This window comes from Dysidea avara, chromosome 1 (genome assembly GCF_963678975.1).
Source record: "Dysidea avara chromosome 1, odDysAvar1.4, whole genome shotgun sequence".
Taxonomy (NCBI): Eukaryota; Metazoa; Porifera; class Demospongiae; order Dictyoceratida; family Dysideidae; genus Dysidea; species Dysidea avara.
In genome coordinates, this window is record NC_089272.1 from 8,303,816 (window position 1) to 8,375,904 (window position 72,089).

General features: G+C 37.3%; 3 protein-coding genes, 1 long non-coding RNA gene and 1 pseudogene across 7 annotated transcripts in view; 2 read left to right on the top strand and 3 right to left on the bottom strand.

Moving 5' to 3' along the window:
* The first annotated feature begins 18,178 nt into the window (after nucleotides 1-18,178).
* On the top strand, nucleotides 18,179-18,573 carry LOC136255960 (uncharacterized). Its single transcript, XR_010701243.1, has 3 exons — nucleotides 18,179-18,248; nucleotides 18,302-18,387; nucleotides 18,434-18,573. It is a non-coding gene; the product is annotated as an uncharacterized lncRNA (long non-coding RNA).
* Nucleotides 18,574-19,841: 1,268 nt separating this feature from the next.
* Nucleotides 19,842-24,494, bottom strand: LOC136254908 (thyroid peroxidase-like; annotated as a pseudogene).
* LOC136254044 (olfactory receptor 52E4-like) lies at nucleotides 19,952-20,974 on the bottom strand. The gene has a single exon (XM_066046729.1). It carries the CDS (start codon nucleotides 20,972-20,974, stop codon nucleotides 19,952-19,954), a length of 1,023 nt encoding a protein of 340 aa, XP_065902801.1.
* A 5,183-nt stretch (nucleotides 24,495-29,677) lies between the features above and the next one.
* On the top strand, nucleotides 29,678-59,295 carry LOC136255336 (glucose-6-phosphate exchanger SLC37A2-like). Of its 2 annotated transcripts, none has more exons than XM_066048084.1 (23): nucleotides 29,678-29,887; nucleotides 31,907-31,988; nucleotides 33,628-33,709; nucleotides 34,830-34,908; nucleotides 35,684-35,739; nucleotides 36,348-36,427; nucleotides 37,779-37,799; nucleotides 37,858-37,913; nucleotides 38,383-38,475; nucleotides 39,533-39,606; nucleotides 42,467-42,504; nucleotides 44,404-44,517; nucleotides 44,564-44,608; nucleotides 45,988-46,078; nucleotides 46,191-46,265; nucleotides 46,968-47,053; nucleotides 48,129-48,177; nucleotides 50,247-50,320; nucleotides 52,701-52,779; nucleotides 55,602-55,648; nucleotides 56,312-56,365; nucleotides 58,465-58,574; nucleotides 59,040-59,295. In XM_066048084.1, exons 1-23 carry the CDS (start codon nucleotides 29,724-29,726, stop codon nucleotides 59,089-59,091), a joined length of 1,701 nt encoding a protein of 566 aa, XP_065904156.1. In that variant the 5' UTR covers nucleotides 29,678-29,723; the 3' UTR covers nucleotides 59,092-59,295. The 2 variants fall into 2 exon arrangements, with proteins under 2 accessions (XP_065904156.1, XP_065904148.1); XM_066048076.1 differs by lacking the exon at nucleotides 59,040-59,295 and adding an exon at nucleotides 58,622-59,029.
* Nucleotides 59,296-60,593: 1,298 nt separating this feature from the next.
* Nucleotides 60,594-72,089, bottom strand: part of LOC136255274 (oocyte zinc finger protein XlCOF6-like) — a 12,610-nt gene continuing 1,114 nt past the window's right edge. Inside the window, exons 2-8 of one of the 3 annotated variants that reach the window (XM_066048011.1) lie at nucleotides 71,347-71,469; nucleotides 65,228-65,304; nucleotides 64,518-64,759; nucleotides 63,985-64,046; nucleotides 62,421-62,692; nucleotides 62,087-62,360; nucleotides 60,594-61,863 (exon numbers count right to left, since the gene is read on the bottom strand). In XM_066048011.1, the coding sequence (XP_065904083.1) occupies nucleotides 60,851-61,863; nucleotides 62,087-62,360; nucleotides 62,421-62,692; nucleotides 63,985-64,046; nucleotides 64,518-64,759; nucleotides 65,228-65,304; nucleotides 71,347-71,469 (2,063 nt within the window). In that variant the 3' untranslated portion in view covers nucleotides 60,594-60,850. Of the gene's footprint in view, nucleotides 61,864-62,086; nucleotides 62,361-62,420; nucleotides 62,693-63,984; nucleotides 64,047-64,517; nucleotides 64,760-65,227; nucleotides 65,308-71,346; nucleotides 71,470-72,089 lie in introns of all 3 variants that reach the window. The other 2 variants (XM_066048003.1, XM_066048019.1) reach the window with 2 other exon arrangements.

The window sequence follows — 72,089 nt, forward strand, 5'->3', positions numbered from 1 at the left end:
GCCGAAACATTTGGAAATGCAAGTAGTTAAGCCATTAACTTTGCTAAAAATATTGGACACCTCACTCAGCACTGCAATGCCTACAACATGTGTCCACGGGTGTACACATTATGAAATAATAATGTTGCCACGACCTGCGGTGTGGATGGAAGCCCTACTATTGATGAAGAACCTTCACCGGTACAGAAGGATAAAAGGCAATATGCTTACCAATATGCCAAAGGTTTCTTCTTAAGTGAATTTGTAACACTTTCGTGAAAGAAGTAGCGCTGTAGCCCTACCCAGTTTTCTGCTATGTTTGACTGAACGCATCAGGAGAAAATTCTGTCAAATAATTTTTTTAAAATTCTGTAGCAACTTAACAAAAATGAGTCGGGTCGATCTGAAGGCACTTGTGGGCTTGATTTTACTCAGCCAATACTATCATGTTGTTGTGAGGAAAAGTCGAGGCAGTGATATTTTATTGCAGGCCACATCCACACCTTCATTGTCCCTACTATACAGTACTATCGTACTGTATGATATAGGTTCTGTACTATACAGGCTGGTGTACATGTGTACACTAATTTATTATCATACCACTTGTCTTAACAAATGATCTCTTCAACTACCGTAGACTCCGGTTATTAGGTGCATATGGTTATTAAACGCATATTGCCTGTGAAGCGCATATGATAGACTTGTGTTAGATACCTGTTTGTTAAGCGCATATGGTAGAAATCGCCTCTGCCACCTCGTACTATGTAGAATTGTTGTCAGCATTTTACATACTACGGTATGCCAAAAGGCACTTCTAGGGAAAAGCAGTGTCAAACAGTGAAAAAATCAAGCCTGTAGCCTTAGCTGTTGTCAAGTTATGCTTCTGTCTGAAGGCATCACGCAGGCAGGCAGTTAGTCAGTCAGTAGAAATTTCCATTGATTTTTTTTAAATTGTAGCTACCTATTGGAAGCATTTAGATCATACTGAAGGGCATTTTGGGGGTTAGTTATACCTCACCAATACCGCCAAGGCACCAGGATGGTATTTTAAAGCTATGTTTTTGGGTAATATTTTTGGCCAGAAGAACCCAAACCTCAATGATCCCTAATATACAGTACTACCATACTGTAGGATTAGTTGGAGTAACCTTAGCCACATCTATGTGCAATAGCTACATACACCTACACTTTTATATGGATTCATTGGTTAATTAGATAAACTATGATTCAAGAATAGCTACAAGTACTTTCCTTTTCACAAGAAAAGGAAATAGTACTTTCAAGAAAGAAAAAGAAACAATGTAGGAATCTGAAAGCATAGGTATTGCAACAAGGAAGCAAAGCATGGTATAGTGAAATCATTTTAAAGATATCAAATGGTTTGGCCAAGATACAGTATCACTGTAGCTATCAGTTTTCCATAGGCTGTCATACCATAAAAGTCAACTTAAAGTTTAGCTTCCCATGCATGTATCAAGGAGTTAATTTATGTTAATTTAACAGTGCATCACAATACTATATTCTAGGGGTAGTCACTATCAATAGTCACGTAGAACCATTTGTAACTAGAATCAAATCCAATCAAGTGATCTAAATACTAAAGGTTATTTTTATTTCTATTTATTAATGCTTTACAGCACAAGTGCTGAAGGTCTGTAGGACACCTGGTCCTACAGCTTGTTTAAGGTTGTTACAGAAAGTGTGTTTGAAAAGGTGGAGAAAGAAGAAAAAACCCATGACTGGACCTGGGCAGCCTTGAACTTGCAGCCATCCAATTAATTCTCGAACGCTTATAAGAGTTTGCCGGGCGGTTAGGATGTTTTCTCCTTGTCAATTTCATGTGTATGGGTTAATTGACACTGAGTCAAGATGTCTTAAATGCGCAATCAAGCACCTTAGAAAGCCAGCTTGTAAGAAAATTGAGAATTTGCAAAGCTTTAATGTTAGATTGTTAAGCAATCAAACAATCAAGGTGTTGATCAAAATCTTGATCCCTGTCACAAAATTTCAACCTCCATGATCCTTAATAAAATTTTACAGTACGTAGGATTAGTTGAAGTAAACATAGCCACATCTATGTGCTATAGCTACATATGCCTACACTTTAATGTGGTTCATTGGTTAACTAGCAATAGATAAACTGAATAGCTACAAATGCTTTCCTTTTCACAAGAAAAGGAAATAATATTTTAGGAAACAAAAGGAATGAAGGAATATGAAAGCGCAGGTATTGCAAAAGGGAAACAAAAACATAGTATAGTGAAATCATTATATATAAAGACATCAAAAGGTTTGGCCAAGACACAACATCACTGTAGCTATCAGTATACCATAGGCTGTCATACCATAAAAGCCAACTTAAAGTTTAGCTGCCCATACATGTTAATTTATGTTAATTTAACAGTGCATCACAATGCTATATTCTAGGGGTAGTCACTATCAATAGTCACGTAGAACCATTTGTAACTAGAATCAAATCCAATCAAGTGATCTAAATACTAAAGGTTATTTTTATTTTTATTTATTAATGCTTTACAGCACAAGTGCTGAAGGTCTGTAGGACACCTGGTCCTACAGCTTGTTTAAGGTTGTTACAGAAAGTGTGTTTGAAAAGGTGGAGAAAGGAGAAAAAACCCATGACTGGACCTGGGCAGCCTTGAACTTGCAGCCATCCAATTAATTCTCGAACGCTTACAAGAGTTTGCCAGGCAGTCAGGATGTTTTCTCCTTGTCAATTTCATGTGTATGGGTTAATTGACACTGAGTCAAGATGTCTTAAATGCGCAATCAAGCACCTTAGAAAGCCAGCTTGTAAGAAAATTGAGAATTTGCAAAGCTTTTATGTTAGATTGTTAAGCAATCAAACAATCAAGGTGTTGATCAAAATCTTGATCCCTGTCACAAAATTTCAACCTCCATGATCCTTAATAAAATTTTACAGTACGTAGGATTAGTTGAAGTAAACATAGCCACATCTATGTGCAATAGCTACATATGCCTACACTTTAATGTGGTTCATTGGTTAACTAGCAATAGATAAACTGAATAGCTACAAATGCTTTCCTTTTCACAAGAAAAGGAAATAATATTTTAGGAAACAAAAGGAATGAAGGAATATGAAAGCGCAGGTATTGCAAAAGGGAAACAAAAACATAGTATAGTGAAATCATTATATATAAAGACATCAAATGGTTTGGCCAAGACACAACATCACTGTAGCTATCAGTATACCATAGGCTGTCATACCATAAAAGTCAACTTAAAGTTTAGCTGCCCATACATGTTAATTTATGTTAATTTAACAGTCCATCACAATGCTAAACTCAAGGAGTGGTCACTACCAATAGTCATGTAGAACCATTTGCAAATCCAATCAAGTGATCTAAAGTATTGGTAGATTGTAAACGGAGACTTTTATTAGTTAATTCTCCACAGCACTAAATTTGTAGAAGCTCTAATCTAATGTTGCTAAACTGCTATAACTTTTAAATCATACAACATATATAAAATTCTTTTGAATTGAAAATTACTCTTGAGTAATGAGTATATCTCATCTGTTTGGGATCCCCATGCTATCACAAATTTGAAGCCATCCAGAAGATTCTATCTAAATAATTTTTCTAAATATTCTATAGTGTTTCTATCACACTTGATGTGCCTAACTACACTGCAACAAAGAAGACTCCAAGCTAAATTTATACTGATGTACAAGATTATAAATTATGGTACTGAAAATTAGGGCTAAAACGAATAATTGTACTGAACATTTGAATTCATATTCGATTCGAATTTGTTCGAAGCAATTATTTTAATTCAAAACATTGAAATTACAGTAAAGGTGGTGGACACTAGTAGTGAGGAATCTTTGTCAGTCTCTACAACCTCACCAACATCAGACAATGGACTAGAGATGTACCGATAATCGGACTGGTGATATCAAGGGTGATCAGATTGGTTGTTGATATGCCTTCCATAATCAGTAATAATGGGCACAAACACTATGAATCGAGTTGTTTGCATGGCCAGGTATGAAAAGCCTTTTTGCTCACTACAAACAAATAGAAAGCCTCTCTTAGTATTCTATAAAACCGGCGCTAAGTTACAAGAAGCCATACGATTGCGCACGTGAGTACTGCTATTAGTGTTGTTAAAATATTCATACCCAGAACACTAGCTGTTAGCTACACTTTAAGAATAAAAACTGCACTACAGGAAAGCTAAAGTGATCAACTGTGTATAACAACCATCTTGGTAACTAATCAAAACATGCCAGACAAGGGAGCATGTATTAAAATATTTGTGGTGCCTAATTGTCTGGGTTGTGTAATAGAGGCCACGCCACCATAGGTAGTTGTGCAATATAGCAAAGTTACATCACTTCTCTTCTCAATGCTACAAATCATTAAAATATACATCTATTTGATTTACATTTTACAGAATATTCAATAATTTAATCAGTATACAGTATCAGCTCATTTAGGTACAAATTAATTGAGTATTGATACAACTGAAAAATCCTTATCGGTACACCTTTAGTAGCTACCGGCATCATCAGACACTTTTACTTTATTTGAAAAGCTACCTATTGAGGTTTTAAGATACCAAATTTTAATGATGTTTTACAATTGAATACAGATAATAAGAAATAACACATATACAATGTATTTCAGTATTACACTATAATTATATAGAATATTCTATTATTCGTTCTTGACTAAAAATATTCATTCTCTTTCATTTAGAATATTCGTTTTAGCCCTACTGAAAATATTTCTTTATCCCTTGTGACCCTCAATTAAGGAATGGACATTATCAGTAAAATGATGAGCATTGATGTTTATAGCTATAATTTTTCATTTCCCCTTTTTAATTGAACTTTGGATCTCCTTCCTTAGATCAGTTTTGTATAACATCTGTGTGTTATAATCATGTGTGATTTTTTTTTGAACAAAAAATAAATTGGAACAAGAAACACATTATCTAGCTGTTTATGCAACAGTAACCCACAAGCAGTGTGACCACACAGCCATTATAGCTATAGCTGCAGTTTTTTAGGGGATTAATTATGTGGATAGCACAATCCAAAATCTTCAAGGGGGAAGGAATTTTTGCTTCGCAAGATCACTTTGTTGGGGATGGCTGCCATTCCTAAAATATTTCCTGCCATTGTAGAGTGAAACCACATGAAAAGCTTCACAACTCAACAATCTAGTACTGTTTCTTTTTAATAATGCACTAAACATCACTAACCTTTTGAAAGACGGAAACAATGATCTCAAATCTGGTTTGGAATTTGACTAAGTACACATGCGTGTATACGTACAAGGCCACTGATTGCAGATGTACAAATGTACCAACACAACATGCTAACTTCTTACTGTTTCTCTATGTTAGTGTATGCCAGTATCATTGTAGATAGAGGTGCGGTAATTATGCCGGAATAATTTTCAGCATAATTCCAGAAATCATTATTCTAGCATTATGCTAACATTTTGAAAGATTTTATTAAAGATTTCATGAATAAACGATCGTTATACTCTAATAGAACAGTCATCAGATCGAGATACTCTAATAGAACATTCACCAAATCGAGATACTCTAATAGAACAGTCACCAGATCGAGATACTCTAATAGAACATTCACCTAAAAATTTACTATAATAAAGCAATTAATCCTATTTTTTGTATACTACTCTATAGAACAATCAAATAGCTATCTTGTTTATGTGCAATAATTAACCATAGAATTTTAAATAAACAGTCAATTCTACATTTCTATTTCAATTTATTGAGAATAATGCAATAGTTTTGGAGCATAATGCAAGCTTTTTCCAGGAAATTCTGAATAGAATACTGTTAAGAATCATGAGCATAATTACCTCAACCCTAATTGTAGAACTATCTACAATGCTTATTATCAACCATCACAAAGCATGTATTGATGTAATCTTACCCTAAACAGTGTGCAAGGGACTGGTTTCTCTGTTCCCATTTACTTTAAGGGCATGACTGCAACAGGATATGTGCATGGCTACTAAAATGTTAGACAAAATTTTCAGAGAACTTACTACTTAGAAAGTGATGGCACGATCATTTACAATCAGTCTGCCATATGGCAGTTGTGATGGTCAGTGGGTTGTGTATTTCTCCTAACTGGGAGTGAGGTCTTACCCCTAATTTAATTTAATTTTGAATAATGCATGTACCTAAAAAATGAGTGTGATATGCATCATGTACAAAATGTCACAAAATTTAGCCTAAAATGATTAAGTCCATTACATAAACTATTCAAGTCCACTGCAATAACTAAGTTAACAGGTAATGAGTTCCAAAATTGAATTGAATGTGGGAGTAAAGAATGATAATATGTGACTGGGCCTGTGAAAATAGGGCATGTGGGCACAAACATAGATAATATATACCTTATGCACAAACTACACCCCGTCACATAACATGTCATATCTCAGTACTGGGATAGAATATTTTCATTCTGTAACTTGTATTGTAAAGCCAACTAAATGTTTAATAAGTGCTGAAACTTTCATGGCTACAGAGGCATGGAATACAAAGTTATGATACATCACAGTTTGAAAATGTAGGCAATTTGTATGTGCCCACATGCCCTATTTTTGCAGGCCAGGTCACATATGAGCTAATTCTAGCAGGTACACTGATGAATCTTTCAAGGTAGCCCCTAGTAGATGACATTACCAGTTGGAGATAATGTGAGAAGTCAGTAGAGATCAGATTGTTGATAAAACATGGTGACAATGGAATTAGTTATTCTTTCTTCAAGTGGTTACCAGTTTAACTGGGACAACATCGAAGTCACACTGGAGTATGTTGAGAAATTGTTATAAACAAAACGAGCAGTTTTATGTTAAACTATTTCTAATCTTTCAATATCTGAAATGGGACCAAACAGTAGAAGCATACATACTCCAAAGTAGGTCTAACATACGTAGATAAGATACAGTGTATATACTAAGGGTCTAACCAAACTCTACAGTGACTTCCTCAAATATCCTAGCTGCTATAACCATATCTGCCCTACAAGAACAAAATTAGAGCTGCATCATCAGCAAACAAGCACTCAATTATGACAAAATTTAATGATGATGGTCTTCTAGTACGCTCTCAATAAGTTTCCCACCTACCTTGTACAGTACCTCAATTCTTGCTACATCACAACGACTTAGCCAGCACTGAATGACTGTCTACAAAGGAACCAAGTTGGTGCACAATGGCCAGGCCTGACTGTAAAGATGATGATTAATTTTGGATTGGATTCCTGAAAAATCCGAAGGTGAGCTACATTTACAGTGTAGATTAAAGTTAAACTATACAAAAGTGTAATGAAGAACAAAATTATCTAATAGAACAGTCACTCAATGTTTCAGTGTCACTCTACCCTTTGGCCTTATTTTTTTCAAGAGCCTTCTAACATTAAATTGTGTTCTTTTGTACTATCATTTTAAAAGAAGGCTTGTATAAAAGTTATGCATAGTACAAGTCTTTTCCTATCGACACCTCACTACCTGAGCACAAGTTATTTATGACATACAAAATTAATATTTATTCAGTTATGTGTAAGTTCTATTCAGATGTTGAGTGTGTTCCACAGAAAAAGTATCTCAAAAGAATGGCTACAGTGAGACCACCATCTAATTACAGAGACATCGTCGATGATGATAATGATAGCAGTAGCTGCAGTGACAGTGGCAGTAAAGATGATCAAATTTGTACGAATGATTGTCATAGTCAGAAGAAGGCACGTTTTACTGGAAATAAATCACAATAAAAATCAAGCAGTGAACTAACAGATGGGAACATTTTGTTTACTGATGATTTCCTAAGTAAATCAACTAGTAAATCAACTAGTAAACCAACTAGTCAATCAACTAGTAAATCAACTAGTTAATCATCAGCAAACAAAATGTTCCCATCTGTTAGTTTACTGCTTTTTCGTAGTGGTACTAAAAGTCTGGTAAAACAGCCTTCTTCAAGCAGTGCAACTGTATTGTCTTTTTTCACTCCATGTGAAAGAGGCTAAGGCTTTTACAATTAAGTGTGTGTAACCTAGTGAGAAAGTGCACACCGAGTCAAAATGCTACATACCATGTGTCAAACTATGCAAATTTTGTTATGCCTAGGGATTATCTATACACTCGCTCTCTCTGGCTGAAAAGAAGGTCATGGCTATTGATACCAATTAATTTTTAAAAACTTAGACAAAAGCATCATAGCAAAAAAAAGCTGGCCTCTAGTCCATAGCCACCAAGGTAACACTGGCAGCATCGTCCCTTTTCTCTTTTCTCCCTACAAATAAATCAAGAAGAAAGCTTATTTTAAAAAAAAAAACAATAAGGAACCTATACACCCAATGAAAAAGGACATCAAGATTGAGCCAGACCGCAACTATAACACTGAGATTTGTATGCAATCAAAATTATATCTTTCACTATTTAAATGAAGTGAGTTTAATGTGAGCTAGGGTTGGCCTGCCTTTGATGGGATGGGCTCCAAACCTTGAACTCATCAAAGAATTACTTTCATACAGTATAGTGTGTTGAGGCCAGTGTTGATAACTTGTGGTAACACTTATTCTGACAACAACAATTGGTGCCAATAGCCACTGCATAAAATGAATACTTAGCCCATTCAATCACAATTATTATGTGCATATATTCTCTAGATTGTGATGGCCATAGTTTAGTTACTATGCCATGATGATAGTCCAGTACATGGTCCTCTAATACCTTTGGATGAATCCCGTGGGTGGGACCAAGACTCAAAATCCTTTACCAGTGTACCAGTACCACTACAATTTACAGTGAAGATGTCCTCCATTATGAACACTGGCAAGGGAGTGTTTGCCAAAGAGTTTATACCCAAAAAGACTAAGTAGGTTTGGTCCCTACAAGAGAGAAGTGGCACAGAAAAAAAATGTAATTAATGAAACTTATTTCTAATAAGTTTCTGCTGTTAATAGATTAGGAGGGGTGCATGGTTCTGAGTCATCTACATTGATAGCAAGAATGAGGAACATCCTAGTTGGTTGAGATTTATCATATCCAACAATTAAGCGACTTCTAATAAAAAAATTTTATTGGCAAGATACATGCGTCTACACTGGAAGCAGGTTTTCAAGGCTCTAGCTGTTATGGAGCGTCAGATAACTTTTAAACCTTTCCCAGGTTCTAGCAGGAATGGCCAGCATGACATCTACTTTCACGTAAAATGTAACAGCTTAATACGGCCTTCTTCATGGTACAAAGTAGGGGGTTTAACATTACACATAGAACCATTGGCAATGAAAATATTGGCTCACCCCAACAATCCAGGCGCGAACTTTTTAACGAATCCAGGTTATATCAGGCCAGATCTATCCTTTCTTGAATACTTCAGCTAGCTATACCGTTCGTGACGAACGTTTTACACGGTACAAATAATTTTATAAAAATCACCATCTCAATCCAATAGTCGCATACCCCGGCTGAGCACTGATTATTAGTGACGCGCGCGCTATATTGCGTGGGCGAGTCGCAATGGAGAACTATTCCGTTCTTGAATGTTTAATTCATCAACTTTTCAATGGTCAATAGTCCTTGTACATCATGCTAATAACTTTTTTGATCACATGATACATCTTTGTATTTTGTACATGTAATCAAATAAATATTTTAAAAAATGGTCATTATAAAAATTTCAAGTTAGTTGTTTGCAGTTCTCCAACATATAAACCTGTGGAAAAAACAGTCACATTTAAATTGGTGAATTTAAAAAATCTTTATCACGCACACACTACACACACACACACACACACACTACACACAAACACACAACACACACACTTCACTACATATTCACATAAAAATAAAACACTACAAGGTATGGTAATGGTTGTTTACATTGGTTAATTTTGTGGTGCGCCACATATAGCAACAAGGGAAATGTGTATCTGTGATCAAGAATTTAATTTAGATTGTAATATCATAATTAGATGGTCACACTATCTTTGTCAACTAGAGATGAACTGGCTTTTGGTAAAAAGCGAGGGGTAGCCAATGCCTTGGGAATCTTGTATGCTATGTGAGAAATCCAATCAGAAACACACAAATATATAAGAAACCAAATCCTAAATCCAAAATCATGTAAACTGTGAAATAATGGAGAAAGTGAGTTTAACAAAGTAGACATTGATCGATCATGAATAACTAGAACAAGATGTAGATCAACAACTGTACAGGTAGTTACTAGTTAGCAATATCACTAAATGCTTTTAAAAATACATAAAGATTGGGAGTCTCGTACACGCCATTTGGGTGCTTTGCGTGGGCATTGGCAACCCCTCTGGTACACCATTTCTGTGTTTTGCGCGGGTGTTGGCACCCCTCGGGAAAAATAAAATAATGAAAGACTATACAGAAGCTGATCTGTACAGAAGATGAGCCCTGCACAGCTACGTGGGCTTCTTTTTACAAAGCATACACTCACCTTATTCGCACATTGCCCAATCGTCATCATGGACGCTTCCACCTCCCACCGTGCACTAAAGTAATAGAAACAAAATATAAGCATTAATATTATTATAGCATAACACAGCAGCACAATATTACAGTATGATAAACAAACCAAAGTATTTATACAGAAAACTATGTCATAGACATTTAATCGTCTTTGAGCAAGGCCATTTTAACAAAGGCGCAAATTGGGCGTGGGCGGGAAATTCATTACATTCTTTTCGCCGTTTATAACTATCACTGGCAAGCTAATGCATATACAATATCAAAGAACGTATATATTTAAACAGTTGTATGATACTTATAGACTGTTTTTTCACTGTCAACCACTTCTTGTGCGTGGGCGGCCCACTGCCCCTCCCCTCCGCACCCTCCCACCCACCCACCCCCTATATGATATACGTGCTATACAGGTGAGCATATAAAAGTTGCTAAAATTAACAGGTTTTTGTAGAATCAGTTTTATTTTTTCTAATTGAACAAACAGTACATTTTCATACTGTAGCTGAATGACATTAAAATACATTGAATTGTCTGATATGTCAATTGTGCTAGGGCACAAACTACACCTGTCACATAACAAGTCATATCTCAGTACTGAAATAGAATATTTTTATTCTGTAACTTTTAGTATAAAGACAATTAAATGTTTCAGATAGGCTAAAAATTACATGACCATAGCATGGTAGCATTAAAAAGTTATGGGCAGTGAAAGTTTGAAAAAGTAGACAAATTTTATATGCCCACATGCCCTGTTTCTGTAGGCCTGGCACATGTATAGAACACAAACTGGTACTACAAACTGGTACTACAAGCGTCCATGGATGCTTCTGTTAAATTGTTATGTAGGGACCCGCCGATTATGCTCATAATTTTACCTATTATGCTATGCTGCACTGCTCAAAAATTTACCTATTATGCTTAAATTTATGCTCAATACTTACCCATTATGCTCAAATTATGCCCAATTATTTATGCCTCAGTTCACATGCTCTGCTAATAATTTCCAATTTATGGATAATTAACGAGTGGCTGAAGCACCAACCTACTTGTCAAACTGCATATCACAGAAAAGATCGATATACTCTAATAGAACAGTCAGCTATATGATTTTTCTATTAGAGTTACTGACAGTTCTATTAGAGTATATTGATCTTTCTGTGATAGCTATTTTGATAAGCAAATGTTCTACCTATTATGCTAGCATTATGCTCAATGCTTTCAGACACCTATTATGCTCATAATTATGCCAGCATAATCGGCGGGTCCCTATTGTTATGCCCTGACAAATATCTCTAGGTGGTGCTTTTTAATTAGCAGCCTAACTAATTATTCAATGCAACTATAAAGTAAACACTCAGCAAATGGTGTATCTTGTCCCCAATTATGTGTTCTTTTAAATTTATGTATGTTAGAGTGAATGTTATACTTAATTTAAATAAATTTGCTATAGCCACCTTTAGAAAACTCGAGAAGGGTAGAGACTGCATTTTGTTCTGCAAGTTAAAGTACACTTTACTATAGTTAATGTATGTATATCCATATTCAGTTACCTGAACTCAACTACATGTAACAGCTCATTTTTGTCATGTAATTTACTGTTAAACTCCTTTGCAAAACACTCACATGTACGTGCTTACTAGTTGATGTATTTCAATAGTGCACTGTCCCTTATAGCGCAAAACTACACTTGCATCAGTTTTCTAATTTTGATCTTCACTTGAAGTACAGTCAAGCTTGTCATGATGCCAATCCACAAGTGTTCAAGTGTGGAAAATGTGGAGAAGTGTTTACTACACTGCATGGTCAACCTTCAACGACATAATTATCAGGAGACATGAAGAAAATGGACTTTACACATTTATCTCTCAAGAGATCTCTCCTTCTGTATCAAAAGCTCCAACAGACATTATGGCCTACCAGTGTCAATATTACAATAAAGTTTTCTTAGACACTTACAAGCTAAAATGCCACATGCTAATTCATACAGGAGAAAGCCTTATCCTTGTACATATTGTAGTAAATTACAATCTCTGCATGGCAACCTTCAAATTCATATCAGAATTCAAACCCCCTACCAATGTCAATACTGTAGCTGCAGATTTTCCGACAGTGGTAAGCTTAAACTTCACCTGCTAATTCATAAGGAGAGAAACCTTATCAGTGTAAATACAAATTTAGATATGATAACTCTCTTCATTATCATCAACAACTTCATACAGGTGAGAAGCCTTACCAGTCAGTGTCAATATTTCCAAGACACCTCCACTATGAATTCTGCACTAAACAATCATTTAAGATGCATACTGGTGACACTTACAAGTGCCAGTATTGCGGATAGTGCAATCTGCTAATTTATAATATCACTTGAAAGCTCATGCAAAAACCTTGTAAATACTGCCAGAAAGCATTTTACAAGTCTACAGAATTAAAACATTACTTAAAGGTTCATATAGGAATGAAATTCCACATGTATCAATACCGCAATTATCAAGTCAACTATAAAAAAGCATTGATGAATTTTAAATACAAGCAAATCAATGTACCATGCAGTATTGACAGACAATAGTATATGTGCATCTAAACACAAAGTAACACACCCACATCACTGCGCTAGATATGTGGTTACGTAGCTGTAAAGATTTAATCACAAACACAGTTCAATATTACAGGAATGCACATAGCTAGCAACATTCGTAAGTTGGTTATTACACATACACAGAATATTTGAGTACATTACTTCATTAATAATTAAGTATACATGTAGCTAGTTGGATTACACTGGTGATTTGTTTGTAGCTATTAATTGTTACTAGTACAATAGCATTGGGTACATGGCTACCAGATCTTGAAAGCTGATTAAAACTATTCTTTTCAATGTGACTAGAGAAAATATAACAGCCATGAAAATCTGGTCTGACTAAAGAATTTTCAGCAGCCCTTTTCTGTTACCACCCGAATGCATACATACACACATATTAATTATACGTTTATATAATTAAACATATATTAATTCACTAACCCATACATAAAATTGCCAGTCATATAATCCAAAGAGATATCCAGTGATGTCATTATCCTTGATACTATGGAGACCTCAGAAACATTTCGGTAGAATTCAGTGAGAAACTGTGTATTGCCACAGGGCAGAGGCTGCCAGTTTTCTTTTAATTACAAATGATGACTGAGTAAAACTGTTCTTTTCTAGTACACTATACAAGTCAGTCATATACCTTCACACTCAGATTCCACCGAATGAGAACACTTTCTTTAAAATATGTACTTTAATTATTTATTCTCTCATTTAATTAATTTCCCAACTAAAAAAGGTCTGACAGTGATTCAGACATGGAAGTACTAAATGATGGCCTGGATGACACCACCAGCAAGCAAACGACTCTGGGAGGAGTCTAATGCAGATTGGGGATTTCCACTGGGGGGATGAGGCCATCAGACTTACTGATGTTGTTAACAAAAGTATGATATTGAAATGTCCCAATGTAAAATGATTGGGCACTTGTCAATAATGGTTGCATAATTTTCTGCATGGTAATGAAGTAATGCTAGTGTAAATTTAAGTTTGTCTACATAGATCTCATGAAAACTGACATACTCTTATAGAACAATCTGTAACTTTTATAAAGCAGTCAGGCAAATGCCTGACGTGGCTGCAGTATAGCACTAAGGTTGCTTAGTCAGTATTTTCCATAGGGAATACAAGTGCTGTCCATCGTATTTATTGTAAACGGTTACTATACATTATCCTCTAACAGTATTATGAAAAGCTGAGCCATAAATATTATGTGTACACTGTATAAGCATAGCATAATAAAAGTAAAATAATGAAATGTCTAAAAGAGAGAGACAGAGATGAAAAATTCTTGCTTGATGCCCAAAGGCAATAATTGCAACAAAAATTTTATCATCATGACTGTATGTGTACAGGTAGTAGAACATTCCAGGCATTTAGCACAAGATTGCAAAATGCAACCACATAATTATGTGCAGTGAAATATGTTGATTTATCTTTTAAGGCAGTAAATGCACAACAGCATGATTGCTGTACGTGTTGTTGATGTTGCCATATTATTTTAAGTACTTATATTGCTGATAATGAGAACTGTACAATATGTTTTTACAGTAAGAACTACATCTATCCTGCATGTATTACATAGCACATTAAATAATGAACAATTACAGACTGTATACCGAAACCTTTATTTCTAATCCACACCAGTACACTCATAGTCATAGTAAATAACTACAATACACATGGCTACAAATGTGATAATGTGCTAGCTAAAGTAAGTTTCTTCAACCTTACCATCATTACTGGCTAAGAAATCATTTATTGGCAGCCTATAGCATAGGATATATTATTATCATAACTGTTGATGTGCTAACTGATGCTCATGCCCGGCGGCCCACCTTGTTTCATTGTAAATATTACTCTTGTATGATAGATTAAGTCGCTTAGCAACACAATTGTGCCACCATGTTTTCATCTCCCCATACACTAGCCTGCTTAAAAGCTACAGAAACAAAAGAATACAGATAGCTGGTAGTTAGCTAATGGCATGCAAGACAGTGTAGAGCTACTTGACAAAGAAACTGTTGAGACAAAAAAATAGTACACCAAGGAAAAACATCAACTGGTGTGTTTTTATAACAGGTCCGTAACCAGGGGGGTTCGAGTGGTTCGTACGAACCCCCTCCAGGATTACCAATTCTTTTAAGTTTCAGCAAGCTGGCGTATACATGGGCGCCTGAAAAGTGGAGAGGGGCTATATGTAGGGCACTGAAGGCTACTGTGAGGTGCTAACTAAAGTGGAGCTAAGCCCCACCTCTACACAACTAAGATCTGGGTGGAGATGAAAATTCGTTAAATAGATCGGTATACTCTAATAGAACAGTCACTAAAATACTCTAATACAACAGTCGCACAAATGCTGTAACAAAACAGTCACTCAAACATTCTAATCATTCATGGTTAAAGCTTTCAAACAATTAAGACCAAGCTGAACCTCTTCTATAATGTGCTTATCTGAACACTGTGCTATACCTATTTTTCAGATATGCAATCATGGCTAAAATCATCAGATTAGCTACTATCATTAGTAAAGTGTAGACAACCCAAATTATTAATTTGTGGCTCCTTAATGAATTGTACTGATGTAGCTGAAGAGGTCTGTGTTTTACATAGCTGCTAGACAACAAATAGTAGCAATAGTTCATAATATATATACTAAGGAGAGTATCCTACTCTCATATACCCCTGTAGAAAGGCGTATCATGAAGTTATGACGTAACACTTCTGAGTTCGCCCGTTTTTCTTTGTATAATTAATGATGTCATTAGTTTAACATGGTATCGATTGAACGCGTGCCTACCAACCAAATTAGCTCTAAGCGTTTCTCGCCCAACTACAATCGTTCCTTCATGGGTTAAGACCGCTTCGTAGGCGTTTCTTACTAGGCCATTCGCGAATATGGCTATCCTGAGCGTCGCAAGTGTGAAACGGTGCTAACGATTCTTGCGCTTTTACGGCTTCACGTACGTCACAAACCACAACATCTTGTCGTTACAACTTCACGATACGCCTTTCTACAGGGGTATATGAGAGTAGGATACTCTCCTTAGTATATATATATTATGAACTCTTGATAGAAGTCACTGCTTAGTAGCTATAGCTACCTGATAAATGCTTGTGTGCATGTAATGCTCTTGATGTTCAGTTAAATGTTTAGTTAGTGGGATAGTGCTGGCCGGCTAACTATATAGCAAGGAGTTCACAATAAAAACTATCTGCATGACTATATTTGCAATGTCCTAGCTTGTGCAGGGGTGTATATGGGCAGGCATGCATGCATGGGGTTCTGGAAACTCCCCTAGCTCTGAAATTCATGCTAAAATAGCTGTAAAAATATTGATAAAAGACTAACCATACAATAAGAAATCATGAATCAATGTAAGTTTGAAGTATTTTCAGTGGTGGGGATATGCCCAAAGACCCCTGCACTTATGATATGGGAATCACTACCAAATATGTGAACCACCTTGGAAAAATGCCTTGCGTATTTGGCTATATATACTTGAATGTGCACTGTAAATCTACTAAATCTACTTAATTAGTCTCTGACCTAAAAAAACACAACATTGTACGGCCAAGACGTCACATGTGACCTAGATAGCTTATGTCACTTAAGTGTGACAAGGAAAAATAGCTATCGATTGAGTAGAGTAATACTGAGCATAACACTAGTTGTACTGATAAGTAGATAGTAAATGGATAACTTCACGTGTTGATTATTTCAATGTATAGAAGAAATGTATCTAGTTAAAGCTACTAAAATTAACCCAAGCATGTGCAGTTGCTGCACATACTGAAGTTGAGATTAACTTCAGTATATATATGTCAGATTTGAAGGGATTATAGTCAGAATTATATACTTACAGCTGATCTTTGGAGTCATTACTTTGTCTATCAATTTTAGACCATTTAGGAGAAGTCAAATATAAAGCCCCCAGACCCCCGCTGATGTAAATGTCTACCGTGTCAAAGTTGAACCCCCTTTGACAAATCCTGGTTACGGACCTGTATAAAATGTTACTGGATTTGTGAAAAGGGTCTTCCACACACATCCAATTCTATGAATTTAAAAGACCATAACTAAGTACTTTAGTAACGCATTAATGTGAAACTTTACCCAGCTACTAAACTATGCTGGTGCTCACTACTGATCAAATTGCAGGTCAATAGCATATTCCAATCTGAAGTTATGAGTCGTCAAAGTTGGTAAATTGGATGTGTGTGGAAGACCCCTTTTCGCAAATCTGATCACAAATGTGTTTTGAGTAAATTGAACCCCTAATTAAAATTGGCACAAATACCAGGCATTATATCCCTACCAAAAGTTTAATTGATTATTTTAATTTTACACTGGTTGCTGGAATGCATTATGTAGAATTTAGACCTTTTTCAATGCACTGTGTTTTGCTTCTGTTCGCTTTCCTATAAGGATATTAATTTTCAGGAAATCAAAACTTAAACAATTATAATTATACCAAAGACTACATAATTATGAAAGAATAAAATGCAATTAGTGTGTAAATATTGTACTATCCGTGGGAAGATCAAAGTGCCACTGCATACTGTATTTCCATACAGAACCAATTAGCTACATAACTGTAGTCTATGAGTCATATATACAGAATAATACAGTACAGTTATGTGGAAAATTTATGTACTGTAAGGATTGTTATGAAAACAACCCCACTCAAACAGCATCATTGATCACATGCGTGGCATTCTAAATCACTAAACTTGCCAGACTAATCCTACCTGACTAGAAATGGATAACATGAACACTTACTGATAGTCGAATTGCCAAAAGTTGAGCAACAACCCCACACAGACAGCACAGTGGATCACATGCATGACTGATACTGAAACGCTAAAACTAGTTAAACTATAATCCTACCAGTTTGTTCTACAACTACAAATAGATTATATGGCAACTTACTGATAGCCTGATCACCAAAGATCGAAGTGATTCAGGTACTCAAGAAAACCACTCTGAGCAAGACAATTATATAACACTTAAAGCATCGCCTATGTTAGCTTGTTTTTAATGTGCTACTGCAGGTATTTTACTGGGCTACGACGTTACCAATAGTGATCTCTTGTTTAACCAATATGATAACTACAAAGCCAAGGCCACCACTAAACAGAAATTATTAAACTATGTCAGTGTGTAACTATCCTATACAATATTAATACTTTGCTGGTTCCTTTTCAGATCACCATTAGATACAAAGCTTCACAGGGACCAACATATGGCCGCAGTATTCTTCTTACACCACTGTTCGAAGATGACTCAACAAGGTATGTTCACAATTCCCTGAATTTGTGGGAGTATATCAGTGTACAGGTTTATGAGTTATCATTGTCTACTCTATCCGAATGTGTCATGGTGCCAGAGATGATACATTGTGTATCTACTTGTGCTAAATGTGTTTCTGCATGTATACATGTAACGTACAGTAATTCAAAACTATACCTTTTTGTATCATATTTCAGGTGAAGCCATATTCAATTCTGTTGGATGTTGTGTGTGCATGCATGGTACAATGCAATAGTTCCCAGTAACATTCTATGGATAAAATGGAAGCTACTGGGTGTAGGTGTTTGTTACCATCACCACAGTGGTAATAACCAGGTCAAAATGTATGATGTTTGTGTTGTTACAATAGGTTCTGTAAAACTATAAATGCAAAACTACAGCAAATATTGGCTAAATTTGTTCTTGTCATAACAAATAATCTCTTCAACTATTACAGTATTTGGTCCATGTAGTGTGTATCTATATTTTCTCTGTATCACTTACACAATTCAAAATTAATCCACAGACTTAAGGTTCCAGATCAATGCTTTTATTCTATTGCTGCTGTCAGTAGGTCCATAGCTTACACTGCTTTCAAGTTACAATCTATATCTATAAAGATGAAAAGCTATCCGTCTGTCTGTCTGGCTGCATTCCTTTGGCATTCAACAATTTTCTTGCCAGCTGATGATGCACATATTGAAACATGGTTTGTGCCAAACAAAGCGCTCATTCTTTAAGAATCATCTTACTTTTAAATGAAGGTCCTAACTACTACTGTTTGTCATTTGCAGTGTGTTAAATGCAAGGGTCCGGGTGTAGAACAAAACTTGCTCGAATTGTCCTATGAAAACCACAAATAAATACATATTCCATTCAACTTAAGCATGCAAACACTTTTTAGAGACACTGTAACCACAATTGCAAGTTAATGTAGTCGATGTGGTAGAGCGTGAAGGTTGAAACTGGTATATAGAGTGCAAGATCAAATCCCAGCTGTATTACGGATTTTTTTTGGTTTTTTACCTTTTGCCAAAACTTTTGGTTGCAACTTTATTATCCTTCAACAACTTGATAACCGTATGTGTTTTTTTCATGCTAGTTTTTCTCACTACCTTTCATGTCGTACCTTTATTCTCTCACTCGGTAGCTGTTTCAACATTGTTTTTTCTGCTTTTCTCCTTACCACATTATTAACCCTAATAGGGCAAGTAATACTTAGTCTAGAACCATGCACACTGTTTACACCTGTGTGGTAAACATATAAGCATACAAATATTACTACAGTTGTCTTAGCTTAGCTACAGCAATTCTGAAGGTTCAGGAGTACCTGCATGCTTCCCATCATTTTGGAACTCAACAGGATGTACCAACTTTCAACTATATACCAACTTTCACTACTCAGGTTTCTTTATACATGCTTTTTTATATATTTAAGAACCTAACAGCGATACACTTCAGATAATAAAATTAATGTACATTGTAATTATGAAGCAATAGTTAAAACGCACAGCACAAGTTCATAATAGGATATAATATGTTGTGTCAGTCACATCATCCAGCCCTTCATGGTTGTGGGGCAACTGAGTTGACTTTGTTCAGTCTCTTCAAACACCTCATCATCTGCTCACGAACTTGTTTGAAATACAACCCGTATACGAGTGGTTGGAAAAATCTTATTACAAACCCAATGTTTGGAACCATAACATACTCTGTAAACTCTAGATACACCTGTGAACCAACCAGAAATCTTCCCAAAATGAGAAATGGTGTAAACAGCAGAGGGATGGATACACTACCCAAGATGACCACAAATAGCGTTATGATTGGTTTCCTGTTTCGCTTGATGGTGCATAGTTTCTTCCTCAAAACAGAAAGATTTGTAGACTGGCTGTTGACTCCTGCTAATCTGGTTTCCCTTTCGATTAGCCTGTGAACCTGAAAAGCTTTTATAGCTAACCGAACATTGAGGAGTATGGTAAGGATAGATGCCACTACCATTGGAATTATAAAAATGACCACTGCTTCAACAAAGGCATTTCCCTCAAACAAGCAGGCACCGTATTGTGGTACATCAGTGACACCATCCACATCAAAGATGATCGTGTAAGCAGTAGGTATGATGGCTATCAGCCATGCTCCACTGATAACAGCAGCTACAACACGAGATGTCATCATTCTTTTGTGCTTGAAAGGAAATCTTATCGCTACCACCTTATCAGCTGCTATTATCACGAATGACATATTGTTGACATAAAAAGGGAGCAGTCGAAACTTCAATACAAAGCATCCAATAAAAGACTCCACACCAAGTGCAAAGCTGACGATCATTGTACTGGAAATCAAGCAGTCTGATAGTGAAGTTATCATACCAGACACCAGCAGGTTGGCAACAAATATATTATGAGGCTTGTGTAATGTTCTAGTGGTTTTGATAGTGTAGACCACCCAGCCAGACAGTAGTAAGATGACTGTTGTAGCGATCATCTTGAACAACAAGGATAGGTAGGGAACATGTCCTGGAAGAATAGAGCCTTGATCATCTATCTCCTGGTTGGTTCCTGACCCAGAGTAATCCATTCCACTCATCTCTCTCTTCTGTTGACTGTTGTATACTGCAGATACCTTTCACACTATACACATACACACTACTAAAACTCACACTAAAACTGACACATTACCAGTAAGTACTGTTATTTATTTACAATGAGAAGCCTTTATTATTGTAACACATAGAATGTGATAGTTAACACAACTCATACCAATCAAGTACGTAGTGTGTATGTACATGCAGTTGGAATGTTTGATCAAAGACTGCACAGAACCTGGGAACCAAAATTCTATATGAAACACAAACAATCCAAACCAATGGTGGCTTGATTTCTAGGCAGCTTACATTCTTCATTTTAGGCAAGTGCAGAAAGGAGCCACACAGCCTGGGATCTACATTTCCTCCAATAAGGGGTCTATCACACACAGCCACATTAATGTTTCCAAATTTGATTATCTAAACTGAGAGAAATCAGAGAAATGCTTTTAGTTTGAAACTTGACCAGAAATGCTATCTCAAATAATATTGTTGGAGTGAAATTTCACATTTATTATACCATGCAAATTAAAGTTTTAAGGAGGCCCCTCCAAAAAATTTTAGCAGCATGTCATTTGTGCCGCGACATGTCTCACCCAGCAGTACAGTGACGTTATCTTATTTGTGACATGTTGCTACCAATCTTCATAATGTGATAAAAACCTGGATCAATATATTCTACTGTATATAGCCTAAATATTTCGAGGAGGAAGATTTTCGCTAATTGGGGGTTACTAGTGGAAATCATAGCCTTGCAATATTTAGACCTTCATATAGTCTAATACATTTTGGGAGTGTTTGCAAATCCGCAAATTTTACTTTTAGCAATATTGCTCAACCTCGAAAATTTTACCCCTCGAAGTATTTAGTAGAACAAAGTACTCTAATAGGCATCAAAGTGCTTCACAGAAATGTGTTCCCACAGTAAAAGACAAAAAAAATGCTACAGTGAGAATCAAACCACTGACCACTTTGAAACCCCCTCTCACTTCAACTATATACTTCCTCTGCTACTGCACAACCACACCTATATTTATTTATTATACTAGCATAGGCAGTCAGCACAGCTGGTATATTCCCAGGAAACAAGTTTAACATATAATACATACAGATGATTATTGATGCATGCACCATATAGCCTCTATATGCATTCATAATTTTCTGTTCGTACTCATGCACATAAATACAAGGTGCATATTTTGCAGTTTCACAGGGGATTGTATACCTGTCCTTGGATCAACTTCAGTGTCTGAAGGGAGAACTGCAAATAAATAAAAGCAAGTAGTCTGTCACAATAAAATAAACATTAACATAAAATGACTCTGTGAGCTACTCTCATCATGGTACGTAGCTATGAATATTAACAAGAGTTTACTCTTGATATTAGGCATACATATACAAACTTAGTACATATACATATAGTCATTAACTTGTGAAAAGAATGTATAACATTATATAAAATATATATACATAGGCATGTAACATGGACTTGCTACAGATGTACATGTAGCCCTTACCACAAAGCCTGACAGATTTTCTGTAGAGGCTACTGCCTTGCATGTGCTTTTAAAGTGTATGTTCCAGCATCTGAATCTTTGATCTCTAGGGAAACGATTGTGTCCATATCTAAGAAAACTTGGACATTGTCTCCATCAATGGCCACACTATCCTTGTTGAATGAGTAGTTGACTGCTGTTCTAGGACCATCATAGTCAAAGTTCAGAAAGAAAGGATGTCCTCTGGTAACAACAGCTGAATCCTCCTCACCAGTACAGTCACTAGTTGCAATTACACCACTGCCAATTATCCCTAGTACATACCGGTAGAGTAGCTTCACATTTTCAGTAACTTTTTATGTTCAGTTTGCTGCACACCTCAAATTGGCACTCTAGAACCACAGCAGTCAGTGAACTTTCTCTTTGACAAGTCCAGGTATTATAGGCCATACTATATATGGTACAGGATGTGATGTAATCAGCACACATCTAATTATAGCATAGAAGGATAATTCCATATAAGATGGCAAGAATTAAAATTAACGTGTTTAAGTTTAGGCTGTGGCTGAATGCAGAGAAAGGTTCTGAATCAGATCCATAGGCTTGGTTTTATTTAGCCTGTACAGGAGGCACCTACGTATATAGCTATACATTTACTACCTACCCCTTGCTCCTTTAGCTATATATTATGGATTCTACCAAAGCAAGTCATAAACAATATGCACTGTATAATCGCCTACTTTGGGTGCTGTGCCTGTATTACTCTGTGTTATACTCAGAGGAACTAGAATGCAGTTTTACATATATACGCAACTTAATTATTGTCATCATGCAAATACTTTACAACTCTATTAATGTGTCTAAACAGTATAATCACACTCTAAAATGTCACAATGAGTTAATCTAATTAGCACGTATCTCTCCAATGACCTAACTCTAAGCTTGGTAGACTATCACAGCTTTGTTCGTCTTGTCCGGTCTCAAATGCTTTAGGGATTATGGTAGTAATGTCATCAGCATTATCACAGATCACTTTAGACAGTGTAATGTTACTCAGTATATTACACTGGCTTTCAGTGAATACATTTTCATCTGGGTTTTCCCAATAGAATCGGTCTCCATTATGAATATTAACAAATGTCTTTCCAATGATGCATGCAAATGTAGGAGCTAAATTAGACCCGATCATTCTTTCTTCAGCCAATCCTCCAGCAAATAGATCAATGCCATTTCTAAATCCAGTGATACCATAAAGTCTTCTTAATCTCCCTTCAGCACCTTGGCTGTGAAATCTCGATGGAACTTCATAAATGTTATAACAGTATTCCTGAAAGCTCCTATAGGATGGTTGTACATGCTCACGACCACGTTGTATATTGCTAGATCTTGCCCAAGACCTGTACTGGTGGGTGCAAACAGTTGCTCGGTTAGTACCATGGTGAGAAATTTGTCAACTTCTTTTGACCTATCTTGCATGGGACCACATAATATAGGATCAGTCCCACCACTAATAAAATATTGCAAAGGGTTAAAGAAGGAATTGCGTAATGAGAGTGCTCCAATGTCTAAAGGTTTATTATCCTTGTTAAGACGAGTGAACTCTGGTCTGATCAAAGAATGCCCAAACCTAAATGCTGCAGTAGCAAAAGAGTTTGGTATAGTGACATCAGTATTAGGAGAATAGCCAGGATAGGATCTAATAAATGTACTGTAGCCATCCTCTCCAAAAATTAGTGGAAGGAATTCCTTGTAGGTAATGATTTGTATCATGGATCCAACAATTTTACGACCTTCTTGATAAAGCCTCTCATCATCCCAGCAAGGATTGAGTTTAATTCTGTTACAATGACATTGTTTTGTCTTAGCCATATAGTGTGCATAATTGTTAAAGCAACGTTCTCATTAACCCTAACATCACCACCTACAAAATGTGGTACACCACTATCAGAAGTTTCACTATCAGCTTGAGATTAAAATGGAAGGTTACCTTTCAAAGTACCAGTTACTCCACCCTGTTTACACAGGCCACCAGGAAATAGTCGAAGTCTGTCAGCTACTTGCTGGGTGGATCCATAGACCATGGAACCATCTAAAAAGTGTGTTATTTGATTGATCTGTTGTCTTGCCATGTCAAAATGTTTACTTTCACATGTTCCAACAGACCTAGTTAGAGGCAGGCACTCTCCTCTGTTTGGACCCCTTCTACCAAATACTGGATCTCGTGGCGAAACTTTAATGGGATAACATATCTGATTATATTATTCTATATCACAGATCTCCTCACACGTTTCAGTCTCAAATTCAGTAAACAAATCCAAATCGTGATCAATAAATTGGCCCCACGTCATGACAAGATGGCTAAGCACTGTGCTTTGCAAGGGTAAGGCTCTAATAACTGCAGCACTAACACTTCTTGCACTAGGCCATGGAGGGTCACCATTCACTTACTGGTCATATCCCACAGGAAGAGAGATGCCATCTTCATATTCAGCTGGTTGAAGACGTTTGAAGGCAGTATTAGCAGCTGCTCTATGTGGATATTCAACGTTATTGCATATTCCATCAATTGAGTGGAATTTGTCTGTTACTGAGCAATTGGGTGCCGCTGGAGTGTTCACTACATCTGCTGAGCCAAAAACGTCTGCCAAAATCAGTTCAAATGTTGTTCTGGCTGTGCTGTGTAATCTTGCCATTCTTCCTAGTGGGTGTAGCCTTCTTCTTATAATAAATGAAGAGGTAGCAGTACTCAAAGAAGGTCTGGAAAGTGTTTGAGTCTTCTTCATTTTGTCCATAGAAAAAATTCTTGATATGTGACCGAATTTGCGAAAAGGGGTCCTCCACATACCCGATTCTATGAACTCAGAAGTCTATAACTCAGTGCTCAAGAAGCACATTAACCTGAAACTTTCTCCATCCACTAAGCCATGTTGATGCTCACTTGTGACTACATTTCAGGTCAATAGCCTTTTCCAATCAGTAGTTATGAGTTGTCAAAGTTGATAAATTGGATGTGTGTGGAAGACCCTTTTTCGCAAATCCAGTCACACATTGTCATTCTTACACGATCTATAGATGAGAATAATTAAGGATCTAAATATCATTATTAAATCTTACAGTGTGCAGACACTTTACCGCACATACAGTACATTTACAATACTGCTACATTTATTAACTTCAAGATCTCTGTTCTTTACACTCCATGGCGTCCCCATTAACATGTAAAATAAGGTCACATCAGACCAAAATCTACTCACAATTTGAGATTTGAGAAACCCCTTTGTGTTAACTACCCATTAATACAAACTACTGGGAAGCTACTTCCCTACGTAGTTTAACACCAGCTCCCCATTAATACTGCTTAGTTCCTGCTGCATGCACACACACACACACACACACACACACACACACACACACACACACACACACACACACATATACGTACTATACAAACACACAAGCAGGCACTGACATACATATACTTGTACATGCACACAGGCAGACTATATCTACAGCCGTATTATTATCGGTTTGTCAGTATACTTACACATACATATTATACTTAGCATATTTTTACAGTTGTACAAGGAGTGTCCCATACCTGTTCTAGGATCAACTTCAGTGTAGTAGGCACATCAGCGGCGGAGGAAGTAGTTGATATGAGGGGGGCTGGGCTAACCCAGACTTATTTCTATAGGTTGGTAAGGTGAGACCAAAAAAAAGAAAAAAAAAAAAAAGGTCACAACCAACTGACAAGAGCTTTCCACCTCACCAGCTACCATTTCTAGCTGATAAACTACATAAAAATCATTACATAGCTCGCTACATACTGACTACTTTATTAGAGTGACTGCTCTATTAGAGAATAGAGTATCTTGATCTTTATCACGGTTTTCAGCCCCACTCCAAGAAAGATAATTTTGTTGTGATATCATTCTGAGGGGGGTTATGCCCCCCCTCAGCAGACTGAGGGGGGGGGGGGGGGGGGGCTTTAGCCCCCTAGCCCCCCCCCCCCCCCCCTTTCCGCCGCCTATGATGCACATTAAATGATTAGGCATATAGTCACCTATACATATCATTGTTCTGTACAGTGATTAACTTGTAGAAAGAATGTGTGTAACATTATAATGCATATATACTTAGGTATACATGGAACATGGAGCCCTCACCACAAAGCCTGACAGATTTTCTGTAGCCCTTTCTGCCTTGCACCCCTAAAAGTGTATGTTCCAGCATCTGAATGTTTGATGTTTAGGAAAAAGATCCTATCCATATCTAAGAAAACTTGGACTTTGTCTCCATCAATGGCCACACCATCCTTGCTGAATGTGTAGCTGACTGCTGTTCTAGGACCATCATAGTCGAAGTTCAGAAAGAAAGGATGTCCTTTAGTAGCAACAGATGAATCCTCCTCACCAGTATAGTCATTAGTTGCCACTGTACCACTGCCAAATATCCCTAGTATAAACCAGTGGAGTATCTTCATTATACTTCATATGTATCTTTGGTAACTCTTTAAGTTTGTTTGTTGCACACTTCAAGTTGGCACTTCTTTTTTACTAGAACCACAGCAGCCCTCTTTGACAAAGTCAAGGCATCATAGGATGTGATGTAATCACATATTGTTATCCACATAAATATGTGGGTTTGATAAATACAGAAAGCATTTCAATTTTAAATTACATAGGAAATGAAGAGAACTGTATAGTTTGTAGGCCTGCATGGGATGTGCTGATAACTTGTCAACAATTATCTAGTTACGTGTATGTGTGATATGTGGACATAATCAAGTATATTATTACATACTAAGCATTTCAATTTCACCTTCCACCCACATTAAAAATATACTTTTGCCATCAATCTATGTGCATGTCTTTTGGATGTTGAACTAGACGTACATAACTATATTACACCCATGCTGGACAACTGGCCCACAATAATATCGGTTTGATTGGAAATACACATGATATGTGTGCATGTAACAATGTGCATGTGGTTATGGCTGGCCTGGTAATGTACATTATGTACTGTGCCTATAACATCATGATAAATGTTCAATACGGTAACTAATGTTGTTAGCAGCACCATCATGTGTAGCTAGTTTGTACAGAGGTTGATATATCTTCTACCTTTGTGCACTGGCATGTACAGTATGTGGCTACCTTGCTACAGAAATGTAATTCAATCTCCCAGTCTTCAAAACACCAATGAAAGTACATTATCTTGATGGCCTCTGAATTGAGCATATTCTGTTATCCATCCACTTGCTGAACTATAGGTTTATTTCTGACATTATGGTGATCTCAAAGATGCATAGCTATATATATATATACTGCACATCTTCAATGTTGGCTAAAGCTATATGTACGTAATAAAACTGTAAATGTGCTCCAAATGTTGTGAATTATTGGACCAAAATTTTGTGACCTAATTAAGCAGATGGTTACATTCGGTAAGTCACAAATGAAACATTTCACAAAGATCAGTTTAAAAATTGACCATATTTTTTATGCAGTGGCCTGATTAGACAGGTTTAACTGCATAATAGTGAATTCATACTGACAGTAACTTTTGTTGCTTTGAACATCATATATCAGTGCTAATGAAGTGCCATTAAACTGCATACTCAAACTCGCAGGACACATGTCTTCAAGGTTAATGGCCAGCTCAATAGCAAACACGGCAATGAAATAATTATGGTGTATAAGCTTTATTGCTTCACTGCTTCAGTCAAGTACATGGTGGATAGGCAATGTTGATGGCTGCAATAAGAAAATGGAGACTGCATAAGTCAGCCATGTATTGTAGCTGTAACTATACAATGGCGGATCCAGAATGGGGCATTTAGGGCAAATGCCCCCCCCCTCTGTGGGACAGACATAGCTACTTCTTTGATGGAGATTCTATATACCTTATCAGACCATAATCAATTTATATAACTGCAAACTCACCCGAATCTAAAGTTAAAAGAGGCTAAAAAGCAGTCAAACTCGAGGTCAAACTGTCACCCGGCACCTTTGTACGCACGAAGTGCCTCTAAAAATAATTATCATATTGCTAATGTTTAACACTTTTATAGCTTTTTAAACAGCTTTAAAGACTTCACAACCATCTGCAAAGGCCATAATGACAAAAATCAACCTACTAAGGAGTGATCATTGCTGCTCAAAAAAAAATATACAACTAACAAGAGAATCTGCTATCCCCAACCAGCCTGTTTGTGCCCCTCCCCTTTCCAGCTCCTGGATCCGCCCCTGCTATATATAGGTACATGGCTAGCCATAGACATGACTCCCTAATTGATAATTCATAGGCTTGCTGGTTGATGTGATACTAAATAATAAACAACCCTTAATGGAAATTGCTGAAGAAATCCTGTGTCCCATTAAATTGTGTGGCTCTTCAGGCTTTTGCCTAGACTGCAAGCTGTCTGTGGCCGGATCAAGTCTCTACCTGGTCTAGGATTTTTTCTGCATTCAACAGTTTTTATTGTTATGTTTCTGACTAGACCTGCTGCTGGTTTATGTATTGACACATACTTGACATTAATTTTGTTGTATGCTATCATCTGAGATGGGATTCCCATATTGTACTACAGAGCATGGCAGTCAAGCATCCCCACCTTTTCGCAATTTGTTATGACCTTAACAATCACAACTATACTCCATTGGGATGGCTCAACATACGTACAAGCATGCTAACTTAGCTACTTCAACATGTTTGTTGTATAGGGTTTCCCAGACTTAGTGCATGCACAACTGTAACTAATTAATGATTAAAGTTAAAAGTTACATACACCAGCTACCAAATCAACCACCATCAGTAACAGAAGCCGGCTATAATATAGTTAAATACTTCTTAATAATGTTAAAGTGGGTCATATTATATAGAGTATACCCAAATACATAAGGGAAAAAAGTGGTCTACATGGTCATGAGAATAGGACTTGTCAGGATGACCTTGTCACATGGTAGCCTTCTCTGAACTGAATGTATCATAATCAGTGCATAGCTAATCCTTGATGGGTCACTGAGAAGTGATGTCATGTGTATCATTAAGACCTTGAGATCATTGAGTACACTCAGCTAGTCTCTAATGGCCAAACTGCTATCCTGTCTGTCTTCTGACTGCTGTCTTATACGATTTGGATTTCATCTCGAGTTCGGCGCATAAAGTGGTAGACTCTAAAAGTTAGGGTGCGCTCTACAATAAGCCTGATTTAAAGAATATCAAACCACGTGATTTTGTAAGGGCCGCGATGACAGAGGCAACAAACACACATATAGAGAAGGATCGGTTACTTAGCACAGAAGAAGATGATGATACCATTATAATACAACATCACCGTTTACCCATCGGCATTTGGTTCGTTGAGCGACTGGGCGCGTTGTCAAGATTAGATCCGGTGGTCAAAAAGAAATGGTACGTAATTTTCTTTGTAGACGACGTACAGAATAGTGGATGGTCCTAGCCCTATGTAATATATTTATAACATTGTGTCTATTGTAAACTCACTGTTTGGGCCATCTACATGTACTTCAATTAGACCACCCTAAAACTGCGTAGTGGATTCGCCCAGACCGCTTTTTCCCTTCTTTATTTGGAGGGCCTTTTACCACCACCCAAATGCAATAAGGAAGAAAGAAGAAAAAAAGTGGTCTGGTCATGAGACCAGCAAGGGGGTGTCATGTAGATACGTGCTGTAGGTAGATCTTTGACCACAGTCAAAGTCTTGATCAGCCGAATTTTCACTGACTCTTATAACTAAGAGTTTTTTTGATCTTTGAATGGTGACTTAGCAACAATATTTCAGTGCTTTTCAATTGTGGGTTGGAAAATTTTTACCCTTGACTGTTGACTTGGCACAAATTTGGTGGCTTTGACCTTTCACTTGGAGTTTGACCACGGTCGCAGATCTACTTACAGCAAGTGCCCAGGTTGATCAACCACCTAAGGCTGTCGTGTGTTGTCACATGGTGGCAAATCAACTGTGGTCATGGAGTACACTCAGCTAGTCTGCATATGGCCAGACTGCTATAATATTATAGTTGTCTCTTTTTCCTTGTAATATCATTGGTCAGGAAGATAGGAAGTGTTCCGGTTGGGCATTTCCACCAAATTTGGTAGATTTGATTTTTCATTGGCTAGCTGTACATTGGTGTAAACTTTACCGCAAAACTTCACAGACGCAACTTTGTCTGCATAACCTCCCTAGACAGTACCTCACCAACCAATGACTCCACAAAATAGAGGACGTGAGATACACTACTGTGCTGTAGAGATATGGCCACACAAGACTGCAGTTTAGATGTGTTCAGTCACAATAGCAAGATAACTCCTTATTGTATTGGCACAAAAATTCAACCAGAATTTGCTGTCTACCATAAAGCAGGCTTTTTTCAAGGGTGAAAATTTTCATGAATTTATAGCTAGTCATGAAAGTTTCTCTACGAAAGATTCCCCTACGAAAGATTTACTTATACTTTTGTCAAAATCATGTTGTGTACAGACATAACTGAGTCAACCGTCTCAGATTGTTGCTGTGGTAAAGCTAACTGAAACGGTCATTCTTGATGCAAATCAGAATATGTGCATGTCATAATACAGCTGTACCCACCAAGATAGTTGAAATCATGTGGCCAACTGCCGTGCTGTCTTTAAACATCATCAGTCTGTAACTAGTTTTCTGTCCAGTAGTGTTCTCCTCAAAATACTGTACGACATTGCACAAAAAAAGTTTCCACCTGAAATAGAGTAATTTTCCCCTTAAAAAGACCCATTGATTGATTGTGTGTGTGTGTACACATGCGTAGTGTGCACTCCCACACGTGCACTCCTATATGCATGGTATGTACAGAGGTTTTGAGGTTGCTTGATACACAACTACGTCACGCATGTGCAACAACTAGCCAGTGAAATTTAAGCAGCATATTTGAATTTCACAAAGAGTAAATTTCATTAGCTATATCTGTTGCACATGCGTAATAATATTATGATCATGCCATTTGTATCAAGCAACCTCAAAACCTCTGTACATACCCATGCAGTGTGACTGTCTGAGATTCTTCTCATAATTATGGTGAACTCCTTTGTTACTGGACAATAGATGGGAGGGCAGAAAGGGGAACTCATTACATACAGCAATATGTTTAGGATGATACTGTGCATGCATGAGTATTAACCACTTAGAAACGTAAATCTATTCCAAATACCTCCCACCCACCTAAGCAATAACCTTATTATCCTTTGTTAATATAGCTATTAAACACGACAGTTATTGCCTCTAGAAGCTATACTGTAGATGGTATACATACACACTAAACAAGCACCACACACATTCATATGCATGTATGTAGGTATTTCCTTGTAGTCCTTGTGTGCTCCTAATTGTACTGTACAGAGTTATTGATAACACTTCACTTTACATTGTCTCCCCCACAGCTATCAGGTTCTGATTGTGGTGTTGACTTTCTGTTGTTATACTACCTACCACCTGACCAGGAAAACTATCAGTGTTGTCAAGGTAACAATGGTGTTACATCACAACCTACGTACAGTATGTGTAATAGCGTAAGTCGCCAATTATCGGCAGGTACCAATTATCAGCACTTGTAAACTATAGAGGCTACAGGGTATATGGAGGATACCAAATTCCATAATGGGCTGTTATATCTTCTAAAATATTTCTTAGAGTTGTTTTAATTCAGTAATTATTGTTGTTAAAGCGCTATACAAGCTATGCTGGGTAAGGGGTGGAATTGCGTAAAAATACTTTTATATTGAAAACCAGTATGCTTTTACGTCTAACCTGAATATCTCTTGAACAACTGGCCTCATCTTCGTAAAACTTCTGTGAAACGAAATTATCCAAGGACTGCACCTCCCATAAAAATTTCACAAAGAACCAACGAGGCATCATGGAGTGTTACACACAAAATCGCACATTGTGCTGATAATTGGTCAATCACGAAAGTCCAATTGCCGATAATTGGCGCACGATAGTCATTGCAATTTTCCTTATAACAAGATGTTCACTCACGTGAGATAATTAAAATTTGATGCGCTAAGAGACGAAGGACTGCTCTGTTGAATGGTTCAAACCGGAAGTTCATACGCCAATGAATTAAGAAATTACAATTGTGTGATGAAATGGTGCCGATAATTGGCGACTTACGCTACATGTGTGTATAAGTACAGTATTTTTTCATGTACAGGAATTTACACCCAAGCTGTAAGGCTTTTTATCCAACACAGGATGTTGAATTTTTTTTATAGGAGAAATTTGGGTCCTCTTTTGTATAGTCAGATTGCTATACAGGTACTATATTACATCAGTTTGTGAGCATAGTGAGGGCCTGGGACTAGGACAATTTCAGCATGTGGACAAAGTAAAGCCTACGGCAGTCATGCAATTATACACAACTATTGCTGCCCAGCAAGCCAGCACTGGGATGCCTGTGCACCATTCAAGACGTTTGAGCCTTGTGCAGGCAAATCCTTCTGTAACAGGGCTAGTAACCACTGTCCAGGTCTCATGGAGAGAGGTCGTGGAACCCAAAGTTCCACAACAACCTCGACACTGCTAAGCAAGACATGAGACAAGGACAGTTGGGCATTTACTTCCCGTATAAATGCCAGGTACCCATTGATGATACAGCTGGGTGGTATGTATGCCGAAAATAAATGCTGAAAATAAACTGTAGCATTTAAATATGTAACTTGCATGTACATCGTATGCAGGTCTGCAGAGTTGGGAGTTGACTCAATGTGTTGAATAATCCACCAAGATATTAACAAATACACATAACATGTATGCCTTATGGGCTATAGAAATGAACTACAGAAACAAGACAGTTATTTAGGCAAACAAGATACTCCGATGCTTTACTGAATAACAGAATTTTGATGTATAAATTAAGATCTATCACAAGTTTTCTTATGTCACTCACTGAACTACAGGATGTAACCAAATTTTCAAGAACAGATCATACACACTGTAGTTATGAATCGTCATACCTCTGTAGGTGGAAAAGTGAATATACATGTACCCTTTTCACAAATCCTATTTAAGATACTTTGTGTCTTGATTGCTTGTGGGTCACATGTGCAGTACACTTCTGTGTGTTACAGTACTATATAATCTGTTTTGTGTCACTGTCTAGAGTACACTACACCCAGACTGTAACTCGAGTGATGAAGAATGTGCTAACCCTTCTAACCATTGTAGAGGATGGGAACCATTTGGTGAGTACATGTATCGGTGCTTGAAATAATTAGAACAAGTTCTAAGATGATGTCTGAACATAACTACTGTTATGGAATTTATCCACAATGATGTCATGAGCAACAAGATGGCCGCATTATTTGGGGTACTAATGTACAGGCGCCTATGGAGAAATTGTTTTAATCGATCATATTTCACTCGTGAAGCAAGATACTGAGGAGTAACCAACAGGTATGGGTATAAAGTAACAAAAACTATTGAAAACAAGCATTATCTCGAAAAATTCCTGGTATGCGATACAAATCATTTGTTGTACGATCTTGTAACCATACCTGTTGTTTAGAGCTCGATATCTTCTTCCCTGGCTGAAATATGATTAATCAAAAGAATTTCTCCATAGGCGCGTGTACATTAGTACCCCAAATAACACAATCATCTTGTGCTCATGACGTCATTGTGGATAAAGTCCATTGATCAAGCAGATCAAATCATATGTGGTACTCAGATCATAATTGCTGGGACCAGAGGGAAGGATACTGGTGAAAAATCTGCACATTAAAAACTGGGGGGAAAATCCCTGCCCATGCGGTTATGCTGGGTACAGTAGGATTATCTGAATTGAAAATGACTGTTCTATTAAGGTGTTTGTCACAGGGGCACTATAGTATGTAATTGAATAATAACTTTATATTGAACAACTTACGTTTCTGAATGCTTTGTAACTGAACTAGTATGCTTGTGTTCATACGGGGTTCTATGGTACTTTTGTCATTGCATCCTTAGCAAATAATGATAGAACATGACTGACTACAATCTTGCCGTGATGTGTACACTGTATGAATGCATGCGTCTAACAGCCAGACTCTATACACAGTACATACAGGTAACTGTATGTGTATTTAGGTACACATAAAGTGCACACATACCATACTACACATGCACTCTAAGGCTATCTGTATAAAATGAAGCTACCTGCATTAAGTATTGGTTCTAGGGTGACATCAGTTGTTTTAAAGTTGAATAGTTTGGACTCTTTACTGAGAGTAGATTATAACTAGAATGCACTACTTCTGAAATGTACACATACATACATACCATGAAATGCATGTGTGTAAGCTACTTATACACACTGTATTACAGACTCCAGTGATGGTAAGACATTGTTGGGGACGCTGGACTATGCCTGGCTGTTCTCCTATGCTATTGCTATGTTCTTCAGGTGAGCACTAAATGGATGGAAAATATTGTTTATTGCGCAGCCCTGTATATTTTGGCTGACTATGTTTCTATTTACTCACATACAACTTTACTGCTACATATGACGTGCATACTGTACATGCATGGATTGTACCCCCATAGTATGGTCTGTATGCTGAAGTGTAGGCTGTCATCTTTGGGGAATAGCAAGTTTCCTATTTGTTCCTATATGTACTCCAAATTTCCTATACTACAGTATTTCTTCAAACTATCATTGCATTGTTGCATCTCTATACTCGGACTTTTAAAGTGACAATGTTTGCAGGGACTTCCCTTAAGAGCAGTAGAGTGGTGCAGCACTGCTCTACTTTACTCAAAACTCTTTTGATGTGGTAAAAAGAATGCATATAATTAATGAATTGACTTTGATGTTGGTAGCATGTTGACAGTTTTACCGCTCTACTTTATTTTGCTGGGGAAAGTTCTGGTTTGTATTAACACTAGTGTGGCTGTTAATTTTATGATTAACAATTACAGTCATCATCTAATAACACTGGAACCTGTCAATGTGGACACTTAAGGACGCTTGTATAATCCCCAGACACTTAGTTAAGGCCCAAAAGTCCCTTATAGTACATTAACTGACCTGGAAATGATAATCACAATACTATTGATTGGTCCAAGGTGTACTATACCTGTATGTAGACGTATGTTAGTGGTATTAATGTGTTGTTTCTTGGGACCATGTTAATGCACTATCCCCAGTTAATAGTCACGGTGACTTATTTTCCATACAGTGGTCAGTTAGCTGAAAGGAGTAACCTGAGGTACTTCCTGACTGTTGGAATGTTAGGTGGGTATGGTTGTGATGTGATGTGACGTCATTAAATTTGAACTGGTTGTCACGGTTACAAGCTGCATACTAGTTTTACTTTCCCGTTGTAAAATAATTTTTGTATGTAAAACTAATGTAAAAATTTTATACACTTGCAACTGCAGTGGTGTATATGTCGCTGTAAGAAAGTTTCTAAATATAAACTATGTGGCTACAGTACTTCCTTTCTAACTATTGGCTAGCTTTCAACTACACTAGTATGACACAATAAACATCAAGTAAATCACTGTAGCTACCGGTAGCAAATGATCAAGATATTCTAATAGAGCATTCATGTAAAATATTTTGCATTCAGTGTAAATCAAATGACAGTATTTATAAACTAAACTTTTCATGAAATATTTTTGTATGAAAATGAAACATATGCATGTAGAAAACGTGAATGTTTAGGGACATTGAAAGGTTAACAAATGAACTTCTGATTAGTAGTATTTGTTTGACTGTCAAATGTCTCTATTAAGGGACAGCACATCCATCCATACAGCTGTATGTGTACATACTTGTGTTTGTACAGTATGAATTACGTAGTGCATTTCTTGTTTTGGTTGCTCTTTTACGTAATACAGGTAGTTCATTATCAGTGGCATTATTTGGAATGGGATATTTTCTACATATTCACAAGCTCTACTACTTTATATTAGTACAAGTTAGTTTGTGTCTGACTGTTTGTGTTGTGTGTGTGCATGTACCTGATGTGAACTGGAGAAGAATACAGGTATATTCCAACTGTTTACGGTACACACTGCACAAAAAGTAACGAAGTAGTCGCAATAGTTCGCACGAGTTTGTTAGGTGCGAGGCTTTGCGAGCTGCAGTCACATAGGCTTTACGAACAAGTCACATCTGTAGGCTTTATGAACATTATGGAACCTAATTGCTGTGAGCCTTGTTGTGCTGTGTTTACAAATTGAATCAGACTATAAATCATAAGTTGTTGTGGGTAACCTAGTAACAGACAAACAGCCTGACCACTAATTGATCCTATTTCTTATTAGAGGTTTTATATGTGAAACCCACCAAAACACACAATCTACATGTAAGAACTTAAATTTTTTTTGCAATCCTTTTCACATACCAATTGCAAGCTTTAAAAATCTGTTGGCAACCTACCAGAGTTTGCAAATATTCACAAACCTTCATAACTCTTTTGTTACTTTTTGTTCACTGTATCATATGTGACCGGATCTGTGAAAACAGGACATAATCGCATATTTTTCGAATTCCTGTTTATGAAAGATTTATAATCTACTTAGCCAAGTGTACCCTCTAGCAAAGTTTCAGCTTCATATGCCAACAACTGTGGGAGTTAAGCCCTACAAAGTAGCAACTACAGAAAATCGATTTGTACAGCAACTATAAGGAAAATAAATTACAGGTGCTTACTAAAACGGTTGTAACTTACCAACAGATTGAGGTATGGAGCTGAAATTTTCACCATCGTGTTCGCCATGAATAGGGGAATCAATTACTGGGTAAGTTTTTCCTTTACTCACCCTTCTTCACTGCATACAAAGGTGCAATTTGTAATGAAAAATCTATCGTGTACGATCGCTTCAACGTGACGTAAACAAATGCTTATAACTTACGTATCCTTGGGTCCACTGCAACGAAACAAAGATTTTCCAACTCCTCTTGCATAGGCAAATAAAGTGATATCCAGGTTTTTATTTTTAGTCCCTTCCTTCACTAAGAATAAGGCGTTCAAAAATTTACGGAATTTTTTCAATAATATGCAAATATTTTGCTCAATGTATTCAATGCTTTATACTGTAAATTTAGGCTTGTGCGATTATGTCGTGTTTTCGCAGATCCGGTCACATATATCCCATAATGGGTGAGGCCTAGGATCAGGTGAGATTTGGGGTGCCCACACCTTTACCCCATAACACTAGGTACAGTACAACCTCTTGTTAGATACTGTAGTTCTGTCCCAGTAGAATTTCTGAGTGTTGTGTGTATGCATTTTAAACTTAATATATGTCTGTTTTAATTTTCAGATTGTTGGAGGTATATTTCAGGTTAGTGTCATACACACAAACACTCGCTATGTCTCATCATTACTCCTTACCGTTACAGTCCAGTGGCTGGCCAGGTGTAGTTGCTGTCATGGCTAACTGGTTTGGCAAAGGAAAGTACGTACACACTGTGTGTTCAGTGCAGATGTGGATTTGTTATGTATTTAAGTAAAGTACGTACTTATAATAGCACACAGTTGAGCTTCAGTTATTCAATTTCAATTGTTCTCAGGCATGTGTTCAGATTGATAAATGGATTTGTTTAAAGGATTCTATTTGCATACATATGGGAGTTTTATGATTGCTTGATAGATATGGTCGCTCTAGTAGAACACATCATGTGTGCTTCCCTAACTGAATATCTGAATATACTCCAATTGAATAGTCATACTCAAATTTCAGGATATACGTACTGTAGTTTAATTTCTACTGAACTGTTGGTATTGTGCTCATGCTGTAAACTTGCCCTCAGATTTAGGATAAGGTTGGGTAATGGGACCTACTTGACATAGTCACTGTAATGAGGTGGTATTATTAAAGAGGTAATGTTATTTCACTGTATTAAGCTGTATTACTACACTTATAGACGTGGCTTCATCATGGGAATATGGAATTGTCACACTTCAGTTGGTAACATTTTGGGCACTGTCATTCCAGCAATATGGGCCCATAATGACTGGTAAGAAACTACTACAACCTTGTGTGTACACCATATATGGCATGCGTGCTGTATGTACATACACTAGTAGATGCATTAATGTAACGTAACGTCTGATTGGTATGTACATAGGTGCATATTGTGTATAGTACGTTTTACGATTTCTAATTGAACGGTTTACATATTTCCTCAACAGTTCATACGCACAGTGGCTGTAAATGTAAATGCTGTATAGCGGCAAATTTTCGAAAAGTTAATTTTCGTAAAAGAGTGTTTGATTGTAAGCTCAAAAAAATATTTTCGAAAAAAATTCTCTTTACCGCACTGCACCTTAGATAATTATCTAGAAGAATTCGTGAACGCCGTGCACTAGTATTTAATTGGAGGAGGCTAGCAACGGTTGCATTGATCCTTTACATTAGAATTATGTTGCTCTGATTGTAGCTACAGTTAAGACAAACAACCATCTGGCTTTGCTAGAGTTACCCCTTCCTCTTTCATAGCTTGACCAAACCTCAGGCTATTTTAATCCAAACAGTTTGCAGATTGATCCATGACTAGTTGACTTTCAGTCAGAGCTCTCCCTAGCAAAATATAATAGCTGTCAATTTGCTACCAGCATCAAAGTCAATTTGTTGATTATATACATTCTTTTTACCACATCAAAAGAATTTTTAGTAAAGTAGAGTAGTGCAGCACTGTTTTACTGCTCTTTAGGGAAGCCTCTCCTTTCTTAGCTCAGGCTAGGAGGATAACTAGGTTTTAAGAGCCCTGGTGTTGCTCACGATTACAGCTCATATTTGTGAAGTTGAATCCTATGGCCACAGTGCCCCCTGTAGTAGAAAACAAAACACTCGAACTTTGTATATGCTCACGTGATTAGCACTTCTAAGATGTAGATAGATTACAAAAAAAAATCTAAAACATATTGTTTTTGAATTTTACATAACCTTTCAAAGATTCCGTGTATCCATCTGACATTATGTACACCCAGTTTATACATGTCTGTTAAACAGTGTCTGTTTATAGTGTGTACTTACAGTCTGTATAGTGTATCAGTTCAATGTCATTGTTATAGGGGATGGTCCTTTCTGGTATCATCATTTATTATGGTTGCTGTTACCATAGCAATATTCCTTCTGCTTGTCATAGGTGAGAAATGTTCAGCATACAGTAAACAATAATGACATTAATTTGAATAAAATAGTTAGCTACATAGTTTATGCAGTTGTATACTGTATGTCATAATATTGTATATTATGGTATACTGGAATATACTAAGATGATGCTAACATGATTTTAAACGTTTGATCTTTTGTGGTGAACATCTGGACATGCACACATTTCATGCAGTTACACACTCACCATTAAATCTCACACCTGTCTCACAATAGTTAAATCATGTACATGTGTTTTGAACAAGTACCACCATGTCTGATGTGGTACACAAAAAAATTTATTAAGAAAAAGAGCAATACAATATTGCAATTGTTATTACATATTGTTCTGTCATGTAGTACAGTAGTAGTGTATATTGGGAAAATTATTGTGAAATGCATTATATGTATTGAAGAGTAACATGAAACTTTACAGTCGCTTGGAAATGGGCTATGACAATATTGAAATTGTGCCCAGTTTCATAATTGAACACTTGTGTTTTTAATGATTTTGGGCTCCAGTTAGGCTGTTGTGTGGATAAATTTGTACGTACCTCAGGCAATGACCTCCCCTTTTTTTTTCAAAAAACTGGGTTACTGTTAAACCAATTGGCTGACCAACCAACCGACTGACTGACGGACCAACTGTCGCTCGCTCACTCACTCACCCACCCACTCAGTCACCCACTCACCCACCCACTCACTCACCCACCCACTCACTCAGTCACCTAACTAGCTTATCCAGAATAGTATACATAGTACTAGAATAAATTTGGGAACTACTGTTGAATGTCTTTGAGTGCAATGAAGTTGCGTTAGTCATCACACTTATGTGCCATAACCACTATGGTTTCCTCTACTCAAAATATACTAGTGGGTACTAGTGACACTTCAGCAAATAATTTGAACAGAAGAGTGTTTACTAGTAGATCAGGAAGAGACATGAGTGGAATGGATTACTCTGGGTCAAGAACCAACCAGGAGATAGATGATCAAGGCTCTGTTCTTCCAGGATATGTTCCCTACCTATCCTTGGTGTTCAAGATGATCGCTACAACAGTCATCTTACTACTGTCTGGCTGGGTGGTCTACACTATCAAACCCACAAGAACATTACACAAGCCTCATAATATATTTGTTACCAACCTGCTGGTATCTGGTATGATAGCTGCACTGATGATGTGCTTGCTTTCTAATGTGATGATAATCAGTGTCCAATTGGGAGTTAAGTCTTTCATCGGTTGCATCATGTTCAAATGGATGATATTCCCACTTCATGTCAACAACATCTCATTCGTGATAATAGCAGCTGATAAGGCGATAGCGATAAGACTTCCTTTCAAACACAAAAGAAGGATGACAACTCTTGTTTTAACCACTGTTATCGGTGGAGCATGGCTGTTAGCTGTCATACCTACTACTGTCACAATCATACTTGATCTTGATGGCTATAAAGAAATTCCTGAATATGGCACTTGTGTGGCTACTGGACCTGCCTATCTTGAGTCTGTCTGGATCTTCATTATACCAATCATAATATCACCAATCGTCACGATAGTCCTCAATGTTAACTTAGCCATAAAATAATCAAAGCCTACCAGATCCACAAAGAGATCGAGAAAGAGACAAGATTATCAGGTCAGTCTGAGGGCATCACAGCCTTGAAGAAGAAACAGCACAACATCAGACGAAACAGGAAGCCGATTATCATACTACTTGTGGTCGTTCTGGGAAGTGTATCCACCAATATCTCCTTCACAGCATTTTACGTTGTAGGTAGGCAACTGCTTGACTCAAATGTATATCAAGATTTCATGGAATATGCTGTCATCCATAATTTCATCCTCTTTGTGCTTTCCCTTCAGCCACTTGTGTATGGGTTATACTTCAAACAGATCCGTGAACCAATGATGAAATGCTTGAAGAGGGTGAACAAATTCAACTCAGTTTCCCCACAACCATGACGGACTGGATAATATGTATATGAACGTTAACTGTTGTTGTAATACATAGTTTTGACACTTGTAATCCCTGAGTATTACTTATTGTACCCTTATGAACTTCATAATCAATTAGATTTATGATGTTAGGCTTTTCTGACGAATGACTGAACTTGCACAGTGCTGGACAACAATTTATCAGCAACTAATGTTTCTATGGAGCTTGGGCAGTGCAACATGTCTTACAGATTATTTACTGCACTTTAATAACTGTTTTGAGAGCTTCTGTACACTTTATGGTAGGTTAACCACAAACAGATTCATTCATTGTTCCAGGCTTTGTGTGAGAATGAAACATTAATCTAAGGATGGGAATTATCTGTAACTCTGTAACTGGTTGTAGAAACCACACACACGCACACACATACGTATATACACACATTCCTTGCTTCTCTGCTACTCCCTTCCGGTCACGTGACCTTCCTAATTGGAAGGGACAGACAGCAGCAAAAGTGGACAGTCATACCACCAGTGTACACCTGGTTTACTGGCAATGGTCATGGTGCAGCCACACGGAAACCAGAACACCCATTGAACACCAGCAGCAGCATGTGTCCTGGCATTATGACAATGTCCACCAAGCTGTACCTGTCCGAAGTGCAAACTTCAGTTTCCCCTTAGCAGACTTGCAAAAACCTTCACAGGGGCACCTGTGTACCACATGACACCATCAGGTGCTATCCTGGACTTGGCACACAGTAACCCAACCTTGTGATCGTTGTCAGCTGAGCCAGCTATAAGTTGTTGCCCGTGGGTCACCTTGTGGAGGTGCTGACCAATCTGACACACATACACACACACAGAGCTCAGTATATACAGGGGTGTACATTACATTCTCATGTGGTATTGTTACAGATCCATCTCATATTGCTCTTCCTCCTCCTCGGCATCACGTGAGTTATCATTAACATATTGTATTGGTTAAAACTATATGCATATCCTGTATGTACAGTATATGCCTTAAGGGTGCTCGCGGCTATTTGAAGCCATACAACATGCAATTTTTGTATTGTTGCTAATACTCACATAATGTATAAAATGAATCCATATGCTACTTACGTTGGAAGTGCTTCTCTTTCTCTTCAACACAAACCAAACAGAATTCTTTTAGCCTATACCATTTTATAACTATGCGTAGTTCTTTATGAAGCGCTTAAATCGAAACTAGTCCTCCATTTTTCACAGTAGCGCACTGGAAACCACGTTGAACAAACTTCAGCTTATAACTCACAACTCTATGTTTAGTATTAGTACACAGCGTACATAGAACTTAAGTTAGTACTAAAAGTGTGCTACACCATTCAAAACCTCATGTTCTCGGTGCCGTAACTCATGAAGCCATAACGCTACGGACAAAATCTAAACATAGACCTCTGGAGAATTTATCAGCGAATCTCCCTACAAAATTTGAAGCCTTCACGGCTATCACTCAATAACTAGTTTTATTTTTAGTAAACATGTGCAAAGATTGCGTGCGCCCAACATTATTGATACAATAACCACACAAATTCCTATTGACCACAATCACCAACTTTTCAAAATAACATGTCATAAACGCTGTTCTAAACACAAAAAGCTCTGTTTTCTCTTCTTCACACACAGGAACTTTATGCTAGGCACGCCATCATCAGCAGCTTGTAACGCCTTGTGATTCCAGCTGGTAACATTGTCCCCTACATAAGCAGCTTACAATTACAATACTAACTACCAGCATACCCTATCACTCGAGAAAACAAGGCACGAATGCATGTTGCCTACAAGCGAAAAGTGCGTTCACACTTGTTGCCTTAAATAACACTTACTTTTAGATTAATTCATAACTGTTGATCCATCAGACAATCATTTGCTAACACTTCAGTGATGATTCTAAAGCAAAAAAACATGCTATTCTTGGAGCTATTCTTCGAGCTATTCTTCCTCGTGTTCTCTGGCGCAAAACATGTCCACTTAACACGGATACTACAAGTATGCATAGTAATGCCAATTATGATGCAATAGCCGCATGTGGTTTCTGGGCTAGCACTTAAACAGCTTCAAATATCAGCGAGCACCCTTAAGGGTATAAATGTGGCTAGTCAATTTTCCCTTTTCAATATCAAAGTTTGGTCTTTTCTCACACGTAGTTAGAATTTCCTATGCCATTATAACTGTGTCAACATTCTAGGATCTGCTATGAATAACATAATAAAGATCATAAGATACATTTTCCAATGTGCTAGTCTCGTAGGTATTATAGAAGTTTGGCTTAAACCGCTGCTTTAAAGTCCTACAGGTACACATTCATAATATTATATGGATACCCACCAATAATGACATTTCCTTTTAGCTGTGTTTGGGACCTATGGTCAGATGGTCGTATAAAATAAGGTCATAAAGTATTTAAAAATATATGTATGGAAGTTAGCCACTGTATCTGGGCTGTCTTAATACAGGGTCATGAAGAATATGTACTGGTACGTACTTGATATAGTAACTGTAATGGTCTTGTGTAGAAGAGCAGCACAGTGACATCACTGACATTTCACTTTAGTTATGCTATAATAATTCATGTGTATATACAGTGGAACCTCGATTATCCGAGCTATTTGGGGGAAAAGGGTGTTCATATAATCGAATGGTACGTAAAATCGAACATACAGAGCTTTGCTCAACTACTCTAATAAAGCATACACTTCTTGTCAAAATACTCTAATTGAGCAGTCAATTTGGTGTTCGGATATTCGAGTGTTCGGTTAATCGGTGTTTGGATAATTGAGGCTCCACTGTACGTACCTGCATATGAACATGTGTAGTTGGAGTCAAGAGAGTCGTCACCAATTAGTCCATTACCATCATCTCCAGCACCAGTCAATGGTGACTACAAATCTGATCATCAGAAACTAGACAGGAAGACCAGAGTTAAACATGTATGATGAAGAATTCCTTGTGCTGATTATTTTGTTTGTCCTACAGGGAGAGGAAAAGGCAATCAGTTTCTGGAGAGCCTTGCTAATCCCAGTGAGTATACCACTATACCCTGTCAATGTATTTACTGTACCATATACATACAAAGTCACTACTGACTAGTTCCATTTTAGCTTTGTGTTCACATCATGCCACATCAGGGGCTCTGAATAACGGAGTTCTGTGTTGGAACACGAACTATTCTCAACATTATAAATCTAACATCGTTAAAATTAATCCAGTATTCATTAACTATCAGTGGTCTGAATACTTGGAGACCGCCTGGTGTCCGTATAACCGAAAATTACATGTCTTCTATTAGAGTTTGGCATTAAATGTGAGACAATATTAACCAGAACTGCCATGATATATGTAGGCTGATGCAGTTAGTTTGTGTCCTTATTTCTTGAACTGAGGGATATTTTTGCATTGTGCCAATGGATGAATTTCATAATAACGAAGGTTGCCATAGCAACCTGAATTTTACAGTATTTGTAAGGGTAAATGTCTATAGTAACATCTCCAAATTTTAAAGGATAGGTCATGAGATATAACATTTTAAAGTTGTCGTTTTTCCATACACTGAGGGGGTAACAGTTGCCCCTTCTGGGATTTAACATTATTTGTAGGTGTGAATCTCACAGTTAACCTCTCCAAATTTTAAAATGATAGAGTATCATACAGTTATCGTACTGTATAGTAGGGACCACAAAGATATAGGCATGGCCCACGAATATAATCACACAAAAACCAGCCTCAACTTTTCCTGACGATCGATGATGAGGCAGTATTGGTTAGGTAAAACTAAGCCCAAACAAGTTTTCTGATCGACCCGGATCACTTTCAACAACTTGCTATGGAATTTAAAAAAAAAAATCAAATGGAATTTTGTACTGACTGTCTGTCTGACTGACTGATTCCTTGAGACAAGTGTAACTTGATAACAGGCATTAAGGGTACAGGCTTGATTTTTTTACTGTTCAATGTCGCTTTGGTCCGAGAGATGTCTTGGCATACCGCAGTACGTACAATGCATTCTTCATGGACTTACCGGTGTCCTCCTTTGTGTCCCATTTATCTTTGCTGACAGCAAAGTGTCGATTTGGCGATAACACGTGATGGCTTCCATTCGTAATAAAAATCATCCGTATTTTCATAGTGACTACTTTGATTGCAAAGGTGCTTTATGAACAGTTCTTGATTCGTACTACTGTGTGTACTACTGTGTAATGGTACTTGTATAGATCATGAAATATGACATTTTAAAATTTGTGGTTTTCCCATACATTATCCATGTAATTGCAACTGTTACCTCCTCCCATAGATAACGTATGGGAAAACTACAAACTTTAAATTCAGGTTGCTAGGGGCAACGGGTTTAAAATTCATTGTTATGAATTGTAGATGTTGTTTAAAGTGTTTAACACTTTTAGGGAGTGATAGAATTCTCCATTGCTTTGTTCTTTGCCAAGTTGGTCAGTTATGCCTTCCTCTTTTGGCTACCTTATTACATCAAGAACACTCGTAAGTTGTTGTGTGTGTATTGTGCTTTTTACACATTAGTTAAATCATTTTCGTCTCTCTGTACTTTTTTCCAAGCTGTACGTACCTTCTTTATTTGTTCCACATTCGACAGGTATTGGTGGGCATTGTTTGGACACATTTGAAGCTTCAGCATTATCCACAACATTTGATGTAGGAGGAATGATAGGTGAGCATGGAGCTGTATAAGCTATTATTGTTTTATACTAGCAAGAGTTCATAGTAACATAATGAGGAGAGTGTCCTATTCCCAAGAGTGTATTGATGTACACTTACTAGTTTACCTATTGCACACATTCCGGGCAACCCGAAAAATCCTAACTTGGCTCAGTGTTTCTCACTGAACTGCACCAGCTTGTGCACACATGTGTGTGATGTAGAAGCCATATAATCCAAGAGTCATTATCAATGCCACACGCATGCACGCATGTGCACACACACACATCTGCTTCAAACCTGCTCCACCGAGATCTTTGTCCTGGCCCCATGAGACACCGAGATCTTCTTTGTCCCGGCCCCATGAGACATGTCACTCCACCTATGGCCAGGGAACACTGAGTAACCCCTTTTATTTAGGGTAAGTGGACTCATGGAAGATGGATGGGCCACGGGCAAAAGCAGGGACTTTGTTCCATTGAAGCTAAGCAACACATATGAAGTGTATGCATAGTGTAAACCCCGTCATTGGCTTGCAAGGCCAATTCTAGGGCACCCTGACTCCACCATATGGCCAGGGCCAGGGGTGCTACCATTAGCCACATTGCCAAAGGATGGTGTGTTACCACACACACACGCATGCACGCACGCACGCACACATTGTTATTGTATCATGTACAGGTACATATATTAAAGTGCTCTAAACTTTCCACAGGTGGTATTCTAGCTGGTTTAGTGTCTGATTTGTTACAAGCTAGAGCCTTCACCTCTACAGCATCTCTCTACATGGCCATCCCTGCTGTAAGTGTTAAACGTGTTGGGCTAATAACAAGAACAATTCTTGGAGTGATGTTACAGTATTATAAGTAATACAATATATGTACAGTACAGGAATTCACAAGTTCATTACAGGGCCTCAGTTATTCGCTATTGAGGATTGTTCTATTAGAGTAGTTAGCAGTGTTTTTAGTACATTATAACTGTATCATACAGTATGGTACAGTAATTGATATAACTGGGCCATTTCTTTCTTTTGATGCGGTATGCGTGGGTTCACCAGTCATAATAATAATTATTTACAAAAAGGTTAACAAACAAGTACACGAAACAATTTGGAATTTTCAACTAGAGTAGGGACCATAGCACATCGATAAAAAGTAATGAAACAAGTTGGAGTAGTGCATGATATTAAATCACAGTAAAACAATAAGAAATGTTATATCCCTACTGTGCATTTCCGTTATGCTATCTTGAGCACAGTAGGGATATAACACTTCGTATTGTTTTACTGTGATTTAATACCATGGACTACTCCAACTTGTTTCTGTACCTTTTATTAATGTGCCTACTCTAGTTGAAAATTCCAAATTGTTTGTGTACTTTTCTATTTAGTTACAGTACTACAGTACCTTTGATTTTCATATGTTGAACTTCATGCCTCGATCAGCATTGTCATGTAATGTTGTGAGGTTAAAGAGAAGACCATAGGGTGCTTTTTGTTTTATTGATCATCTTGTCATGTATGTCACTGGATAGAATTGTTAGAAATTTATGACTGCATTAGTGTTCATTTAAGACCTGGCATGTGTTCAAAACCAGCCATTTTTTCTGATGTATATACCCTTTACCCCAAGCGACTGCAATCCCACAAGCTGTGAACCATTTAGTTAAGTGCGTATCTTAAAGCCAAGTTGTCCCATAAGTAATTGTGGTTCATTACATGAGGCACTTTCATGAGGCAATATTAATTTTTTTTAATTTTTTCGTTTCTTTTTTCTTGTTGAGACTCTTTCTAGCAATAATGCCGTACAGTAGTTTACTGTTGTGTGCTATACTTGTGTAACTATATGTGTTGTATCATTTTTGTCTTATATAGCTTTACTTGTATAGACAATTTGGAGGAGAAAGTTTAGCACTAAATATTAGTAAGTTTTGTATGTGTGTTGTGTACATGTCGTGTGTGTGTGTGTGTGTGTGTGTGTGTGTGTGTGTGTGGGGGGGGGGGGGGGTGTAGCGTGTGTATGTGGGGGGGGTGCAGTGCGCGTGCTGTGATGCATCACGACTGTTCTAAAGTATCTACATACATACGTACGTACATTTTTTTAACGGTATTAAAAAATTACATATATACACAAATTTTGTTGTTTGCAGTAAATACTGTATAAGTATTGATTTGGCCACTGTATTGTTATGATACATGTATGGACATATTGTCAATGTTTCAACAAAACACTGTTATCACAATGTCGATGACAATGACTTCTGTTTTTAATCCTGTAATATAAGCAAAGTTGTTCTACACACGATTGTATAATTGTACTAGAAAATAATTTACAGAACTATAAGTGAGACATACTGTATGTACGTACAGTGGAACCTGTGTATAACGATCACTTGTGGACCAGGAAGTGTTGCCCTTTACGGATTGTTACAGAGAACAACCTGCATTAGGCGGTCAGCAGAGCTATGACCATTATAAATAGGTAAATTAGGTAATTATCGAGGTTTGTGCTAACCGAAATAATTATATGGCAAGGTTAGCTTGTTGCCTGTTGTGAATGTTGCTAATGGCCATTGAATACTTTTAAACAATGAAACCAGACAGATTAATTGCGAGTTTATTTAAAGCTGGCACAGTTTTCATAAGGTTTCAGTTTTCATAAGGTTCAGCAGTGTTATGCAAGCAATCACATTAGTTGTGAGCAATCATTACTGTGGTTGACTACCAGTTCCTGTCATTTGCAAATGAATGTAATTATGTTGTGTAATGTAGCACAGATCATCACAGCATTTAATAAGATCGTCATGTGCTGTTATTACAAGCCTCGATACAAAATGAACTAGTCACCAGTTTTTCAAGATACAGCTGTCAAATTTGGATGAAGTAAATAAGCTGCAATTATGCAGAAGCCAATACTCGTTTCTGCCTGGTAGTGACAAAGTTTTAAAAAAGTGTCTTTGATGGGTAGAATTAATGCGTGAATAATTAGGTAAATAGTGTCTTATAACAAGTCCAGTCCCATAGCGCCAAGCACAAAGTAAGAGTTCACAAGTTCGTGTAAAGGATAGAGAACAAAACACTTATAGATTTCTGTTAGTACAAGGTGCTTCATGGTGATACAGTAGCTTGCTTGTTTTAAGCCCTGTAAATTGTATGGTGAAGCCATACAAAACTGTTCTAAGCCACCTTAAAGGATGTCAATTGTAGATTGTGGTGGCAGATAAAAACAGGCCACCAACTATTCTTTATGAGGCAACAACTGCTAGATGCTAGAGTTTAAGCTACAGGTATGTGTACAGTTATTCGTAGGTGAATTCTTGGCTGGCCGTGATACACATTAGACAGGTAATCACTTAGTACAGACCACAATGCATACATCAGTGTTGAAAAATATTTAGGACCTTGTGATAATGGCCATTATAAAGAGGTGACCGCTCAATCCAGGTGACCGTTAACACAGGTTCTACCGTATTTCTGTTGCATTCTGTTAATTATTCTAATAAAGCAGTCACCTGAAAATGCCATCAAGTTTCAGACCTATAAAGTATTGTAGACTGTATGTATACAATGGAACCTCTTCAAAGGAGCACTAGATTCCACCTCTCTACATGGGACTGTTTCTGTGTTACAGATCTCTAAAGTGAAATTGTACTGTACCTCAGACAACCTCTTCTAGTAATTAAAGTTCCTCAAAAACAGTCCTGCAAATAATATCTTTTATAGAGAGACCCCACTGTATGCACAACTACTGTATTTACTTGGTTAAATGCCACACATTTAATAGTAGTCACATTTGAGTGGTGATTTTGAAAATTGAGGAGTTCAAACATTGTTTTCAAGGCCTGAGAGGTGGCCGATTTTCAATAGTCACCAAACTGATTTTAGGAAATAAGGTACATGTAATAAATTCTGCAGTGTTTAACCATGTAAATACTGTTTGTACAGCTACTACATTTACCAATTGCTGTTTACACAAACTATATTACACTACAGTATTGATGATTATCACTGGAGCATGCGTTAATGGTCCTTATGCCATGATCACTACTGCAGTCAGTGCTGACCTGGTGAGGACTATACAGTGTACATAGGAGTTCACTTATAGATATGTACACTGTATGTGCCAAAGAAATGCGTTATCTTTGTCCAGAACTTGTAGTGTTACATTGCAAAGGTGCATTACTATTTTTTTGAATCTGTGAAATACCTACGTGTACCAATATTTTTAAACCAGGTGCGCACCCATAGCCAGCCAAAGGCCGGCTGTGGGCGCATGCCTGGTTTACTGAAATTGTTTTCATAAAATTGTGTTTGTGTGTGTGTGTGTGTGTGTGTGTGTGTGTGTGTGTGTGTGTGTGTGTGTGTGTGTGTGTGTGTGTGTGTGTGTGTGTGTGTGTGTGTGTGTGTGTGTGTGTGTGTGTGTGTGTGTGTGTGTGTGTGTGTACCTATTAGGGCTGGGACGAAGCTTTGAATGCTTCGTGGGTTTGAAGGTTAAGTAAACTTCGGATTATAAAAGTATCCTTCGAAGCTTCATAATGCACTCATAGTGTACTAAAGAATTACAAATAAACATCGTTATCTTTATTGCAGCTGCTTATTCCTCTTGCATGATCAATGTTCATCTCTTCGCGATCGATCTTCGTGTGCCACACCCACTTTTAAACCATCAAAGTTCAGTTTATTACCATAGTTACAGCCTTAAAACACCTTATAAATGATAGATAATACATGGAAAGTGCACTTTTAGCCATTACTTGGTGTTTACCTGTGCATGGATGCAGTGTAGCACACACGCCCATTTGCAATCGATCGATCGTGTCAGTCAGTACTGCTGCTATGTACTTTCCAAATGCTTACAAACTTATTAAATAGGTTTAGAAAGATAAAACCTAAGAAGGATGTGCATATAAAATACAAGATAACCTGTAACTTGAAAGCTAACACTGAAGCTTCGAATGTTCGAACATTTTATTAGCGAATATTCGAAGGTAAATTTTAATATTCGTCCCAGCCCTACTACCTATCTATGTTTGTCCATACGCACCCACGTGAGCAAAATTGTAAAATCAACCAGGATGTAAGAATCGAAAGCTAGATTAAGTTTATATTAAACTTCCACACCCATAACTTTGCTCTGCGGTGGTTTCTTCTTGGTGGTCTGAAATACGGGTATAGCAACTCTTTGTGAAGACGTTTAACAACTTCAACAAAACAATGTTGAAGGCCTCTTAGGCTACCAGAGATAACGTATCCTTCGAATTGAAAGGGGGGCTTTACCCTTGCTTACGCTAATGAAAATAAAGGGCAGCTTCAAGGCTTTCTCTAAACAATTCGCGTGAGAAAACACAATAGACACACTATAAAACACAATAGACACACTATAAAACACAATAGACACACTATAAAACACAATAGACACACTATAAAACACAATAGACACACTATAAAACACAATAGACACACTATAAAACACAATAGACACACTATAAAACACAATAGACACACTATAAAACACAATAGACACACTATAAAACACAATAGACACACTATAAAACACAATAGACACACTATAAAACACAATAGACACACTATAAAACACAATAGACACACTATAAAACACAATAGACACACTATAAAACACAATAGACACACTATAAAACACAATAGACACACTATAAAACACAATAGACACACTATAAAACACAATAGACACACTATAAAACACAATAGACACACTATAAAACACAATAGACACACTATAAAACACAATAGACACACTATAAAACATACTTCTGTGTGTAATTTACTGTTTAAAGGTTTGTTATAGTTACGCTTTGTTAGCAGTACATCATAGTAACGCAATTACAGAATTACAACATAATTCATGGGATTATGAATTATGCTAATTATAGTGTTTACAAATTCAATTATGTAGCTGAATTAATAATAGCAATAGCGTGAATAAAATATACGTGGTTGATTAATTTCCTATTTAGTTAGAATGGAAAAGTATTAACTGCATGGCCGCCTGGTTTTTAGAAGTAGCATAACATCAACTTGTTTATAATGTTGCTGTTATCCTGATCTCCCAATGTTTTGCTGCATCAGTTGTATTGTAGGAGAACCCAATGACTACCATCTTATGATTTCCTTATGGTATGTTTACCATTCTTGGTAATCTCCACTATAACGATAAAAGCTTATTTTATTACCCACAGGCCATACGTGTGTAGTGCCACACAGTTTTTGTCTTCGATGTAAAAGATTTCTGCTATAGAACACTTTATCATAATCTTAGAAGTGTGGAAGTAAAGAAGAGCATTACTACCCTTTTAAAGTAGTTTGATGTGTGTAATTTTGAATAACTTGACATACCTGCATACAGCTGTACTTTGTTGCTTTGTTGTCTACAATTGTATCACATTCATTATGTCACAACACTTGTAGGGTACTCACAAGTCTCTACAAGGCAGTCATAAAGCAAAAGCTACCGTCACTGCCATCATTGATGGAACAGGATCAATAGGTACTGACCACTTTCCAATAATTACTGGGAAACTTTCAATTGTTGAAATTGGGAATTTTTCAAAGTTCAAAATTTTCATGGGATGGTGTGCCCTGAACACATGAAAATTATGATGTGTGTTTATGCATATTTGTAAGCTATCTGGTGAATAAATCAGGAGTGTAAAAGCACTGGACCTCACTTTTTATCTAAGCATCAATTGACCCATACCCATGAGGTATTCTACGACTACCATCGCTGTATCCAATATTCACTAGACTAATCTGTTGTTCATCATATAGCTATATAGTGACAGCACTGCAACCTGTGCAATTTTCAATATTATACCCTGCGAAAATTATACTCTGCAAAAATTAATGTTAACGAAAAAAATTTATATGAAAAATTTCCCAATGTGCAGTATTACACTAAATATATTCCATCTCCATAGCGATGCGATCTGGCAGCCATAGTGTTGTGTTCGGTTGTAGAGTCAGTGTACTCAGTGTTGTTTTGGTTTTATCACAGTTTTCTTATCGGGTTTGTGGTTTGTTTAAGTGGAACATGGTGCATCAGTAAACTAGATACAGTAGTATTTCCACTTGAATTTAATACATTGTTGGTCATAACATGGCAACTGGGAGCACGGCAGAACTGTGTGTTATGGAGATCAGTGACAGAAGAAGATATCTAGAAAAGATGAAAGACATAGGTGATCCTTATGTTTATTCAACACATGATCTGAGTAAAGAGAACTTACAACCTGTCAGAAATGCTGATGACCAGCTTTTGTAGGGAAGAAAGGTTTAAAGAATTTTGATGCTTTCAAGTAGTGTTGCATCAATAATCGATTGAATAATCAGTAACAGCTGATATTAGCTAATTTTTGTAAATATCAGTATCAGTGACGAAGCGGAAATAATTGGCTGATTAACTGAAACCAACAATCAATCAGTAAAGATTGTGGTAATAAACAGATGACAGTAGTGAACGCAACAGTCAGTGGTAAAACATATATTTGTTTTATAACTGTCTGGGTTTGTTTGTCTGCGAAAAGTATGCATGTAAGCAGGGGCAGAGAAATGGGGGGAGGGGCAGAGGGTGCAGCGTCCCTTCACTTTTTCCAATGCTCAGTTGCCAAAGTAAAACAACCATTGTAGTCATTAGCCAATTTACCCTGCCTTGATTTACTAGATTTGTGCTAACCTGCAAGAATGGAATACTGCATGAATCAGTGCTGGGAGTGCACGAGATCGAAATACTCTAATAGAGCAGTCACCTAACTACAGTGTACTTTAATAGAACATTCATATGAGTTGGTTCTGCTATGCAATTAATTCAATCTGTCTCCATTAACATAGTATATTGATACGTAATCAATAGCATGAGTCTGTCTGAAATGCCTTCATTTACTACTACTGTATCTACAGTATCTTAATGATGGTCATACAGTGTAGTTGTAATATTATAGGAGTATAGTGCATGTACCACTGAAAATACTCTCAGATTCGATTTCAAAGCATTCAAATTTCAAAATTTTCCTGTAGGGGGCATGCCCCCAGATCCCCCTTGTATTGACAAGCTTTGCACGTTGGTATGCTTCGGCAGCTTTGCTTACTAAGGTACAGTAAATGATTTAAAACACTTTGTAACTTACAACCACCCCACATGACTCCCCCCCCCCCCACTTTTGAGTGCTATTCTCCTCCCCTGGTTGCAAGGTTATAGCAGGCTGGTACAGTGTATATTTATTGGTCACCCACACAATTAATTGATTGCCCTTCACAAGTGTCTGGAATCCCACTAAAAAAACACTGTTTAGCAAACCTTATAGACTTTTGTTTATAGCTCAATTCAGAACTCAGATCATGACATGTGTTTACTATTGACAAGGTCTCTGACCTTTCACAAAATGTTTCTCGCAAACCCAGACATTTTCAATGCCATCTGATAAATCTTCCCTGGAAGATTGTTTTCAGCCAAGCCAATCTGCCACTACTGGTGATAGCAAGCATCTGTGTGCCTTAACTATTGCCACCTTTTGAAGTTTAAAGCGTCTTCTGTACTATTGGTCCAGGAGATTGACTATGATAATTCACAATTGCACAATTCACCATCCTCCACTTAAACAATACCTTTTAAGAAAACTGCCGAGTACTCCGATACTACATGACTAACACTCACACAACAACATGGCCACTGGGTTACATTGCTATGGAGATGGGAATACCGTAGAATCAGGTTGTTAAGTGCATGCGCTTATAATTTTCGGAGAAAACTTTTGTAAAAAATCATACTATCTGTTAGGCGCATATGCCTAATAAATACTTATGGTGTGTTAACACGGAATTGCTACGTTGTAATAGAGGAGTTAGTAGTTCATGCCAGTCACCATACCAGTTTGTAAGGATAGTTGACTCCATTTCTGAGTGAAATCCTTCATAATGAACAAGAATGTTGCAGTCCAGATGGCTGATTTGCTGTATAAACAGTGAAAGGAGACCTCAAGGGAGACGTAAGTGCATGAGGAGAATCCATTTTCCAGTAATTCAATCATTTCTTCCCGTGTGTAGATTTGTCACGTCTTGAGCCTTGCGTTTGACCACGTGCGCTTATCAGCCATGGTTAATCACAAGAAATATGTATGTGCTTAACAAATATTATACGCTTAATAGACACATGCGCTTAACAACTTGGATTCTACGGTATCTCTGTTGATATATTGTATGCATATATGTAGTATGCAGATAGTGTTTTTAATGGTGTATGTTTTCATGCATACAACATGTATGTGTATTTTAGTTGATATGTATGTGTATCACATGATCTTCCATGTTATACAGGTGCAGCGGTGGGTCCACTCCTCACTGGATTATTGTCTAACCATGTGGTAAGTAGTTGGTGTGCTGCTACTGCATCTACCTCAGTTTTCTGAACACCCGGGGATCACCTGGTGTTTAGATAACTGAAATTTGTGCAATTTCACCTTTACCCTTCCCGCATAGAACTTCTGGGGAATGCGTGTTTACACAATGCAGGCATGCATGGCGAGATTAGGTGGGGTAACTTAATTCTTATAGCCTAAAAATACACATGATCAAAAGTCTGTGTATTGGACTACTTGGAGATGTTTAAATGAACATTGTAGCTACAGAAGCTTACTTGTTGTGAAGTGACGAACAGCAACTCAAGTTTCCAAACTTGCCACGTGTTTAATTTCAATTGTTTTCGATTGTTTATCACAATCTAACTATTATTTTAAAACAGTCTATCTAAAACTGCTGATGTGTAATTAGAAGAGTTCTCATGTGTGTATGGAAATACAGGTTTTAACAAACAGATTGCTGAGTGATGCATGTCCATGGTACTACTGTACATACACCTTATGGTATACAACAGGAACTGTAGTAAACTCACTATAATGCAATGTATGGTTGCCACTATGGAGCCCCAAACATTACAATGCCCTTTTACCCTGCAGTATGATATAGTGCATTATATGGTGACATAGACACATGTGCAATTGTTCTAGTTTTATTATTTCCTGTATTAGAGTTGGGACTCAGTGTTCTACTTGTTTATGGGAGCATCACTAACAGCAGCTCTGGTGAGTGTGACATTGTAGATACACTGAAACCTCTCTAATCTGATAATGTTAGCTGCACCAAACTTTATGTAACAACTTTAAACAGGCTGTAGGACCAGGTGTCCTACAGACCTTCAGCACTTGTGCTGTAAAGCCTTAATAAAAATAATAAATAGATAAATAAATAAAAATGTGACCAGATCTGCAAAAACAGGACATAACGCGTATTTTTCAAATTCCTGTTTATTAAATATAATGATCTACTTAGCCAAGTGTACTCACTGGCAAAGTTTCAGTTTCATATGCCAATAACTTTTGGAGTTACAGCCCTACAAAGTAGCAACACAGAAAAATCGATGTATAGGGAAAATAAATTACGGGCGCTTACAAAAATGGTTATAACTTACCAACGTATTGAGGTATGGAGTTAAAATTTTCACCATCGTATACGCCATGTAATGGGGAATCAATTACTAGGTAAGTTTTTCTTTTACTCACCCTTCTTCACTGTATACAAAGGCGAAATTTGTGAAGAAAATTCGATCTCGTACAATCGCTTCAGCATCATGTAAACAAACGCTCATAATGTACGTATCCTTGGGTCTACTGCAACAAAACAAAGATTTTCCAACTCCTCTTGAGCAGGCGAATAAGATGATATTCAGGTTTTTATTGTTAGTCCCTTCCTTCACTAAGAAAGAAGCGTTCAAAAAATTTACGGAATTTTTTCAATAATACGCAAGTATTTCACCCACTGTATTCAATGCTTTATACTGTAGATTTAGGCTTGTGTGATTATGTCCCTCTTTTGCAGATCCGGTCACAAATATTACAACAATTCAACTGTGTGTTTAATGCACCTAAAACTTCAAATGGCACTTGTCCCATTTTGCCTCTGGCCCATTCAATTCACAGTGTTTCTGGGACCAACAAGTTGGATTATAGAGCATAGGCGGCGGAAGAGGGGGTGCTGGGGGGTGCTGGAGTACCCCCAACTATTACTCAGAGCTGTATTGCGCAACAGTCGTCACGTGAACTTCCAGAAACTTGTCAATCACGATTGAAATAGCAGTCACCCTCAGTGTTGGGAGTAACGCGTTACTTATGTAACGCGTTACGTAATATTATTACTTTTGTGGTAACAAAGTAAGATAACGAAATACGCTATGAAAACAGGTAATATAACGCAAGATACTTTACTTACAAACGTAACGCGTTACCTAAGTAATATAATTACTGTAACGAGTCTAATATGACGTAATATTATTACTAAAAGTAACGAAGTTACTAATCTCGTTAGTAATCCTCTGAGTAACGCCTAACCTCAACGAAGTAACGAGGCCTACTGAATGAAGCTTATTCACTAGCTTCTTACTTATAACCAAGATTTGCACATTGTCCAACAACGCAATCATGTCACGTGATAAGGTGGTAGTTTCACACGTGACAGTTTAAGGCTGTGGACACAAAGTAATATAATATGTAATATTATTACAGTTACTTTATTTTATGGGTAATATGTAACTGTAACTAAATAGTTCTGTTGCAAGTAATATGTAATAAGTAACTAGTTACTTTTACAAAGTAACTTGCCCAACACTGGTCACCCTAATACAACAGTCAAGCATGTATAAAATAAAAGTAATAGTACTGGTATTTGATTAATAGCTAAAACCACCAAAAATGACTCCAAATTTAATCTCCTCTGACACCTAATTTTTTTCAAAAATTTCCTGGGGGGCATGCCCCTAGAATTAGCATGCTTGGTGTGATTTGCACACCAACTACTACCACCATAAATTTTGGGCACCCCAACTGTAGCATCCTTCCGCCTCCTATGTAGAGGTTTCACTGTTGTTGGTATGTACAGGAATGACCATATGCATAGATGACTGTAGCTTTAGTGCTGCTGCATGTAATTATTAGAGTTGTTCTAGTTCTAAATAGAACTAAATGTATTTTTAATACAGTTATGATCAATTTTGGTTTTAAAACTCTTCCAACTTTATATCTGTACAAACATGCAATATACATCACTATGCGCATGCCATGTGTGTATGTACATTTATCATAACTTGCTACTGTACATTAACAAGATCACATGGTTATCATTTCTTCAGCTGTTGAGTAGACTAGTTTATGGAGAAGTGCAGATGTGGTGGCATGCATGGACTACCAAACGATCACGACTATCTGTTGAGATTAACGACGACAGTGATAATGAAACAAGGTACGTCCACCGGTGACTGTTAACACAGTAAACGCACACTACAACAGGTTGCTTGCTAGCAGTGATTCCCAAAGTGACGCACCACTTGTTGAAGAAACAGTGTTCAATTAGACACACTAAACTGTCGTGTATATATTTCTAATGCACACCTACTGTACATGTAATGTACCATACAATACATTGGAGTGGATAGTCACAATTTTGTATATAAAGGTTGACGGTACAACCCACAGCAAGTATTTCAGTGTTACTTATAATATGTAAGGATGTAGTAAGTCATCAGCCGACAAGGCATTATGTAGTTAGAGCTAACTCATGACCCATTAAATCTAAAATAGTCATTGCTGAGATGTGAGGTACGTTATCATAAGGACCCAACCATTCCACCACTATATATACAGTAGTAATACAGTTTCTTTAATGCACACTTCAGTTTATAAGTAAGTTGTGTGCTTACTCTTACAGATCATCACCCAGTGGGCCTAGATTGAGGAATAACTATAGTGAAACAATGTAGCAATGTCATGTATTACTGTTGTATTCAGTGTTATTTATTAACCACCGCTACTCTCTATAAGATGTAATAATTGTAGGTATTGTAGTGCACTGCCATGCACTTAGTATGTAATTGTATTTTTATTTATTATTTATGTATTGTATTTCATATGTAAATGTATTAGCTAATAAATTTTTAATGCAATAAGGATAGAGTTGTTGTCAATTTGGTGATTACGGTAGACCCATGAATCCTTGATTTACTGACTGTTCATTGCAAGTTTTGAATGGAGCTCTGTATTTATAAAGTTGTAAAGGAAATAAAACCAGTACAGCTGTGGTGGAATATTGTTTTGGAGTCTGGATTTCTAGATAATACAAATGATTGCTGACCATAATACCCTCCCCTATTACAGCCCCGTAGTGGTGTTCCTCCTAAACTTACATTCAAAAACTTTTGGTTGTATCATGGATGAACCATGCCAACATGATCTTATTGATGTTGATGACAATCCCCTTAGATATAGTATCCTTTGCTTGTGTAGTAGTTCTGTAATTGTAGATATGTACTCTTGTCACAAAACAAATAAAAGTGCTACTCAGAACAAAGACGAATGAGAAATTAGCTAGGAATGAAAGAGCTCGATGGAGATCAAGATACTCTAACAGACCAGTCGTGCATGTACGATATGCTCCTAATAAAAGAAAAGTAACCATCCAAATCTTAAGGGGGAGTTAGCTGACTTCTCAAAGATAGAGGAACATGAAATTGCACTCTTCACAGCATAGACCTAGCCTTTCTTATTTCAGTGTTAAGGAATGGTGAGTGCTGCAGTATCAGAGCCCTTAAGTGTTAGTGCTAACCCGTGCATGTAGTAGCTTATTGATCCAACACCCACCTCTCTACATTTCAGGATGGCTTACATTCCATTGGATTGGGCTAGCTGATATGGCAAAGTGCATACCAAGACTGGAATATTAGTATGCTTGTATCGTGAGTACCGCCACGTACAGTACTGCAGTAGCAGGTACTACACAGTAATACCTCACTACTGCTAATCTTTGATTTGATATCGATAATGTTGAATAAAAATAGAAGTTCTTTAAGAGCAAGTCAGAATAGAATACAGTAGACCCTGTTTATCCAAATTGGAAATGACTGTTATATATTAGGGCCTTTGTGCATTAATAAAATTAATTTATCATCAATAACATGCCACCTTTGATTTCACAACTTTTTGAAGGCCACACCTTTTTTATACAGCTTGGCTGTTTTTGTGTGGATTCACTTATCTGAACACTTTACTATTGCCCGAGGCACATTGGAGTCTTGATACCCAAAGGTGTGTAATGAAAATTTTGTGCATAATTCACACAACTTGCCTAACGGCCCATGCAATACATATACTATCACTACAAAAGCTGAGTGGCCTAACTATAATATACCACACCAAATTGTTCACATGTGTAATATAATCATTCAAGACCGCCATTCATACAAAATGCAGCAGTTCACTTGCACACTTCTTTTAAATTTTAACTCTGCGTAGTGATTAATGTAATGATGTCACAGTACGACGTACAATATAAATGTAGTTATTGGTTGAATTACACATTGAGATAATTTATGGGAGTTCATGTCAGAATTGGAGTATAACGATTACTTCAGATCACCATAAGGATTTCTTACTGATTTCAGTGAATTACATGAGTATTTGAATTATCCTGTCTGGGTTAATAAATCCATCCATACATAGTCATAAAACAGTTGGTAGTTAATGTTAGTAACTGGTGTGCAAGGTTAAATGATACTGCAGATCTGTACTACATGTGAACACTTGACCACAGTGTTGGCAGTGGTAATGTTTGTTTACTGTGTGTAGTCGTACATGTTCCCACAAACCACTGATGCTTGAGAATGCCACACCACAATACTGGCATTGGTAAGGCTTATCTCCGATGTGTGTTCTCAGGTGAGATTGAAAACCATTGTATTTGGTGAATGTTTTGTTACAATAGTCACATCTTAGCTGCTTATCTCCTTTATGAGTAGTCAGGTGTGCTTTCAGTGCACCTTTGTGTGTGAAGCTTTTATCACAATAGTGACACTGATGTCGCTTCTCTTGGGCATGTTCCCAGAGATGTGCTTGTAGTATGCTCGGCTCCATATATGTCCTGTTACAATATTGGTGTTGACACATCTCCCTTGTGTGCATGGCCGTGTGTGCCTGCAATTGTGCAACAGTGGTACAAGCTTTGCTGCAATACATACAGTGATGTGGTGCTGGTCTTGCATGATATTGTAAATGTAACTGCAGCCATTCTTCATGTGCAAACGCCTCACTACAATAAGGACAAGGAAACGGTTTACTTTCAACATGTGTCATCAAGTGCTGTTGAAGTGTTCCAGGGGCTGCAAATGTTTTGCTACAACACTGACATTGGTAAGGTTGATGGCCATCTTTGTCATTTGTTAGTTTACTATTTGGTACTGACTTGTCACTGTTTGTCAATTCCTTGGTGTCTTTGACTTCTTCCGGCAGTGTCGGTTTAGCCTTCACATTTCTTTTCCCTTGTGGTTTGGCCTTGGATTGTTTTGGAGTGCTACTACCAGCCCAGGTTGAATCACAGTCTTTGTGTTTAGCAATATGTTGATAAAGTTTGGATTGTGTGGGGAGCACTTCTCCACAAATTTCGCATGTGAATGCTTTCAATCGACAAGACCTTGAGTGATTTTTTAACTTTTTCTTGTCGGTAAATTCCTTTTGACAGTGAGCACAGGTGTATTTTTGTGCTAGATGAATAAGTACAGAAATGTACAGCATAATCATGACAAATAAGAGTTCATGTTTCTTTTTAACCCACAGGGAATCTTGACTTCATTATCCTAAGACCCATTATATCCAATGAATTTGCCTAATATTTAGCATCGGGATAAATGAGAACCCACTGTACACTGTGCTGAGATAGTTCACCGGTACAAACAAAAGCACACTCTACTCCACACACTAACTTACCATCATCATTACTGACATACTCTTCTACCAATTCCTTCCCACACAATACTAACAGATCGCCTTGCTGGGTAGAGTACTGTTCCTCATGCCACACTAACAGCTCACTACCAGGAGTGATGTCCTCAGTGGTGAAGTAGTACACCATGCCGCCATATTGGAATGGCAACATGTTGTACTGTGTGTCAATGTCAGCACATTTGATGTGCCTCATCCAGTTAGCATGTACATCATTATTACCATCCATGTACAGTGAGCCACAACTATTGGTACTGATCTGAGTAGGGATACAATTCATATGTGCAATTGTGTTTTCTTTTACAGTGGTCAAACTCACCTCCCAGAAGTAACTTGTATCAGTTTCATCAGTTACATCTTCTTTCTGTACCACTTCTCCCTTGTAGGGACCAATCCTAGTCCTTCTGGGTATAAACTCTTTGGCAAACACTCCCTTACCAGCATTCATAATGGAGGACATCTTCACTGTAACTTGTAGTGGTACTGGTACACTGGTAAAGGATTTTGAGTCTTGGTCCCACCCCCGGGATTCATCCAATGGGAACAGACAACCATATTTCTTGTGGTGCATCATATTGTAATTATCATAATCTATACAACATAATCACATCATGTCAAGATAGGTTGTGCAATTAGTTATCTAACAATATTACACTGGGACCCCCAGTGTGCTAGGTAAATCACAGAGTTTTAGATTTGTTTTAAAATGAAGCCTTTTTATTTACATGCAGAGCTCCTCGCTCTAATAGAACATTCACTTTCTTTGTGACAAAAATACTCTAATAAAACAGTCACTACTAGTGTTCCAAAAATCAAAGGTTTGGTCAATCAAGATGCTACCATGACAGTTTCTAATGTTGTAAAATAAAGAACATCTGTTCCAAAGCCTGCACATATTTTTTTGTAGCAATGCTGAAATGCATACGTTGACAAATCAGCTTTTCTTCATAGTCTCAAACAAAACGTAGTTCTCAAACCATCAACCATACAGGTACACAATTTGTGTCATTGTGTGATGCAACAAGGAATAAATGATTGGTAGGGCTTTACCCTACAACAACAGTATGAGGTCAACGGTTCACTACATGTGTACTGTGATGAGTACCAAATAAGGAGTTCACAACTCCACGCTGAGCATCTATCCAGGCTCAAATACTTTATAGAACAAGTACAAATAAAAAATTAATGAGGAATTTTAAGTCCAATAAAAAATAAGTAGTAGTGAAACAAGCTTGAATCTGTGGAATATGCTGAGGGGAACACCAAGGAGAGTCCAGGAGAGCACAACACCAGGGTATGAAGTTGACTCGTAAATGCTGATCAGGTATATAAACGCCGGTCTTGTAGTTGCTGGGGTAAAAAGTTGCTTGAAAGAAATAAACGCCCCTGGCAGTAATTTGAGATAATACAGTAAATAGATAAACGCTACTCAAAGTCAATCTCTGTGTCTGGAAATGAAGACTACCGTACACAAGGAAATTTTGACGTAGGAAAAATTTGACGAATTCAGACTTCAGCAGATTTGACGAATAAAATGTTGACGAAATCAAAAAATTGTAGGCAAAACCTGTACTTTTAAGGGCGCTTATAAATATTTGACGAATTTAAATTTGACGAATTAAACCGATTCGTCAAATTCATCAAATTTTTTTGACGTCAAAATTTCCTTGCGTACGGTACTGTATAGAACGTTAGGTATGAAAAAGAAACTGTTGTATAAATGTAAAAGTGTGTTTTGAAAATGTCCGTGTCCGACCATATCCACCTCTTCTAACTACCCAATTCCATTCCTACATTTTTTTTTACTAAAGCTGATGCTTCAGTGGAATATATATAGAAGGAGAAATACAGTACATGTGAAGTGTGCACATGTGTAAACTCACAAATATTCTCATCATCAATGCACAACACCTCACTGGCTTGCAGTGGTGACCCTTGACAATAGCTAGGGTGCAAACAATAACCATATAAGGTGAATTTGAAAATAACAGGCCATATATAGCTGCTCAGTTCACAGCAAGAACTATGGTGTTGTGATTACCAGTGCACAAAAACAATAGACAACTAACCAAAAGGATTGCCTATAAGTCTATAACAAACAACTTTTGAGATCCCATAGTTGTGACTTATGACTGTACTAGACAGCATTAACTGTGTAGTTAATGCTGGAGCTATTGACTATTTGCTAAGATGAGAACACTGACTATTAACACTGTAACTACCATTGTTGAAGATCAAAATTCTCTAATAGAGCAGTCAGGTAAATAAATATTTTGTTCAGTGAAGATCATATGAAATGCTTTACACATAAATTTAACAAATTACGATACACACTTGATATGGTTACTATAATAAGGTTGTCCTAACAAAAAGGTGACCACTAAATGAGGTTTCTTTTTGGCAATACATTACGTACCTGTTTCTGTTTTCAGTGTCAAACTGTTCAGTAACTATCTCATCCGAAAGGTATACTTCCCTTGATGATGATGATGATGAGGTGTTCAGTAGGCAGTCACCTCCACTGGACACATTAGACAGCTGCTGCTTCACAGCTGCTCCACACTTGTTGTTGTTGTTTCCATTATACAACACTTGACCCTGACTGATACTGACTGTATAATGGTCCCCATTAGTACTGGTGGATTGACCTCTTGTGTCCTGTGTGTATAAACAATGATATTAGTTCATGAGTTAGACATGGTATAGCAATGGGGAATACCCACATATATTTTACTTATACTTCTATAGCACTTGCTGATGACACCATTTGGCAAGATCCAAGATGTAGTAAGCATTTTCTCCAGGTAACAGTCGAGACTCTTCTAACAAGAACATGTATATCAAGTCTTCATCTATAGGATCTATCAATTTAGGCCTTTGTTATGGATAAATATATTGTGCTCAGCAAGTGAAGGAATCCTTGAATATCTAAACCATTTTTATCTGAATTTCTGGCTGTTCAATGTCAACAGTTTAGTTGGAATTCATGCCTTGTTTTATTTCAAGATTCACTTAAGCGTATCATACAACTGCCACGAATAGCTGCTATAATGAAAGACTCACTGCACTGGATAAAACATTTTGTTGGCCATTTAATTTAAAGTCACCATATCTAACTTTGTTCACCTGTAGAGTAGAGATGTCTTGAAATGATGACTTGTTCCTAGGATTGGTAGCATTGTGACCACTGTTACTGGTAGAATCTGCTGGAGACAATAGCAGTATTAATGTAATGGAGTGTGCAAATAGATATTAACTTAAAAGAGCATAGAGATTTAATAAACAGAAGGTCTTGTGTTGTGGTGTTTCAGGTGGTACTACAGAACTGAAGGCGACAGTACACAGCACATACCCTGTACTTCTAACTCTTAACAAATTTCAATCACAGCTCATTGTTGCACCTCGATAGCACAGAGCTAATGAGAAGTGTACAAACACTCTGTACTGCTAGTGCATTTTATTATCTGACTATGATCAAATAGAATTTTGTGTGCATTCTATTAGAATAACAGAGCTCTGTAAAACAGCACTGACATCACATTTTACATCCACTGCACAATATCATGTTGACAAGCATCATGCACATGTTTACACCACTACAATGACAGCATGCTACAGAGTAGCATAGAAATGGCATAAAGTAGGAGCTTGTCAACAGCTGGTAAGGATGAAACATAGTGGCATATTAGCACAGTTGTGTTCTAGAGATGGTTATAATTGCTTATACCAACTGTCATTATAATGTGGTCAATACCCAAAAGTAATTGTGTGTTCTTCCTACTATGAAGCATTGAATTGTCTATGTGATATACAAGTTTTCATTACTCCACTTAAGCTTTATTTTGATCTAATATCTAGTGACCTATATACCGAATATAGAAAACTCACACTTGCACAACAGATTTGTGAGGGCTGACTCAGTTTAGTTTTGTACAGTAGTGATAACTGAGACAAGTTATGCTGAACTGAACCAACATGCGATGTAAGGAAAGTATTTATTAGTTTGTATCTATAAATGAACAAATTCATTATCTCGGCACTTTTGTCAAACTGTAGGAACAAAAATGTTCATTTAATTGTTACAGGTTCATACACAATTGCTTCTGGTAAGCATCCATTCTAAGTACCGTGTTTCTATATTTATAAACTGTTTAAAAATATTTCGTCAAAGCTAGTGTCCGACGAAAATTAATCACGCGAAAAATTTTTACCAACGTAATATCCGAGAAGTTGAATTAATTCGGTTAACTGCTTTCTGGCCACCTGGATCGAGGCTTGGCTATTGGCGTGTCAAGCATAAGTCCTTTGCTGCAGTCTTTTAAAAACAAGGACCTCCCTCATCCTAGGAGAGAGGGGAGCTGTCTTCATCTATTTCCGGTCTCATTTCGCCGCACATTGGTAATGATCAAGGTAATGATGCCATTCTGTGATAGACAGCCACTATAGGACACATTAAATGAAGTATATATGCACATATGCATCTAGCTACAACAATTCCACTCCAGTCCATTGCTTGACTTGTGACGGACAACTTCTGAATCTGGGGTGCAGCCTCCATGGAACGGAGACACCGCCACACTTCAGTTTCGCTGCTTGTCATTCTGTTTCTCTTATATACAAAAAAGGCCATTATAGAATTAACAAAGTTATGTAATTCATTGTTAAAAATTTTCATCGCTTGAGAACACAGGTGAAAAATTTTTAACACGAAAATTTAACTTGTGAAAATTTCTCAAAGCCTATATTTATAGAAATACGCTATTCCAGTACATCACTATGTAATGTACATACACAAACACATACAGTGGAACACCTCTAAGATGGACACAAATGGGGAAATGAAATATGTCCTTTATATGGAGTTGTCCTTATTTAAGGGGTGTTCTAAAATTTTAAAATAATCAGTTTTAACGCACAAGACTGGACCTCATACTAGACTAAGTGGTGGAGCAACAGTATCAGTTTAATAGCAACAGAAGTGATGTTATTAATAGTGCTCGCGGCTATTTGAAGCCACACAACATGCAATTTTTGTATTGTTGCTTATATTCACATAATGTATAAAATGAATCCATATGCTACTTACGTTGGAAGTGCTTCTCTTTCTCTTCAACACAAACCAAACAGAATTCTTCTAGCCTATACGATTTTATAACTATGCGTAGTTCTTTATGAAGCACTTAAATCGAAACTAGTCCTCCATTTTTCACAGTAGCGCACTGGAAACCACGTTGAACAAACTTCAGCTTATAACTCACAACTCTATGTTTAGTATTAGTACACAGTGTACATAGAACTTAAGTTAGTACTAAAAGTGTGCTACACCATTCAAAACCTCATGTTCTCGGTGCCGTAACTCATGAAGCCATAACGCTACGGACAAAATCTAAACATAGACCTCTGGAGAATTTATCAGCGAATCTCCCTACAAAATTTGAAGCCTTCACGTCTATCACTCAAAAACTAGTTTTATTTTTAGTAAACATGTGCAAAGATTGCGTGCGCCCAACATTATTGATACAATAACCACACAAATTCCTATTGACCGCAATCACCAACTTTTCAAAATAACATGTCATAAACACAAAAAGCTCTGTTTTCTCTTCTTCACACACAGGAACAGCTTTTTGCTCCGCCTGGAGTCTCCAAGTCGCTCTTGGATAGGATAGCTTGTAATGCCTTGTGATTCCAGCTGGTAACATTGTTCCCTACATAAGCAGCTTACAATTACAATACTAACTACCAGCATACCCTGTCACTTGAGAAAACAAGGCACGAACGCATGTCGCCTACAAGCGGAAAGTGCGTTCACACTTGTTGCCTTAAATAACAGTTACTTTTACATTAATTCATGTTAGTGTAACTGTTGATCCATCAGACAATCATTTGCTAACACTTCCAAGTATGCATAGTGATGCCAATTATGATGCAATAGCCGCATGTGGTTCCTGGGCTGACACTTAAACGGCTTCAAATATCAGCGAGCACCCTTAAGCATGAGTTACCTATGGTGTGTGGCCTCTACTACACTATCCAGACAATTAGGCACCACAAATATTTTATACATGCTCCAAAAAAAAACTTGTCCAGATTACTCCATATTTGATAGTTATCAAGATGGTTGGCTATACAGATTATGTGGTTTATCCTGTAGTGACTATTTTCAGAAGACCTGGGTAAGAACACCATGATCAGTACTTTATGTACATTCATATGGCTTCTCGCAACTGCGACACTTTGTAGTGCATTAAATAATGTAGCTCGACCAAGTTGATTGTTGAACTGGCAATGAACCTGTGTCCGTGATTAGCGAGGTGTTGTACTGTAGTGTTTGCCATATCTGGGAATTGTGCACTGTCCGGTTTAAGGAATAGAGAGGTGTCCGCTATTGAGGGGGCATTAATACACACAGGTATTGGAAGTTGCATTTGGGAATTTATTAATTGTCCGTTATAAAGAGGCTGTCCGCCATTCAGGGGTGTTCGTTAAGAGGGGTTCCACTGTACACCAATTTGTGAATGTGTAAACATGCAACACAATGTACATCTTTAAAGATATTGGTTTTTCACACGTAGCTTATCTGTACACACATCAGATATCTGAGCAGATGGGGACAACCTTGCGTCTATATAAAAGTATATATCCATATTGAAGCTGAACTCAAATAAACACCGGGTCCTAAATGAAGGCCAGGGAGTGCTACCTTATTTTAAGGGTGGGGATTGCTTAATTTGTAGAACAAGGCTTACTACAACCAAAAACTAATGAAACTGTGCATGAAACCATACAATGAAACTATACAATGAAACTATATCCATCACATGCTAAAATTTAAGGTTACCATATACTGGAAATTCAGCTAATGGAAGCCATATGGAAAAGAAGCCATAATGTTACCACAAGAATTCATTTATTGCATTATGCGATAAGATTTACACAATAACAATATGGCCACGATGCGTGTTACAGCGCGTGGCTTTGTAGTAAGAAGAAATTCGTTATTGTTTAGAGAGTAATAGTGAAGAAGACATTCACAGAAGTAAGTAGAGTGGCAAAGAATGTTTCTTTAAGACAATTCACATCTTTCGCGCAAAGTTTTGGCAGCAAAGATAATTTGTGGTTTTAGTATGGTATCCTAAACGGTGAGTAGAGCACTTCTGCGTCAGTTTTCTTTAGTATACTAATGAGTTATACCTCTGTATTTGTGCTGGCTTATATAATATACGTAGGAGTAGTGACCTATCGTGTAAAGAAATGGCTTCTGTGGCTGTAGCGAATAGTACGGGCGATGTTTCACAACTCTGCGGGTTACAAGAAATTTGTAATTGTTAATAGCTCTGTTGCGTTAATAGCTACCTAGTCTTCTGTGCTATTGGTCACTAACTAGTAGTCTGTGCTAACGTCCAGTGTTGCAATAGTGGCCTAATACTTGTTCTGTTTATTGCAAGTTGACGCCAAATAGTTACTTCGAAGGTGCTGGTAACTTGCGATGTAACTCAGCAAATAAAGAGTTCGCTTATCTGAATTTATCACTAATAGTAGGAGATACCTTGCTCTTTCAATTGCAATCAGACATCAGTGTGTAACATGCAAGGTCTGTGTGCTAGAACTGTAGTTTGTAGAGGATGCGTTTAATTGGATTTTAAATGACTTCCGGTATACCGTAACCTTAATGTTAACTGCTGTTACAGACTAACACATGCTCCATAATTGTGTACAAAGGCTTCTGCAAGTACTGTAGGGTGAGTTATTTGGGAGCCTGTATTCTGCGGAATACAGAATAGCAGAATTACGGAATAAGCGAAAATCACATTCTAAATGTTTTGTTATTGTTTATAGCCTCTATAACATTTTAATATACATACCTCACCTTGTAGAGAACACAGTCACGATGGCACTGAAACTCGGGGTGATCTTTAAATAGGATATGTACAAAGATGTTCACTCTAGAACAATCTAACTAAGCTAAACTACTGTTAAATATGCTTCACTACATAATCGCTAGAAAACTAGAAGTTCTTTGTGCTATACTTGCTCATACCAGCTGTCACACACGAGCAGCTAGCTAGCTAACTGGCCGAATAGTTTAGGACAAAACAATCCACCCCCTAGGTAGCTACCCGCATGCATGGAATAATCTGACCTTTCTTATAACTCTGTTACCATTTCCTAAAGTATTTCAAATAAATTCGGAGGATAATACTGCTTTCAGCTCCCAACATCAGAGCTCCAACCTCGGCTCTAACACTTTGTATATAACTCCAATAAATTTGGGCAGTTACTCGTGTGTGACAGCTGGTATGAGTAAGTATAGCACAAAGAACTTCTAGTTTTCTAGCGATTGTGTAGTGAAGTGCATTTGATGGTAGTTTAGCTTAGTTAGATTACAAGCAAACAGCGAAATATACAAATTGCTTGATCAACGCAAGTAGCGCATGCCAACTACTTTCTCGAGATGTGTGATTGATTTTAGTACCTACTAGTCGATGATCCAAGGGCACCACATTTACAAAGCTGCTAACTGAAATCATTATGATTATTATTACAATACAGTTAGCTATGCCTACGTATGGACCCCTATAAGCACTGTACCATCATTAATAGAGTCTATAATGCGCTGATCAGCAAGTGATTTAAATTTTAAAACTCGCCAATTAAAGGGCGTGAAACCATCCTGTTTCGTTTGGGATAAATACTCGAGAACAAAATGGCATAGATAATAAGATATATAATTATTATGTATGGAAATGGATGCCTTGCCAATTAGCCACTTAGCAAAAAAATCACATGAGACAATTGACGTTGCATTTGAGCAGTAGCTACTGTAGGTTATGGGAAAAGGAGTCTTGACCTTTCACTCAAAGCATTTCCACAGAGCCATTTCACCACCACCTACACCACAAAAATTTTGCCGTGGCAGTTTCAACTGAGGTTTCATCAACAGAACAGAATTTTGAGGATACCCATTTTCGCGATTTACAAATTATCCGTGAAACTATTCATCCTCGTACTTAGGGACACTATACTGTAAGCTATACTGGAAAATCTGTTTTAAGCCAGTCTGTTTGTGAGTCCGTTTTCCAGTCCATTCCACATTTTAGCCACATCCATTATAGCCCAAATGTGTTGTTTTTTTTTGTACAAGCAAAGTGACCTGTCTAATGCAGCCACCTGCTTAATACGGTCACAACATTTTGGCCTTAAAATGACCAGAATACATATATTTCAGTGTACAATAAACTAACATTTCATTTTCCCACTAGAATTATCTCCAGCTGTCTCATCTTTTTCAACATCACCACCGACCTTCTTGACCATCCTCTGTCTTCTTTTTCTTCTCTTATTCTTAGTGCTGCCATTACCACCTACTGGTAAGACAAGTAGAGATCATAAATAATGAAAGAATTAGCTCAGTGGACCCCTGATTGTTATCCCAACACCTCTTTTAGCAAAAAACAACTGTCCAATTAGAGTATTTGGTCCCTAGTGTGTAGTAGGAATTAGAGTAACTCTCTGTATGCATGTGAATGAATGGGCTGTATTTATCCCAACGAAGATCACCTCTTGTCAAGCTCTAAGAACATAACTGGGGATCGATTCACTATAGTAATGATTGACTCTATGGCAACAAAAGTTTTACCATTTCAGCAGTGAGATGTGAGCTACACAAACACTTTTGAGATTCCCTCAGCCTTGTATATGCAAAAGCTCACATGATCAGAAGTAAGGTTTCATGTAGAAACTGCCAGTGAGGTAATTTATGGAACCAATATAATAATGTAATAAAACACTAGATTTTTTGGGGCAAAATTATATAACTCTATTTGACGCTCACTGACCAGGTATGCATGCAGGAATTTTTATTTGGGAGGGGGGACTCACCTCCCCCATAAATTTCAAAAGTTTAAGTGAGTCTTAAGATAGACCGCACTGTTTGTTTCATCTAGTGATGTGCAATATAATTGATAATATCGTGTATTATGATAAA

Coding starts and splice junctions, on each gene's coding strand:
- LOC136254044 (XM_066046729.1), bottom strand. CDS start 20,974: ATGAGTGGAATGGATTACTCTGGGTCAGGAACCAACCAGGAGATAGAT.
- LOC136255336 (XM_066048076.1), top strand. CDS start 29,724: ATGACAGAGGCAACAAACACACATATAGAGAAGGATCGGTTACTTAGC. Junction 29,888..31,906: donor CCGGTGGTCAAAAAGAAATG/GTACGTAATTTT, acceptor TCTCCCCCACAG/CTATCAGGTTCTGATTGTGG. Junction 31,989..33,627: donor AAACTATCAGTGTTGTCAAG/GTAACAATGGTG, acceptor GTCACTGTCTAG/AGTACACTACACCCAGACTG.